Source organism: Panthera tigris, chromosome D4 (genome assembly GCF_018350195.1).
Source record: "Panthera tigris isolate Pti1 chromosome D4, P.tigris_Pti1_mat1.1, whole genome shotgun sequence".
NCBI classification, from domain to species: Eukaryota; Metazoa; Chordata; class Mammalia; order Carnivora; family Felidae; genus Panthera; species Panthera tigris.
In genome coordinates this window covers 72,320,523-72,372,825 of record NC_056672.1, presented here as the reverse complement: position 1 = coordinate 72,372,825, position 52,303 = coordinate 72,320,523, and the positions used below count along the sequence as shown (strand labels likewise).

Sequence of the window (52,303 nt, the reverse complement as noted above, 5' to 3'; positions counted from 1 at the left end):
GCAAAGGAATGGGTAGGGAGTATTTTTGCCTATGGATTTCCAACCTCTTTAGGTTTGTCCAGTTTCATCTGACAAAGCTTTTTTTTTTTTTTTTTTTTCAACGTTTATTTTATTTTTGGGACAGAGAGAGACAGAGCATGAACGGGGGAGGGACAGAGAGAGAGGGAGACACAGAATCGGAAACAGGCTCCAGGCTCCGAGCCATCTGCCCAGAGCCTGACGCGGGGCTCGAACTCACGGACCGTGAGATCGTGACCTGGCTGAAGTCGGACGCTTAACCGACTGCGCCACCCAGGCGCCCCTCATCTGACAAATCTTTAAGATTTTATTTTATTTTTTAAGTTTATTTTGAGAGAGAGAGAGAGAGAGAGAGCACGCGTGCGACTGGGGGAGGGGCAGAGAGAGAGGGAGAGAGAGAAACCCAGGCAGGCTGCATCCACTCTGTCAGCACAGAGCCTCAGGCCTCCAAATTCATGAAACTGAGATCATGACCTGAGCGGAAATCAAGAGTCAGATGCTCAACCGACTGAGCCGCCCAGGCGCCCCTCACCTGACAGATCTTGAAGTTGGGATTCACTGTGGTCTCCACTATGCCTTTATGGGGAAACAAGTGATCCTTCAGCTGGAGGAGAATGCAAAGAATTGAAGCTGAGCTAAAATATCACTCAGAGACTCGCTGAGCTTCAAAGACCTTATTTCCCCTGGGGTAATTCGACGAGCCTTAGCCCTCAAGTTACCAGCTTTTCTCTCCCCCACATGGGTCTGCCTTGTTTGGGGACAATAGGACACGGAGGGCACTGGGAACAACTTTAAATTCTGCTTCTTGTCTACCTCACAGGAATGCCAACGTCTGGTCCTCCTGGAGATGGGTAAAATTAATACTTTTATATTCAAGGGCTGCTCACAATGACTACAGACCCTATTAACTGTTCTTACTAACATCAAAGTATGTAGCACGGATATAACTAGAAATGAATGTTCTATAGATGTATAATATAGGTGATTTTTACAGAATAGTGTTATTTATTTTAACAACCAGGCCACCTTAACATAATAGAGATCTTATTTTACGAAGACTCCACATAGCTTTCTCCTCAGGTCACCAGGAAAGAGTGAAAAGAGAGCCACATTTGGATTCCTGCTTAGTCACTACAAGTGGGTGACCATGCTCAAGTTTCCTAACCTTAATGAACCTGTTTCCTAACCTAGAAAGGAGGGAGCGCATAATAATAGTTACCTTGGTGGTGGCTGTGAAATAGCATATTCTGCAGGTAACGTTCCTAGCAAAATGCTGATGCAGAATAGACACTCCCTAAATGTTCATTCCCTTCCTTTCCCCCTCTATCCGGTTTTCTCTACTATTGTTACAAAACAATAATTATAGAGTTTTCATAACTGAACATGCTGCACTCCAAACTCCTCTGTTTGCTTCGTTTGGGTCAGAGTACCATTTTTCTGTGCTCCTCCCAAAAACAAAAAATAAAACCCAGAAAACCAGAGTTCCTAAAAGCCCATATGAAAGAGTTTATTTATTTTCCAATTTCCTGGTTGGTCAATGGCATCTGGCCACAATGATCCAGTGGGTAGTCATCAAAACTAAAGAAAGTGAACTTCCATGGAAAACATTTTGGTATAAAGTTTCCACCATTCAAATTTAGCCCAGAACTGCCTATTCATACTCACCACTTCCTGTTGTATTTTAGTATTCCTTGGGGTGGGAAACTGTCACTGAAATAACGTGAAGTGTCCTACAGTATGTGACTGTGCTACTAAAAGTTTTCAGAGCAACATGGTGGGAAGGAGGAAATGTGAAAGTTTTTATATCTGAGCGGAAGGTTCTCGTGTTTGCTGGAGTTTATGGAGGGAAGCTTGGATCTCTAGGGCTGAGTTCTGAGGAAGAACACACTGGATATTATATGTACGTGGGGGCACAGGGTAGATGCCACCAACCCAAGAACACAGGATGGAGCCTTCCGGCATCCAAAGGGAATCTTAGGCACTTAGGCTGGCACCTTTCATGAGACAGGGTCTTGGACCCCAGAATTTTTTAAGTTTGCCAAGCCGGAATCCTGTAAACCTTACCAGCAAGTCTATCTGGGCTTTACACGAGCACCCAGACCTCAGAAACAAAGCAGAGTCGCAACAAAGCATTCTCTCTTTCTCTCCCCTGGTACAGCATGTGCTTAGGCCTTATTCATGTTTGTGTTAGCTGCTTATCCTCTCCTGGTTTTTAATACAATCGTAGCTTTATTTTATATGGCATCCCAAACCCTGCCTCAAAATAACACCACCACTTCTGAAGTGGATGGCTGATGAGGACAAAGAGGGTTTTCAAAGAGCATTCAGAATGACATGTAGAAAGCCACAGAAGCCTGTCTCAAACAAGAGGGGCAACTGAGAAGACACTATCGCCAACACAGGCAAAATTGTATGGACAATCTAATTCAGCCAGTGATGTCCCAAGAAAAAGAAAAAGCCAGCAGGTCCACTTGAGGCCAGGATCTGAAGAGTTTTGTAAACAAGAAATTGGACCTTGCCCCAGAACCAGCAGAGAGGCTTGTGGCTAAATCATAGGATCATTTTGTATTTCCATATCGAGACTCCTGGCCCCCAAAGCACTGAGACCTTCTGCAGTGGATAATGCAACACAGGCCATGGAGCTGGTGCCTCAGATCCACCTGTGAATTTGTTAAAATGAAAATTTTTAGGCCCTATCCAAGAGATTCTGATTCTGGGTGGGCCTGGAATCAACATTTTTAAACAAGTCTCTCGGTGATACTGATGCTGATCTATAAACTGCACTTTGAGAAACACTGTTCTCTGAGCTCCACCCGTTTCTCTAAACCATAAGCTGACATTCCAAACCACCTTTTGTAAACAGCATTTTAAGTGCTTACTTTGGAGAAATTTCCTGTTTGCTGAAAAGTTTCTTAAAAGACAAATTTCTTTTGCAAAATTCTATTACAGGGAACTTTTGCCCTAAATTTTAATGGTTCTTTTTATGGAGCATCTACCAGGTGCTTAAAATTTTGGAGAAGAAGCTCGGTGAACTAAACTATCTGTTGACAGATTCATTTTATAGCTCTGCCTGTGGAATGCCTCACAACAGAGTGGGTATTTTTCAAAGCACCAAAAAAAGGCCATTCTTTGGATGGCCTTGCAAGCTCCTGGTAACTGGGCTTCGTCTGGCCATAGAAATGTAATTCACCACCTTCACAAGGGATACCTGCTACCTGGCTTTCTTCACAGGCAGGCTCTGGAGGGCGTGGGTTTGTACATATTCTTTTTTGGTGGCTACCCATTAGAGAGGGTGAGCTGGAGAAGATACAGAGCTGACAAGTACTGGAAGCCCAGGCATTGAGCCTCATTAGTAGTGAATCTTTAGATAAGGTGGAAAACCTACTTACTGGCTGTGTACCTACTTACGTGATAGTTTTTGGTTCCATTGCTAGGAATGATCCTTACGAGGCATCTAGAAGGTAAACATTCAGATATCCTATGACCCAGTAGTTCTACTCCCAGAACACAACAGAAATGCATGAGTATATTCATCAAAAATGGATTTGCGAATCTCTACAGCAGCAGCATTTGTAATAGCCAAAACTAAAAATTTCTGCAATCGTCAACAGTGGTATAGTCACGTGAATGGAATGTTACACAGCAATGACAGTGGAGGAACAACATGGTGAGTGAATCTCACAAATACAATTTTTCTCTTTTTTTTAAATGTTTATTTTTATTTTATTTATTTATTTACTTCTTTATTTTTTTAATTTATTTTTAAGAGAGAGAGAGAGAGAGCAAGCAGTGGAGGGGCAGAGAGAGAGGGAAACAGAATTCCAAGCAGGCGCCATGCTGTTAGCGCAGAGCCTGACATGGGGCTTGAACTCACGAACTGTGAGATCATGACCTGAGCTGAAACCCAGAGTCAGATGTTTAACCAACTGAGACACCCAGGCACCCCACAAATACAATTTTTAAAAAATTTTTTTTTAACGTTTATTTATTTTTGAGACAGAGAGAGACACAGCATGAACGGGGGAGGGGCAGAGAGAGAGGGAAACACAGAATCGGAAGCAGGCTCCAGGCTCTGAGCCATCAGCCCAGAGCCCGACGCGGGGCTCAAACTCACAGACCGTGAGATCGTGACCTGAGCTGAAGTCGGACGCTTAACCGACTGAGCCACCCAGGCGCCCCAGAAATACAACTTTTTAAAAAATGTTTATTTTGAGAGAGAGAGAGCACACACGCATGCATGTGCATGTGTGCACAGAGAAGGGGCAGAGGGAGAGGGAGGGAGAGAATCCCAAGCAGGCTCCAGGCTATCAGTGCATAGCCTGACACAGGGCTCGATCCCACCAACTGCAAGATCATGACTTGAGCAGAAATCAAGAATAGGATGCTTAACCAACTGAGCCACCCAGGCACCCCACAAACACAATTTTTTTTTAAGTAACCTCTATGCCTGGGGCACCTGGGTGGCTCAATCGGTTAAGCGTCCGACTTCAACTCAGGTCATGATCTCATGGTCTGTGAGTTCAAGCCCCGCGTCGGGCTCTGTGCTGACAGCTCAGAGCCTGGAGCCTGCTTCAAACTGTGTCTCCCTCTCTTGCTGCCCCTGCCCCCCTCACGCTATGCCTCTGTCTCTGAAAAATGAATAAACCTTTAAAAATAGAATCTCTATGCCCAAGGTAAAACTCGCACTCATGACCCCCAAGATCCAGTGTCACATGCTTTACTGACTGAGCCAGCCAGGTGCCCCTCACAAACACAGTATTGAATGAAAGAAGCCAGATACAAAAGAGTATCTACTTTATGACTCGGATGGTTTGAAGTTCAAAAACAGGCAAAACTAAAATGCAGTGCTAGAAGTCAGAATAGTGTTACCTTTGTCTTTGTGGGGGTTTCTGGGGTACTGACAGTATTTTCTTATCTGGGGACTGGTTTCGCACAACACATTCATATTTTGTGAGCCTTCATGTTAGGGTTCGTTAAAAGTTTATGTAAAAAAGGCATCTGGTCTATGACCCTCACTTCCTACATGAGGAAACTGAGGCCCAGAGATACTAAGTAACTTGCTCAAGGGCAATCAGCTGTTGCTGTCCTACTGTGAAGTGCTTCCTTCCATTTGGATGCATAGTGATTCACACGTGGGTTTGGGCAATACTTGCTCAAGTAAACCCAAAGATAAAGGAGTGAGGACATAAAGAAAAAGGAGAAGGACAGCGATGTCAGCAGCTAGTATTTGCCTACCAGTCGTCTGTCCTTTCCCCTGGTGGTTGTCTGTTTCTCTTCCACCCTCCCTTTTGAACGCAGTCTCGTAAGGGCTTGGTGCCTGGAGCCGCTACAGCCATCTTGTGGCCATGAGTGGAGATATTCCCAGTACTTGGGCATCATTGAGCCAAGGCACCAGACTCCAAATTTCTTAAGTAAAAAGTAAACATTCCTATGGTCCCAGGCAGTTGAATTGGGACCCCTGTGACATGCAGCTGAACCCATCCTCAGGAATTCAGAGGAAGAACAATACAAGCAGGCAGGAGAGGATCTCAGAAGAGAGTCCCCCTTGTGGGAAGCAACATTCACAGCAGTGGTACCATCCTTCCATCGTATGCATTCTCAAATGGGGCCATATTGTCCCTCAAAGGGGTGAAAATCGGTTCTTGGGGTAGCAGTAGGGCAAAAAAAAAAAGTCTTAGCTATTACAATGGTTTATGGCTCTCCAAAGCTGACCAACAAAATTTTATTCTTCAGTATTTAATTTTTCTTGTTTTGGCAAATTTAAACCTACTTCATTTTTCCCCCTTAGGGGCAGTGATGAGGATAAAGGGTTGAGAAACACTGCTCTCTAAAGACACAGGAGGGGACCTGGGTGGCTCAGTCAGTTAGGCATCTGACCCTTGATTTCGGCTGAGGTCGTGATCTCACGGTTCGTGAGTTCAAGCCCCATGTAGGGCTCTGTGCTGACAGTGTGGAGCCTGCTTGGGATTCTCTCTCTCTCTCTCTCTCTCTCTCTCTCTCTCTCTCTCAAAAATGAATGAATGAATAAGTAAATTTTAAAGATGTGGGAAGAGCTGTAGAACAGAAGAGGAATAGAGTTCCCGGCTTCCTAAGGTTGAGCTTCTGAGCCTTCCCAAAGCCTCGGAATTCTACCAGCTCTTCCCAGAACCTTGGCCCAGATTGGACCACTGTAGTAGGTCTAGCCAGACCTGCTCTGCTCAGCCCATCCTGTGCCTTGTCACCCAAGTGATCAATGACTGTGTGGGCCCACAGTCTTGTCCTCACTAGACAGAGGTAAGGGGAATGCAGACAAGAGGCCTCATCTTTCTTTTTTTTTTTTTTAAGTTTATTTATTTTTTTTTAATTTTTTTTTTCAACGTTTTTTTTAATTTATTTTTGGGACAGAGAGAGACAGAGCATGAACGGGGGAGGGGCAGAGAGAGAGGGAGACACAGAATCGGAAACAGGCTCCAGGCTCCGAGCCATCAGCCCAGAGCCTGACGCGGGGCTCGAACTCACGGACCGCGAGATCGTGACCTGGCTGAAGTCGGACGCTTAACCGACTGCGCCACCCAGGCGCCCCAAGTTTATTTATTTTTGAGAGAGAGAGAGAGACAGAGCACAAAAGGGGAGGGGCAGAGAGAAAGGGAGACACAGAATCTGAAGCAGGGTCCAGGCTCCAGGCTCTGAGCTGTCAGCACAGAGCCCGACGCGGGGCTCGAACTCAGGAACCATAAGATCATGACTTGAGCCGAAGTTGGACGCTTAACCACCCAAGCTCCCCAAGAGGCCTTGTCTTTCTGTAGAACCTATGGGCAATGTAGCAAGATGGTGCCGGGGGGCAGAGCAAGGAAGTTACACTCAGTGCCCAGACTTTTGGTCCAGGTGAGGTGACTTGCTAACGGCAGGGCCCACACCATCTGCTAGCTAAGGTCATTGATCATGCTGGTATTTCGGGTTCTCTGATTGGCAGCGCAGGAGGCTTGGTCTTCCCACTCGGGGGTCTCCTGTGATGTGGCAGGCAGCCCACCATCACCACCCACTCATGAAGGAAACAGCAGATTCAGGAAGCCGCATTCACCACATACCCACTAATCTGGTTCTCTCTGCTTGTTGGAATAGTAGCCTTTGAGTTTAGGCCAATATATGGAAACTTCTAGAAGTTTTATCTGCTGGCATGCTCATTTTTTCCAAAATCAAACCCAGTCCCTTGCAAGACTTCTTAAATCACACTGTCCTACACTAGAATGAAGGTTCATTCAACTCCCAATTTCTAGTGCGTGTAGTGTATCTTGGCTCCTCCAAGTCAGCATCCTTGTGAGGTTGTCAATCTTCCAAGTTCAGTCATTCCACTGCTTGTTGTCATCAAGTCAAAGCAGACTGAAGTTCTTCCTAGGAAGAGCCACACATCCAGTCCCTCAGAGTGGGATCTTAGGAGGTTATTGATGATGCCAGTAAAGTAATTTAACACTGAAATGAAAGCAGAGTTGTAACTTTACCTTGAACACGAGGTTTCTGTACAGTCTCAAGGCAAAAAGGTGTGCTCTGCCGATTTCAGTCCATCCACCAGCACCAGTACTACCCAGAACCCCCTGGAGGGCTACATGGCTCGTACTATCTGGAGATCAGGAAACTTTAAGGGGATACCAGAAACTAAATCATGCCACTGCTCCCTTAATAAAAAATTTATGCTACAAAATCATAATTTGATATATTAGCATAATTACAAATAGTACTTTTTTAAGCTAATTTTCCTGGAATAGAGAGGATGCCTTTTAGTTTTGATAATATTGCTGCTAACAGTATTCCATTACATGGGTAAGAGAAACTACACCGTATCTGCTCCTTCCAGCTGAGACCTAGGGGACTTAGGCTAGTTGGGGAGGGAAATATGGTAGATGGAATACCTCTCACCTGCCGCTTCGGGTAGTACAGAAGTCAAGAATGATAGAGGTGAGTAAGGTGAGAAGCCAAGATAGAAAAACCAGGGTAAGGGGTCTTGCTTGGTCACTCAAGCAAGGAGAGAGGGGAGGATGAAAGCAAGTGTCAGTGGGGAAGAAGAGAATCAGGGTTCAAGAACCAGGAACAACAGGTTGAGAAAATAAGCCTTCTGGTGGTCTTGAGCAGCATCTTGGGGCAAGAGGGGGTAAAGGATGTCATTGTGACCCATTGAACTTCCTAAGATAGGAGGCATGGAGTGGCCAGGACAACCAGAATCAGTTATTCTGGAAATCTTCTCTGAGCTGGCTGGGGAAACTGGACAAAGGAAATGACTTTTCAAAATTCATTTCTGACCCACCTACAAAATTTGTTCAAATTAAGCATGAGGTTGCAGAGACACCAACTCTTTGGGAAAGCAGGATGCTTTCTTGGCATAGATATACTCCCTCAGGAAGGATGTGGCTAGCAAAAATGCTTCCCCTCCCCCAATTAAAAAAATTTTAGAATAATTTTAGATTTACAGAAGAGTTGCAAAGATAGTATGAAAGTTTTCAAATACCCCTCATCCAGTGTCTCCTTTTGTTAACACTCTATATCACTATGGTACATTTGTCATGAGAAGCCAACCTTGGCACGTTACTATTAACTAAATAAATGGTATACTTTATTGGATTTTATTAGTTTTTCCCTAGTGCTCTTTTTTCTGTTACAGAATCTTGACCAGGATACCTCATTACATTGCACAGTCATGTCTCTTTGCCTCCTCTGGTTGATGGCACTTCTCAGACTTTCCTTGTTTGTGATGCCCTTGCTGGGGCATCAGGCCCATTAGGCATTTTACAGAATAGCCCTCAATTTGGGTTTGTCTGTTGTTTTTCTCATGGTTAGACTGGGGTTATGGGTTTGGGGGAGGAAGACCACAAAGGTGAGGTAAAGTGCTACTCTCCTCATATCATATTGAAGGTGCATACGCTCAGCATGATTTGTCATCACGATGTTAACCTTGATCACTTGGTCCAAGTAGTGTTGGCCAGGTTTCATTACTATTGTCACTCCTACTCTGCGCCCCACCTCTTCCCATACTGTGGTCTCTGGAAACACAGTGCTAAGTGCATTTGGGTCCTTTTTGGCCCTTGCTGTTAGGACCCCATTTTCAATTCTTTATTTGAAAGAGAAAGTTGGGGTGCCTGGGTAGCTCAGTCAGTTCAGCTTCCGACTCTTGATTTCGGCTCAGGTCATGATCTCACAGTTGGTGTGTTAGAGCCCCACATCACGGTCTGCATTGTCCATACAGAGCCTGCTTGGAATTCTCTCTCTGCCCCTCCTCCTCCTCCTCTCTCTCTCTCTCTCTCTCTCTCTCAGAATAAATAAAAATAAAACTTGAAAGAAAGAAAGAAAGAAAGAAAGAAAGAAAGAAAGAAAGAAGGAAGGAAGGAAGTTACTTGGTCAAGGCAGGTCTCAGAGTATCAGGTGAGCACACACTCTACCCTAAGCAACCACACATGGGATGATCAGGACTCTGCTTGTTGGGAGTGTTCCTTGCCCTTGCTCTTGCCTTTTGTTCCTGGCCCTCAAGATATTTATCTTCCCCCTAAGTCTGTTGGAAGGGAAACATCTCTCTCATCAGGTACAGTAATTTCTTCCTGAAATCTAGTCAACAGGCAGGGTTCTACTTGATTAGTGACTAGGAAAAGATTGAGAATACATTCCAGTTGAAGTAAAGATGGAAACGTAAAAATAAAATATTAGCAGAATGTTTAAAGAACCTTGGAGAGAGTAGAGACCTTAAAGCCACATAGGAAACTACAGAGCTAGAAGTTGTAAAAGAAAAGAGAAATATTTCACTATAGGAAAATTAAGAAAAGTTGATACTAAAAGTACCCTATGTCAAAAGATAAATTGTGATGGAGAGTGATAGATAAAGTGTACAGGATTTCTGTTGGGGGTGATTAAATGTTTTAAAATGGATTGAGGAGATGGTTGCACAACCCTGTGGACACAGAAAGAACCATCGAATTCTAGACTTTAAATGGGTGACAGATACGTTAATTAGCTTGTGATAATCATTTCACAATGTATGCAGATATCAAAATATGCTGTACACCTTAAATATAGTTTTGTCAATTATACCTCAATAAAGCTGGAAAAAGAATATTCATCAATCAATGGGCGAATAGTATGATACGTGAATTACATCTCAATAAAGATAAAAAGGGGCACCTGGGTGGCTCACTCAGTTAAGCATCCAACTTCAGCTCAGGTCATGATCTCGTAGTTCATGAGTTCGAGCCCCGCTTTGGGCTCTGTGCTGATAGCTCAGAGCCTGGAGCCTGCTTTAGATTCTGTGTCTCCCTCTATCTCTGCCCCTCCCCCACTCATGATCTGCCTCTTTCTCTCTCTCAAGATAAATAAACATTAAAAAAAATTTTTTTAAAGATGTTATAAAAAAAGACAAAGGATAATCTAGAGAAAATTATTTGTCACACATATGACCCACTAGTTTTAATATCCTTAATACACATAGCCCCTACAAATTAATAAGAAACAATCAATCAAAAATGACCAAAAGAAGGGCACCTGGCTGGCTCAGTTGGTGGAGCATGTGACTCTTGATCTTGGGGTCATGAGTTCAAGCCCCACACTGGGCACAGAACTTGACAGAAGAATATGTCCGGTCAATTCAATGAAAAGGAAATACAAATGGCCAATATATATGTGAAAAAAATATGCTTGATTTCACTAGAGATCTATGAAATGTCAACAAAAGCAAAAAGATACAACTTTCGCTTATCTTACTGGCAAATGTTGAGAGACAAATTATAATTAGATGAGGATTCATGCTTCAGGAGGTCTAAAATTTAAACAGTTTGAAGACCCTTTTCAAGTAAAGGAATTTAAAATTTCATTACAAAACTTACCACAAAGGTAAATATTTACAATGAGAAAATCACCACAATAAGAAATTTTATGAATCTGATCACAAATATCCCCCCCCCAAATTTAAGCTGCTTATTAACTGCCTGACACACCTCTACAATACTATTTTTCATAGTCTTTGGATGTATATTCCGTAAGAACTTCCTCATATGACAACTATCTTATTATTTTCTATAGAAAGAATAGAAAGTTACTAAAGTCTTTCCTCTAGCATGGCTGTTTGAAAATATGCTTATTACTGATAGCTTTAAAAAGCTACAGCCCAGATTTGTTGTTAGTAATGTGCTAAGAGCCAATCTGATACACTGGCAGGCATAAAATATGTGGCTTCCCACCAAACATACCTGCTGCTTGCAGTGTTGTTACAAATTTTTAGCCTACAAGCACAGGAATTCTAATTGTGTCTGAGGCAAGTTCCAGGTGAATTTATAATTGTATGTACTGCTTTACCAAGGATACTAACAGAAGAGAAACACCTGCTTCGAATTCTATCGCTTGGACAATGGGAAGAGTTTTCTACAGGGGTGTGTGGGTGGCTCAGTCGGTTAAGCATCTGACTCTTGATTTCAGCTCAGGTCATGATCTCACGGTTGGGGAGTTCAAGCCCCACATCCAGCTCTGCACTGGCAGTGCGGAGCCCGCTTGGGATTCTCGGTTTCCCTCTCTCTCTGCCCCTCCACTGCTCGTGCTCTCCCAAAATAAATAAATAAACTTAAAAAAAAAAAAAAAGAATTTTCTACAGACCAGCGTCTGGCTCCATACATTTCACACTCTGTTTCTCCTCCAGTACTCTCATACAGCTGGCGCCAGGTGCCATTGGACAAGTTCATTTCATGATACAAACTCTGGCCCTGTGTCTTCAGTCACATACTTGGAAGCCATTCCTATGCCAGATGTCCAGTGATAACTTCACTATGCACAGAAGTGACAGTGAATAGTAAACCTCATAAATACATCTGCTAAACTCAAATAGACACATCCCAGCTCAACTTTCTTTCTTTCTTTCTTTTTCTTTCTTTTCTTTCTTTCTTTCTTTCTTTCTTTCAGTAAACTCTACCCTTAATGTGGGGCTCAAACTCACCACCCAAGATCAAGAGTAGCATGCTCTACCGACTGAGCCAGCCAGCCAGGTGCCCCTCTGCCTCCCCAGCTCAACTTTCGAAATGCCTGCAGCCACTCCAAAGCCATCCAACCCAAGGGGAAGCATGAAGGCAGGGAAATTTGGAGTGAAAAGGCACAGTAGTCTTAAGTGGCTGTGGATAAAGTAACCTACTTTTTCAAATATTACAAAAATACACAACCCTGTGAGCAGAGTACTAAGACTTCTCCCAAGGCCTTAAAGGGGTAGAGGAGTAGGAGTAAAGAGCCCTGAAACTTAAGCTTCATGTGACATCTACCTCCGCATCCACTACTAATAAGGGTACGGGGAACTGGGTGCTGTCAGTGTCAGCACAAACCTGTGATTCTACCAAACTAAAGGCACTAGTACCTACTGGCATATATGCGCAAAGATGTTTATTGCAGCATTATTTGTAGAGGCAAAGAGAGTGGAAATAACCTACATATACATCACTAGGTAAAAGGTTGAACAAATTATAGTACATCCACACTATAGTATGTAGCAATAAAAATTAGCATTTTGTGTATTGGAAGGCCTACAATACATTAAATTTTATTTATTTATTTATTTATTTATTTATGAGAGAGAAAGAGAGAGAGCGCGCGCATGAGTGCAGGGGAGGGGCAGAGAGAGAGGGAGAATCTTAAGGAGGTTCCATGCCCGGCACCAAAGCCCAACGTGGGGTTCAATCTCATGACCGTGAGATCATGACCTGAGCCAAAAATCAAGAGTTGGAGGCTTAATCGACCGAGCCAAACAGGCACCCCAAGACATTAAATTTTAAAAAGCGAATGGTTAAAAAATAAAAAATAAAAATAAAAATAAAAATAAATAAATAAAAAGTGAATGGTGAAGTAACATGTATAGTGGGACCACTGTATATGAATGAATGTGTGTATAGGTTTATATCAGAAAAGGAAAACGAATGGTAGGATATGCACCAGACTGTTAAATATTTTATCTTGGGCTGAGGGGGGCATCAGGGCAAGGGCTAACCACATTAACATTTTAACTTTTTTCTTTTCTTTTTTTTTTTAAAGAGAGAATGTGAGTGGGGTAGAGGCAGGGAGAGAGAAAGAGAGGGAAGGAGGGAGGGAGGGAGGGAGAGGGAGAGAGGGAGAAAGAGAGAGAGAGAATGAATCTTAAGCAGGCTTCATGCTCAGCAATGAGCCCAGTGCAGGGCTCCATTCCAGGACCTTGGGATCATGACCTGAGCCAAAATTAAGAGTCAGAAGCTCAACCCACTGAGCCACCCAGGCATCCCAACATTTTCTTTCTACAACTTCTTATTGTTTCCTTTCACGCATTACAAAGAGCATTTATTTCTTTTGAAATTTAAAAATTCTAATAAGGAAAAATTTTTAAATCAAGACATGAAACATCCGAGTTAAACATATTTACAATACTGGGATGCCTGGGTAGCTCAGTCGTTTGAGCATCTGACTCTTGGTTTCAGCTCAGGGCATGGTCTCACAGTTCATGAGATGGAGCCCCAAGTCAGGCCATGCACTCATAGGGTGACCTGCTTGGGATTCTCTCTCTCCCTCTCTCTCTGCCCCTCCCTTGCTCATGCTCTCTCTCAAAATAAATAAAGTTAAAAAAATCATTTTTGCAATACTTCCTACTTCTTTTCCAAGGATAAGCAATATTCTTTATGTAAGTCAATCTTTTGCTTACCTTTCTCCATTTGTAAAGTGATATAATTACAAGAACTTTAAGAAATCTTCATTATATCCCAATTAGAAACACTCTTAAAAACATCTCTTACAACATATCATTTTTTTTCTTTTTTTTTTTTAAAGATTTTATTTATTTTACATTTATTTATTTTTGAGAGACAGAGACAGAGCATGAGCAGGGGAGGGGCAGAAAGAGAGGGAGACACAGAATCCAAAGCAGGCTCCAGGCTGTCAGTACAGAGCCCGGCGCGGGTCTCGAACCCACGAACTGTGAGATTAAGACCTGAGCCAAAGTTGAATGCTCAACTGACAGAGCTACCCAGGTGCCTCTTAAGATTTTATTTTTAAGTAATATCTATACCCAACATGGGGCTCGAACTAACAACCCCGAGATTAAGAGTCGCACACTCTAACGACTGAGCCAGCCAGGTGCCCCAGGTATCTCTACTTCAAATTATATTTATATGCCACACAACAGCAACAAAGACAATTTTCAGTCACAGTCCTAGACTTCCACCTAACAGCTATGTCCCACCCCTCTCCTCCATTTTATGGACATACTCCTTTCTGTCTTACCTCACCTTTATCAGATGTGTCTTTTTTTTTTTTTTAATGTTTATTCATTTTTGAGAGGGGAGGAGAGGGGCAGAGAGAGAGAGGGACAAAGGATCAGAAGCAGTCTCTGTGCTGGCAGCAGCAAGCCTGATGCGGGGCTTGAACTTATGAGCTGTGAGATCATGACCTGAGCCGAAGTCAGACACTCAACTGACTGAGCCACCCAGGTGCCCCCCAGATGTGTCTTGAGACACGTGGAAACAAACAACGTTGAATTCATGTCATATAATTTGACGTACACTACAGAAGCATTTCCGATTTGAGAAAACATACCAATTTTACTTATTAGAGTTTTTTTTAACACTTCAGAATTATGTGTGTCTTTGCTGTTAATTGTATATATAATGTGTATTTTTTTTTACTGGAACTGGTATGTTCTCAGCATCTCATTTTGATGATGATCTTAAAAGGTTTTTTTTAAATATTCTGAATACTACAAATATATAAAATATAGCAGCATATTCTGAATTGTCCAGATGACCACTCTTTAGTTGACTAATGACATAGATATCGGCTCCCACATTTATTTTTTTTTAATGAAATTTATTGTCAAACTTGTTTCCATACAACACCCAGTGCTCATCCCAACAAGTGCCCTCCAAAGTGCCCATCACCCACTTCCCACTTTCCCCTCCCCCCCACCCCCCATCAACCCTCAGTTTGTTCTCAGTATTTAAGAGTCTCTTATGGTTTGCCTCCTTCCCTCTCTGTAACTTTTTTTCCCCTTCCCCTCCCCCCTGGTCTTCTGTTGAGTTCCTCAGGATCCACATATAAGTGAAAACATATGGTACCTGTCTTTCTCTTCCTGACTTATTTCACTTAGCATAACACTCTCCAGTTCCATCCATGTTGCTACAAATGTCCAGATTTCATTCTTTCTCATTGCCAAGTAGTATTCCATTGTATATATAAACCACATCTTCATGTTGCTACAAAAGGCCAGATTTCATTCTTTCTCATTGCCAAGTAGTATTCCACTGTATATTTAAACCACATCTTCTGTATCCATTCGTCAGTTGATGGACATTTAGGCTCTTTCCATAATTTGGCTACTGTTGAAATTTCTGCTATAAACATTGGGGTACAAGTGCCCCTATGCATCAGCACTCCTGTATCCCTTGGGTAAATTCCTAGCAGTGCTATTGCTGGGTCATAGAGTAGATCTATTTTTAATTTTTTGAGGAAACTCCACACTATTTTCCAGAGCGGGTGCACAAGTTTGCATTCCCATGGCTCCCACATTTATATGTAAGATCAAAAAACTACCAAATATTTCCACTTTAATTTCCCTATATTAATGACAAATGTAACACATGTAAACTTGTGCCTAGTCAGGCCCATCTAAGCATTTGTGGGGCCTGGGGCCTCAGTACAGATGCAGACTCCATATGTCTAAATATTTAAAAGTTATAATTCAAGTTAGGGGTGCCTGGGTGGCTCAGTCAGTTGAGCGTCCAACTCTTGATCTCATCTCATAACTGTTGGTTATGGGGGCGCCTGGGTGGCTCAGTCAGTTAAGTGTCCGACTTCAGCTCAGGTCATGATCTCACAGTTTGTGAGTTCAAGCCCCGCATGGGGCTCTGTGCTGACAGTTCAGAGCCTGGAGACTGCTTCTGATTCTGTCTCCATCTCTCTCTCCCCCTCTCCCACTCACGCTCTGTCTCTCTCTCTCTCGAAGAGAAAATGTTATAAACATTAAAAAAAATTTTTTTAACGTTTATTTATTATTGAGAGACAGAGCATGAGCATGGGAGGAGCAGAGAGAGGGGAAGACACAGAATTTGAAGCAGGCTCCAGTCTCTGAGCTGTCAGCAGAGAGCCTGATGCAGGGCTTGAACTCACAAACTGTGAGATCATGACCTAAGCCGAAGTCGGATGCTTAACTGACTGAGCCACCCAGGCATCCCTATAAACATTAAAAAAATTTTTTAATTGTTGGTTATGCAAGAATTTATTGAATTCACATCTGATCTGAGACACGGTATTTGGAATTTGTTTTTTGTCTGCCCTAAGTACTTCTGCTGTTCACCTATCCCCTGCACTAAAAAGCAGTATCCATTTCTGGCCTTTTGAGATAATAGAAAAAATGTATATTGGTGTCTACCCCCACCTCAACTCATTCCTGGCACAGGGCTCCTGAAACCTTTGTAAATTCCTAAGTGATAAGAACAGTAGGAGCATCTTTGGTTCTAAAATTTGTTCTTTGGGGGCACCTGGGTGGTGCAGCTGGTTAAGCATCTGATTCTTGATCTCAGCTCAGGTCTTGAACACAGGGTCCTGAGTTCAAGCCCCACGTTGGTCTCCCTGTTGGGCACTGAGCCTACTTAAAACAAAACAAAACAAAACAAAACAAAACTAATAAAATTTGGTCTTTGAGACCGGCTCCCAAGACAGGGCGCCTAACCAACCCCCTTAGAATTTCCTACGTGACAGGAGTGCCTTTTGTTCCAATGAGATGACTGAGTGGGCTCCTGCATGGCTCCAGGAAGGGGGCTAGTCATCAGAAAGACCATGCCATGACTAGAAACTTGGAATATTCAGCCCCACCCTCCATTCCCCTGAGAAAGGAGAGGGGCTGGAAATGGAGTTAATGATGGATCGTGCCTCTATGAGGAAGCCTCTATAAAACCCCAATTGTACAGGGTTTGAGAGCTTCCAGGTTGTTGAACACATCTACACACCAGGAGGGTGACAGACCCCAACTCCACAGGAAAGAAGCTCCTGAGATCAGGACCCTCCCCAGAGCTGGCCCTATGTATCTCTTCACCTGGTTGTTTATCTATATCCTGTAGCACGTCCTTTAATAAACCGATAAATGTAAGTAAGAGTTTCCCTGACTTTCTGTGAGCTGTTCTAGCAAATAATCAAATCCAAGGGGGAGTAGCCTCCAATTTGTACCCACGTTGGACAGAAGTTGTGGGTAACCTGGGGGCCCTCTACTTGTGACTGGCATCTGAATCAAGTGCGGGGAGAGAGAGGGCAGTCTCACGGGACTGAGCCCTTAACCTATGGAGTCCGATACCCTATGGGGTCCGATACTATCTCCAGGTAGATGGTATCAGAATTAAGCAGCATAGCTGGTGTCACAGGACTGCTTGGTACGGGAGAAGCGCACATGCACTTGGTGTCAGAAGTGCTGTGCCCTGTGGTAGCAGGCAGTGTGAGTACAAGGGACACACAAGACTGGGTTTTTCCCAACTCAGACCTCAATGGGCATAACCCATAAACCTTCACAGCTTTCCACCCCAGCCGCCTTTTGATTCAAAAACACAGGGCAAGAGATGTGAAGTGTTTCCATGGAGCCTGGATAGTGTTAGTCATAGCAGCAGATGGCCAAGGCTCTAGGTTGTGCTGGGCCAGTGCTCAAGTGACAGCGGTTCTCATCTGCTCTGGAACAGATGGGTGCACGTTGTGCGTACGTGTGTGTGTCATACAGGACCCTCTAAGATGTGGGGGCAGAAGCCCCTCCTGCTTGGACCTGGGGTAGTCCTGGGCTCAGTGAAAGCCAAATGACTTCACACTATACCATAGAGGTGAAGGTTTTACAGTCATTTTGTCACCAAAACCCGAGTTTGGCTGCTCACAGCTCAAAAGCCGAATACTCAAGAGACAAGTGTTGTTTGGAAAGGAAAGTTTGCTTTATTCAGGAAGCTGGCAACCTGGGAAGATGGTGGACTAATGTCCAAAGACCCCTTCCCAAAGTCCCAGACCAAACAAGGGTTTTTTTAAAGGGGGAGGCACAGGAAGTGGTAAAGGTCAACAAGTAAGGGGAAGCATTCTCCACGTGACCTGAGACAGATTTGCATCAGGGAAGGCTGTTCTCTAGTGTGGTCAAACTTGATCTTCTGGAAACACCCGGTTCCTTGTTTCCCCAGGGTCAGTATTCTGTTGAAATCTCAAAGAAGCTATAATTAGGCTATAAATTAGAAGGCACAGATTAATGGGTTATAGATATGTAGCCTTTAGGCTGCCTGGAACACAGTTACATTCTGAATGGAGAAAACTGGTGGGAGACGCAAGGAAACCCAGAGAAATGCAGGCTGCTATTAAGAGCATCTTCTTCACACTGTCAACAGAAATTCGAGTTTACCAAAACATGTTACATGACATTTAATGTTCTGACTTGAGGGTATTAGTTTTGTGGTTTGTGTCTAAGCTAAACACCTGATTTCTAAACAATTCTTAATTTTGAGAAATATCATATTTACTTTGAAAGTGTTGCAGGGGCACATGGGTGGCTCAGCCAGTTAAGCGTCTGACTTTGGCTCAGGTCATGCATGATCTCACAGTTTGTGAGTTCAAGCCCTTCATTGGGCTAGCTCCTGTCAACACAGAGCCTCCTTTGGACTGTCATCTCTCTGCCCCTCCCCTGTTCCTCCTCTCTCTCTCTCTCTCTCTCTCAAAATGAATGAATGAATGAATGAATGAATCAATCAATCAATGTCTTACAAAGATAAGTAACCCTCACAGAGGCACAGGACTTGTGCTGATTTACAGGTGTTAAGAGATTATTGAAAATCATCATTCCTGTTGCCAATTAGGTTTTAGATACTGAGCAGGAACCTTCCATTTAAAACAATGGGATGTTAACTAACTTGGATTTAAGTTAAAAAAAAAAAAGCTGAACTCTTAACAAAATAATAATAATAATAATAATAATAAACAAAACAATTGGAAAATACTCCTAAGAGATTACAGTTGTAGCACTTCTAACAGCTAATGTTGGTGCAAAATTGTCCTGTCTGATTTGTTTTGTATCGTCCACGCTGCCCAATGTGGTGATTTGCATGCAGAAAGCACTCAGTGAGAAGCTCAGATAGTTATGGAAGAAAGGCAAACTGCAAAAAGGCCATATGCACTTTTAACCAAATTTTAAAATAATGTAATATATTTAAAATGCAGTAAAAGTTTAAAGGTATGTATTGGAGCAAAGAAAGCTACATTCAGGAAAGTGGCTTGTCTCAGAGGTGGAGAGAGAGGAGCCGGATGGGAAGGGCATCAGGGACGATTTAAATGTATTTGAAACATACCGTTTTTAGGCTAAGTGGTATGTTCCAGGGTGTCTAGTGTATTATTAGCTACATATTTTTAGAAGCCTGAAACACTTCATTAAAATGCAACCCAGACAAAAAGGCCTGTCCAGCATTTGTTCTCAAGCATTCTCACATATGCTGTGACAGGCCGTGAATAGCACTGTATTAGCTGCCTGTGGTGACTCTAACAAGTGACCACAAACTTGGTGCCTTAAAAAACAGAAATTTATCCTCTCATGGTTTTGGAAGCCAAAAGTTTGGAATCCATTTGATTGCGCTGAAATCAAGGTGTCGGCACAGCCACACTCCATCCACAGGAGGGGAGGATGTCCTTTGCTCCTGAAAGTGGGGGTGCTAGCCCCCACAGGCCCCACAATAAGGACAGAATGGCTCCTGGCTGCCTCTGACCAGAGTCACATAGCCAGCCCTTGGTTACTGTTATAGAAACCTTTAAATTGCCTCAGGAAATAACATAAAGTTGCCTCCAGAAAAGTCTGTGGGATGTTGTGCTGCCTGAGATAACAAACATAAGGTGCTGTGTTTGCAAGAAAAAATAATAATAGTTTGAAGCTCAGTAATCATCACAGGATGTAAAACCTTGGCCTCTGGACTCTAGAGATGACATCACTAATGCAGCTGGCCGAGAACATCTTGCAGTTCCAGGGCCCTAAAGTGGAACGACCAGTCCCCTGAAGCAGAACGACCACCTCATTACAATCTCACTGAAACCAGACATGGAGTCAGTGGAAGGGACAGGATGATCAAGAAAGCAAGTATTACAGCTGGCCAAATCCCTCATCAATCAGCATGATCCAAGACCCTGAGTGCCTTAGCCTGAATTTCCACCTTTTGAAAACCATTGCTCATAAGCCACCTGGGAGTGCAGGTCTTTGAGCGTGAGAGATCCCCCTTCTTCTGGGTGGGGCCACACCAGTAAAGAGCCTACCTATCTTGCTTCACTGCAAAAGTTCGGTGTCAGATTTTTCATTGGCTTGCCCTGCCTTGTTAGGTTACACTTCTTCCAGCACACTGTCTTCTCTTCTGTCTTTGTCAAATCTCTGCCTGTCTCTCTCTTTCTTTCTCTCTCTTTTTAAAGTAGGCACCATGCCCAATGTGGGGCTTGGACTTACAACCCTGAGATCAAGAGCCACATGCTCTACTAACTGAGCCAGCCAGACGCCCCTCCCTGCCTTTCTCTTATAAGGACACTTGTGATTGTGTTTAGGGCTCACCTGGATAATCCAGGATAACCTCTCCAACTCAAAATTCTTAATCTCACCTGTAAAGACCCTTTTTCCATCTAAGGTAACATTTACAGGTGTCAGGGATTAGGACTTGACCACAAATAACTTTAGCCTTAGGCACAATAGGAATTCAGTCCATTCCTAAGGTTCGGGTTGAATAAAACTGGCTCAAGAACAGAAAATTAAAGTACTCATTAATTAGAAAGGAATTTTAAGAATGCCAGGGGACTTAGAGCACGCAGCATGGGAAGGAACTAATATTTTATCATTAACGATCTCTAATAAGAGCGCTTCAGACAATTTATTAAATTTACAAATGGCACCAAGCCTGGAGGAGCTGTTAATAGTCCTAGTGTTAACAGTTTCAGAAGAGCAAACACCTTGAACTTTGGTGGGACGCAATGCTGAAGAGCATGTTGCATAGTGAGAGTCCACAAAGCATTCTTTGACTAAAGGATTAGATTAGTTTTCAAGAGTAGAAAAGCAAAAGTGGGGTTCTGGCCTCCACACTCAAAAAGCATGTTAGAGATAAAGACAGTTCATTCCGTTTGTATTTTCATTAAATGTTTAGTGAATAAAGGAATAAAAGGGCCCATTTCAGCTTCAACTGGGTTTAAAACAAAGTGGGCGTGTCTGCTTGGCACCCTTCTGATGAGGGAGCAGAAGGCAACCTGACACCCCACAAACCACGCCCAAAAACCACCCCCAGGTGGGCTAGGTGACACTCCTCAGGCACTCCTGGCTGCCCAGGAACAAAGGAAAGGACAGAAAACAAATGGTTAAACTGATAGAGTTTCTATCAGTTTACAAATCTTAGTAATATTACAAGAAAAGGGCAATCTTATCGATAGCCTAATCTCCAGGAATTCCCTACTGTCTTAATGTTAATGCTTTGCTAGAGGGAAAAACAACCTTAGTCTGACAATGGCTAAACCTCCAAGTAATCTGTGAGTCTTTTTTAGCATATGAAAAATCCCTTTAAGAAACTTCCTCTTGACATCACGACCCCCCCCCCCCCCCCCCCCCCCCCCCCCGCCACTCCACAGTATATAAGCAGTCACTCTTCACAACCCCAGTTCAGCTTTCTGCCCATGGGTCCTGTCCCTGGGCTTTAATAAAATCACCTTTTTTGCACCAAAGATACCTTCAAGAATTCTTTCTTGGTGGTCAGCTCCGAACCCCCACCACTCCAAAACATCATCACTTCTAGGTACTTTGAGGATTCCAAAAGGTACTGGAGACCTGGCTCCTTAGAGGTGACCACATTAGAAGTAGATGACAGGGGGTGCCCGGGTGGCTCAGTCGGCTAAGCACCCGACTCTTGGCTTAGGCTCAAGTCATGATCTTACAGTTTGTGAGTTCGAGCCTGGCATCGGGCTCTGCACTGATGGCACAGAGCCTGCTTGGGAGTTTCTGTCTCCCTCTCACTCTCTGCCCCTCCCCCACGCTCTTTCTGTAGCTCTCTCTCTCAAAATAAATAAACATTAAAAAAAAAAAAGAAAAAGAAGTAGATGACAGGAAGCATTACTCTGGGCTCATGCTGCCATGCTCCGTGAGTAGCTTAATGCAATTTCATGTGTCCTCTTGTTCAGGTCCCAGTGAAAGCATCAGGGTTCAATCCATTTTAACTAAAGGGACAAACAAGTGGTAAAATTAACTCTTACTTGTTAAAGTCAATCAATCTGTTAAATAAAACATTTCCAATCTAATTTTTCCCACCCTTGTGGTCCTCCTCTCCTTGCCCCAACACCTTTACCTCCCTCCATGGGAAAAGAGGCAGAGTGACCTAACGCCTTGGTGTCTGTGTCACATAGACTTGGCTGGCAAACTGTGAACTAGACCCAACTCCACATGGGGACTCAATGTGCACCAACTGGTGGCAGTGACCACACTACATGCTGTTATCCTTGGCCATGGTTATACACACGAGGGGCAGCTTCAACTAGTGGTTTGTGTCTGTTATAAAGAAACAACAGGCCCCAAATGGAGTCACTTATGTTAAGTCTCACCAAGAATACCTAATAGCAGTTTCAGCCTCTCCCAGGAGTGGAGTTTAAACCAATCTGTCTGAAATTTTCTGATGGCACTGGTGAAGTAAGCTCATGATAAAACCCCACAATCCTTTCCCTCTAACTGGAAGGTCACCTTGCCTGGAACAATCCTTTCTTTTCTTTTGCTATTAATTTCCTTGTCCTGACCTGTTTCTGCCTATAAAACTTTCCATTTTGTACAACTCCCAGAGCATCCTTCTATTTGTTGGATGGAATGCTATTTGATTCGTAAATTGCTGAATAAATCCAATTAGAGGTTGAATTTTTGTTCTTTAACAGTTCATTATTATAAACAAAGAATGGAGCGAGCATCTTGGACAAGTTACTTCATTTTTTAAAGTCTCAATGTCTCCACATCTTTAAAGCTTAAAGATGATCATTGTATCCTTCTCAAAGCTTAGTCTTGTGACAACACATGTGGAGTCCTAGCATACAGTAAAGATTCCATAAAAGAGACCAATTACCTCTAAAGTTTGTAGAGGTTTCATTTCATGGTCTGCAAATTCCCCTTAACCAAATCATCTGTCTGCCTTTTGATTTAACTGAAATCCACTCTCCTTCAAGGGTAGCTTCCTTCACATTCCTATAGTAGAAGGTGCTATCATTACTCCTTTCCACAGATGAGGAAATTGAATAGTAATTGAACAGTGTTAACTCAGTAAGTGGCAGAGCCAGAATCTTAATCAGGATAGTCTGGTTCTAAAGGCTGCTCTCAACCCAGTGGGCAATTTTACCCCTTTTTGTAGTTAAGAGTTTCCTGAACTAACTTCACCCCATTTTATGTTACAGGATCTGAAATAAGAATACTTTGTATGTTTGTTTGTTTGTTTGTTTGTTTGTTTAAAGTAATGTAGTTGTAGTAGCCAGCTCCTAAAATGATCCCTGCTTTGGACCCCCAGCAGGGGGCAGATTTTGTGTCCCCCCCAAAATCTGTATGTGGAAATCCAAATGCCCAGTGTGCTCGTATTTGGAGGTAAGGCTTTTGGGAGGTGCATGGGTCACAAGGGCAAAACCCTCACATATGGGATTAGTGCCCATTTAAAAGAAATTTCAGGGGTGCCTGGGTGGCTCAGTTGGTTAAGTGTCCAACTTCGGCTCAGGTCATGATCTGAAGGCTCCAGAGTTTTGAGCCCTGCATCAGGCTCTGTGCTGACAGCTCAGAGCCTGGAGCTTGCTTCAGTTTCTATGTCTCCCTCTCTCTCTGCCCCTCCCCTGCTCACGCTCTCTCTCTCTTGTCTCTCAAAAAATAAATAAACATTTAAAAAATTAAAAAAAAAAAAGATTTCAGAGGGGTGGCTGGGTGGCTCAGTCTGTTAAGTCTGTCATGGCATCAAGACAGACCTCCCCCATCCATCTGGCTGAGCATGCAGCCTGCTTGGGATGCTCCCTCTCCCTCTCTCTCTCTCTCCCTCTCTTTCTCCAAATAAATAAACTTTGAAAAATAAATAAATAAATAAATAAATAAATAAATAAATAAATAAAACCTCAGAGAGACCCTTTACCCCTACTGTTAAAGTAGGCAGTTAGTTAGGCTTTGACAGGATGACAAGAGGCCAGCAAGGGGGAGTCATGAACCATTCTCAGGAAAGTTAGAGACCTGTCCTGGCAGCATTCCAAAAACAAAGCCACATGAAGAGCCAGATCAAACTAGATAGGCCCAAGATAAAGAAGGCCAGAGACCCTGACCAAGTAAGGGAGAAAAGGCAGGAAACCCTGAGAAAGTCCCACCCCAAATAACAAATATTCCATCCCTCAGTTAACAACTGTCAATAAAAGATAGAGACCCAACCCCGCCACCTCCCCCCCAGCTATCCTTTGAGCTCTCCGGTGCCTACCCTCTCTAATAAACTCACTTGTACTGCTCAAACACTATATCTGGTCCATCTTTAAACACTTCCTTGCAGGAGACCCAGAGCCTCCAGCAACATCCCAGGGATGGGCTGGATGGAGGCCTCAGGGCCCAGTAGTCTCCACCACTTCAAGGGGCAACACTACTACCATGTGAGGTTACTACAAAAAGACAGGTGTCTGTGAATGAGGAAACAGGCCCTCACCAGAGCCAGATGGTGCTGGTGCCTTGATCTTGAACTTCCCAGCCTCCAGAACTGTGAGAAATAAAATTCTGTTATTTATAAGCCACCCAGTCTATGGTATTCTATTATAGCAGCCTGAAGGGACTAAGACAGTCCCAAGTGTTTCTATCTCCCAGGATTCAGAGCCTTGTAGTCCCTTCTACACTGTATCAAGGCTGGTCTGTGAGCAATAGTATATAGCAGGAGAGATGGGAAGTCACTCCTAAGATCATGTTATAAAAGACACTGTTGGCTTCTGTCTTGGTCACTCTCTCTTACTCTTGTATCACTTGCTCTGGCTGTGAGTTGTCATGTCATGAACAACCCTGCAGGTTGAGGAACTGAAGCCTCCTGCCTTCAGCCATGGGAACGAACTTGCAGGCCGATCCTTCCATCCAACTGAGCTTTCAAATGATTACAACCCTAGCTAGGATCTCGGCTGCAACCTTACAAAAGATCCTAAGCCAGAACCACCCAGCCAGGCTGACTGCATTCCAGTCCTTCAAAAACTGTGATAAGAGAATGAACACTTGTTGTCATAAATTGCCCAAGTTTGGAGGTAATTGGTTACAAGCAACAGAACTAATACGGCAACTGTCTCAAACTTCTACACACTTTATTTCCAAGGCTGTCTAGCCTAATGCATTTTCCATAAATATTTAATCACAAAATAGCAAAGGAGAGTTAAGGTGGCTCCACCTGGAAGTTGGGGATTATTCTCACCTCTCTACTCTGACATTAAAAGCCCATGACAATCATAATGGCTTCATGGGCTGTTACCTGGCATTTCCTTATCAGTTAACAGAGCCACGGGACTGTCACATGCATTCCTTTTGTTGTGGACTTTCCCCAAGTAGATGTGTAGAATCTGTGTGTTTATTAGCTGACCTATGACCAAGTACCGTATGCGGTAAAAGGCAGGTCTGTCAGAGTTGCCACAATCGCCACCAGCCATTTCCAGAACTCTTTTCATCTTGTAAAACTGAAACTCTATAATCCATTAAACAATGGCTCTCCATTCTCTCCACCCCCTGACAACCATCATTTTCTTTCTGTTTCTATGATTTTGACCAAGTACCTCGTACAAGTGGTATCATATAGAATTTGTCCTTTTCTGTTTATTTCACTTAGCATAATGTCCTCAAGGTTCATGCATGCTGTTCCATGTGTCACAATTCCCTTCTATTTTAAGGCTGAATAATATTACGTTGTATGTATGGGCCACATTTTGTTTATCCTTTCATTTGTGGATGGACAATTGGGTTGCTTCTACCTCTTGGCTATTACGAACAGTGCTGCTGTGAATATGGGTATACAGAGACCCTACTTTCAATCATTTTGTGTATATGCCCAGCAGTAGAATAACTAAATCATACAGTAATTCTATTTTTAATGTTTTGAGTAACCATCATCTTGTCTTCCACAATGGTTGTACCATTTTGTATTCCCATCAAACAGCGCACAAGAGTCCCAATTTCTCTGCCAACACTTACTATTTTATTTTCTGGGTTTTTTTTCTTCCATGTTTTTTTTTTAATGTTTTTATTTTTATTTCTGAGAGAGAGAGAGAGAGAGAGAGAGAGAGAGAGAGAGAGATGGACAGAGAGGGAGACACAGAATCCAAAGTAGGCTCCAGGCTCTGAGCTGTCAGCACAGAGCCCAATGCAGAGCTCGAACTCACGAACTGTGAGATCATGACCTGAGTCGAAGTTGGATGCTTAACTGACTGAGCCACCCAGGCACCCCTTCTGTTTATAGTAGCCATCCAATGGGTGTGAAGTGGTTGGTCATTCATATATATTTTTATTTCCTTTTTATAGATGACAGAACTGAAGCATTGAAAGGTAAAACAAGGGCTCATAATCATTAAGTGTCAGAGCTAGGATTTGAACTCAAGTAAACTCACCCACTAATAACCAATATGCCAAAATTCTTGTGAGGTGGCAGTTCCAACAACTTCCAAGGAGAAGACTGAGGGGCAGTTCAAAGGCTAACATCTACCAAGTAAAGGGCAAAAAAAAATAGCAGCAAATTAAATTCATTTTTCTCCTGATAATGTTCTCCCAAAGCCTGGAGGCTGACCTTGCCGGGAAGTTACAAAATATTCTTCTGGAGGTAGGACTCTTTTTTTTTTTTTTCTTTTCTCTATAAATGGGCTTGTTTCAGAACATCCATTAGGACTTAGACTGCTAACAGACACATGAAAAGATGTTCCACATCACTCACCATCAAATACAAATGCAAATCAAAACCACGAGATATCACCTCACACCTGTCAGAATGGCTAAAATTAACAACACAAGAAACAACAGGTGTTGGCAAGGATGTGGAGAAAGGGGAACCCTCATGCACCGCCGGTGGGAATGCAAACTAGTACAGCTACTCTGGAAAACAATATGGAGGTTCCTCAAAAAATTAAAAATAGAGTGACCCAATGATCCAGCAATTGCACTACTAGGTAGTATTTACCCAAAGGATAAAAAAAATACTGATTCAAAGGGACGCATGCACCCCGATGTTTATAGCAGCGTTATCAACAATAACCAAATTATTGGGGCGCCTGGGTGGCTCAGTCGGTTAAGCGTCCGACTTCGGCTCAGGTCATGATCTCATGGTTCGTGGGTTCGAGCCCCGCATCGGGCTCTGTGCTGACAGCTCAGAGCCCGGAGCCTGTTTCAGATTCTGTGTCTCCCTCTCTCTCTCTGCCCCTCCCCAACTTATGTTCTGTCTCCCTCTGTCTCAAAAATAAATAAACATTAAAAAAATTAAAAAAAAAAACAATAACCAAATTATGAAAAGAGCCCAAATGTCCATTGACTCATAAGTGGATAAAGAAGATGTGGTATATTTATAGTGGAATATTACTCAGCCATAAAGAAAAAAATGAAAACTTGCCATTTGCAACCACATGGAGGGAGATAGAGTATATTATGCTAAGCTAATTAAGTCAGAGAAAGACAGATACCATATGATTTCATTCATATGTGAAATTAAGAAACAAAACAGATGAACATGGTGGGGAGGGAGGAGAGAGACGTAAACCACAAAAAGACTCTTAACTAAAGAGAACAGACTGAAGGTTGATGGAGGGAGGTGGGTGGATGATGGGCTAGATGGGTGATGGGTATTAAGGAGGGCACTTGTTGGGATGAGCACTGGGTGCTCATAAGTAAGTGATGAATCACTAAATCCTACTCCTGAAACCAATATTACACTATATGTTAACTAACTAGAACTTAAATAAAAACTTGAAGAAAACAAACCAAAAAAGGACTTAGACTGGAGCTTTCTTATGTCCTAGTTTCTGTATTATCTAGTCAGGCCACCTAAAACCAAAAAAATTTCCTAAGGTTTTGTAAGCCATATACATCCCAGTCATCTTTTTAGTCAGTCCAGGACTCAAAAAGATCTTTAAAAAAAAATTTTTTTTTTACATTTATTTATTTATTTATTTATTTATTTATTTATTTGTTTATTTTTGAGAGACAGAGACAGAGCACAAGTGGGGGAGGGGGAGAGAGAAAGAGAGGGAGGAAGGCACAGAATCCAAAGCAGGCTCCAGGCTCGGAGCTGTCAGCACAGAGCCCGACGCGGGGCTCGAACTCAAAAACTGTGACATGGCCTGAGCCAAAGTCGGAAGCTTAACGGATGGAGCCACCCAGGCACCCCAAGGCCTTTTTTTTTTTTTTAACATTTATTATTATTTTTTTAGTAATCTCCACACCCCACGTAGAACTCCCAACTCACAACCCTGAGATCAGAAGTCATATGCTCTTGCAACCGAGCCAGCCAGGCACCCCTCAAAAAATGCCTCTTAAATGAAAAGCAGTCCTCGCTGACTACCAGAATGCTCATGTATTACACTTTATATCTATATTGAAGATGTCAGCAAGAGCTGGACTCTGAGGAATTCCTTCCTCGAGAGCAGAGACAATGTGTGAGGCTTAAGAATGTGGGCCTTAGCATCTGGCAAACATTTACTCCTTGGAAACTCAGGTTGTTACTTGACATAAAGTAATTCAACATTTCTGAGTTTCATATACAAATACATAAATATAAATCATATATAAATCAGGAAATGGCAGGATCAGAGCCCGATGCACAAGAAGAACCTAGCATGCAGAAGGCACTCAATACATGCTTGGTAGTGTTATTATTTCAGAGATCCATACGTAACAAAGTTGTGCCTTATAAACATTTACCATTGAGCAAACATTAAGAATCGATGTTCAAATTCTAGAAATATTCATAACAGGGGTTACCCACCAAAGAACAGGTGAAACACACCAATACATGGTTACCTTTTAATGTAAATAGGTAGATCTGTAGATCAGGCATCAGGTGATCCCACTAGGAGGGGCTTTGTGTTCTGAGATGTGGCACAGCCATTTCTTAAACAGATTATAGCACAGTAGCAAACACTTTTGCATGTTTGGTGCTTTTCTTATGTATAATTATGTAAACTATAAAAAAAAAAAATCCCTGGGATTTGTGGAAAAGTGCAGACGCAAAACCCCAGATGGTTGTTGAATAATAAAAGCCAGCCCTGCCTGTGAAGACTGGCCCTCCTCTTATCCTAGCCGGAGTGGATTCCTATCGTCACAGGCCTGGCCAGGATAGTGACTTTTCTCTGAACGGTGGCTTTGACGAAAGGGCCACTCGCGGTGCTAAGGTCTCAGCCGGTCTCGGCCCCGCCCCTGCCCGGCAGGGCCTGCGACAAGCATCTCCCTGAGCCCCGCCCCCAACAGCACCGCCTGCATCTCCCATGAGCTTTTTCGGCTGTCACTCTTCAAAAGGGAAGTGGCGCCTGCGCTGAGCAGTTAAAGCGCGAATCACAGTTGGCAGCCGCTGCTGTCTGGAGGCGGGAGGGGGGACTTCCGCTCCCTCCAGTGTACGTCAGGCAGGAGGCGGAAGCGTAGCGGGGGCGGGAAGGTTGTAGGGCCGCATGTTGGGCTCTGTTTGCAGGTGTTTAAGTGGTCGCGCCCTCTTTGAGAGAGCGATCTGGACGCGTGGAGGGTCCTGGACGCTTTCGTGGCCCGGGTAAGTAGGACCACCTGATGGCGCCGGGGGATGGAAGTGTGTGGCGCCAGCGCGGATCTGCTGCCGCTGTCTTTGTTGCCACAGGGTAGCGGGTTCTCCACGTTCTTCACTCCCCCTCCTCTGGGTGGTGTCGGCCGCAGCCCCCGCCCAGCCTGCCCTCCACGCCCTCCCGCAAGGGCCCTTTGAGTCGCGGGTGCCGCCTTGTCACATCCCCGGTCAACGTTCCCCTTCACTAGATGGCCCTCTTTCTTCCCGACCCAACCTGCTTGCCTCGCCCTGTGCTTCTGCCGAGGAAGCGCCTAACGATATTTTGTTCAAAACCGCAATCCGTTTGCTAGCCCTTGTACTTTTACGGGGTTCCCGTAAAGGCATCCTTCAACGCGTCGAAAGAATCAGCTCCTCTCTGCTTCCGGAGCACTAGTTACGCCTTTTAAAGAGCGCGTTCGTTAAACTTTTTCGTATGGTTGCTTGAATGAGAGTATATTTTCCCATCGGATTGTATGTTCCTTGAAGGCTGGCGTAGGGTCCTGCTCATTTGCGATCTCCCCAAGGCCTAATACAAAAACCACGAAGTTTGGAAACTAACAGCCCAAAGTATTCTTACTAGCTTTGTGACCTTGGGCACGGATCTCCCTATCTATAAAATGCTGATAAGTAAAATAATTTCAAGCATCTTAGTGTATGGTGCAGACTATATACTTGGTAAATTCTAGGCTTGTTTTCCTTTTTAGCTTTTAGTATACACAGTAGTTGCTGGATATATTTTAAGTGAATCCAAAAGCACCATAGTGGAATGATTTTTTTTCTTTCTAGCACTCATATTGATGCTGTCAATCGGTTGATATATGTGGTAGTATTTGGTAAATACAACGTAATGGTGTATATTAAAGAGAGTAATGCTAAATGTCGGTATCAACATCTTCAAGAATAAACACTTAACGTTCTAATTAAATACTTGAGGACTTTGCAGAGTTTAAATTTGTGATTTAAGTCTGTGTGCTTTTTCAGATGTATGTTTCTGATGAGACGAAGACACTGCAAATGTTTCATTGTAGGAAAGCTAGCTGTTCCTGACAACTTTTAGTTTGTTATCAAAGTATGGTGCATTTTATATGTTTGTACACGTATTCGTTTTTTTTTTTTTTTACAGGAGATTGGAAATTGTTGACCAGTTGCCACTGAACATAGTTGAAGCAAAATAGGAAGATATGGCAGCAAACCCATCAGGACAAGGTAACGCATGCTGGAACTTGTTATTAATGGGAACTTTTCCCCATAATAGTGAACATGTTTTAATAGAAAAGTTAGTATACAGCAGTTAACTGTAGTCAGAATAAAAAATGAATAGCAAAGTAAAAACCCTGTATTTGAAGTAAGTCCAAGATTGTATCAGATATATAACATTCTTAATAGCTATTAATTCTATGTTTGTTTGTTTTTTTCAAATGTTTATTTATTTTTGAGAGTGAAAGAGCAGGGGAGGGGCAGAGAGAGAGGAAGAGAGTCCCAAGCAGACTCCACACTGCCAGCACAGAGCCCGCTCCATCTCACAAACTGTGAGATCATGACCCAAGCCAAAATCAAGAGCTGGATGCTTAACCAACTGAGCCACCCAGGCGCCCCTATTAATCCTGTATTTTAGCCTGTGTTAAGATTATTCACAGTGTAAACCTGTGTTCTCTCTTACTTGCAGTCAGAACCACTTTAAGTTTATTTATTTATTATAAGAGAGAGAGCAGGGAAAGGGCAGAGAGAGAGGAGGAGGGAGAGAATCCCAAGCAGCCTCTGTACTGTCAGTACAGAGCCCAATGGGGGGCTTGAACCCACGAACCTCAAGATCATGACCTGAGCACCTAAGCCAACATCAGGAGTTGGACACTCAACCGACTAAGCCACCCCAGGCACCCCTCAGAACTGCTTTTTTTTTTTTTTTTTTTTGAAAGAGAGGGCGCAAGTGAGCAAGGGGCAGAGAGGGAGGGAGGAAGGGAGAGAAAGAGAATCCCACAAGAGGGGGAGAGAGAGAGAGAGAAGCCGGGCTCACCTAAAGTGGGGCTTGAGCTCACCCGATGTGGGACTTGAACTCATGAACCATGAGATCATGACCTGAGCCAAAGTCAGATGTTTAACGACTGAGGCACCCAGGCATCCACATGTCAGAACCACATTCATTCATTCATTCATTCATTTATTTAAATGTTTATTTATTTGAGAGAGAGAGAACCCACACAAGCGGAGGAGGGGCAGAGAGGGAGAGACAGAATCCCAAGCAGGCTCTGCAATGTCAGCACAGAGCCTGACATGGGACTCCATCCCATGAACTGTGAGATCATGACCTGAGCCGAAATCAAGAGTCTGACGCTTAACCAACTGAGCCAGTCATGCGTCCCCAGAACCACTTTTAAGATGTTATATTATCACCAGGCAATATCCATGCCTTTATCTTCATTTGTTCTAGAAACTTTCATATACATCTCTGTTTAGAAGCTCTCTAAAGCAAATCAAGTCAGACACATCCTAGAGAAGGAGTTTTTATTTAAAAATAAATTTTGGGTAGCTCAGTCAGTTGAACATTGGACTCTTGATTTCAACTCACATCCTGATCTCACAGTCATGGGCTAGAGCCGTGAGTCAGGCTCCAAGCTGAGAGTGGAGCCTGGTTGGGATTCTCCCTCTACCCGCCCTGCTCACGTGCGTGTGTGCTCTCTCTCTCAAAATAAATAAATAAACTTAAAAAAAATAATAAAATAAAAATAAGTCTTAGGGGTGCATGGGTGGCTTGGTTGTTTGAGCATCCAGCTCTTGATTTCAGCTCAGGTAATGATTCCAGGGTCGTGGGATCGAGCCCCACATCAGGCTCTGTGCTGAGCCTAGAGCCTACTTGAGATTCTCTCTCTCTCTGTCACTGCTCTTTTCCCCTGCTCACACTCACTCTCTCTCTAAAAAAAAAGTTTTACAAAGTAAAATTTAATCTCTAGAAAGTATTAAATCCCACTTTGTAAGTTGTTTCCTGTTCTACAACTTGAAAGCAAACCTCTATTTCCTTTCCCTATCAACTCTGAACTTTTTTTGACCCATATGTTTTTATCCTCTCTGTTCTGATTTTTTTAACCTTAGTTTTGTCTTAAACTTCATATAAATGGAATCATAGTGTGTATACTTGTTTGTGTCCAGCTTTCACTCACTGTCATGCCATGTATCAATAGTTCATTACGTTTATTCTGGAGTAGTTTTCTACTCTGTATTTATCACCATTTTTTTATTCATTCTCCTGTTCAGGGGTTTTGGGGTTGTCTCAGTTTTGGCCATTGTGAATACAGTTGCTTTGAAAATACTCGTTTATATGTCTTTTTGTAGATATTTGGATTAATAGATACAAGTGGAGCAACTGAGTATATTGTTAATTTTATAAAAAACTGCCAAACCTTTTCCCAAACTGCTTGTACCATTTCACATTCCCTCTGGCAATGTGTGAGAAATCTGGGTGCTCTACATACACCGTTATAGGTCTCTTTAATTTTAGTCATTTTAGAGGACAGGAAGGGACATCTCATTATAGTATTAACTTGCACTTTGCTGATGACAAATGTTGAGCTCTTTTTTGTACTTCCTGGCCATTGTAAATCCTTTTATGTGATTTGAGTGTTTAGTTCATTTTTTAAAAATTGGGTTATTTTTACTATGAAGTGTTTTGTTTTTTTAAGAGTCTGGATATAAGCCCTTTGTCACCACTAATTGCATCATCTGGATCATCTTGGAGTTGGTTTCTGTTGACTGTATTTTTTTTTTTTTCTTTTTTTTTTTGAGTGTGGGTCATGTTTTCCTCTTTCTTGCTATACTTAGTGATTTGTTATTGGATACTGGATATTATGACTAATACATTGTAGAGACTCTGGATTCTTTTTGTATTCCTCTGAAATGTGACTTCTAGCAGATGCAAGCCTTCAACTCAACTCAGACTCCAAACTCTTGTCTCCTTGTGTTGGGCAGTAGCTGAAATCTCTGCTCAGTCTTGTAAGCTTCCAGCTGCTACTTTATTGCTAAATCTCCCAGGGTTTCCCCCATACATGTGTAGTTTTAGCAAGAAGCAAACACTTTGGGTGGATTTTATAGGCTTTACTCCCTATGCCTTTCCCTCTTGGGTTTCTCCCCTTATTTTCTGGCCACTCTGCCAGCCCTGAACTCTGTCCTCTGATACCTCAAAAGCCAGTAAGGTGAGGCAATCCAGACTGTGAATTGAACAAAAAGTCATGAATCTCCCAAATCTCCCTAATTGGAGTTTCTGCCTGATTTGGGTTAGTTTCTAGTGCCTTCACATAATGATTTTTTAATCCTTTGTCCAGAATTTAAACTTCTACAGTGGCAGGGTTGGTCTAACCAAACTACTCTGCCAGTACTGGAAGTTGGAAGTCTGCTGTCTTATTATATGTAAACTTTTTTAGTATATTAGTTGCATTTAGGGCAAACTAAAGGTTGCCTGAGTTTTACAGAAGTGTAATGTTGTGAAAAGCTAGCTATGGTGACAGTTGTAACTAGCTAAGAACTGTTCTGTTCTCTCAAATAACCATGTGTGATTTGTGTGCTCTGTGGATTAATCACAGGTCAACGTTCCCTTCTGGTCTTTGATCTCTTCTTTTCATCAAGTTATCAGATTAAAAGTAATTTAATTTGAACCAAAATAAAATCAAAGATATGTCTATTTTTGAAAGGAAATATGCTGCTAAAAAAAAATCACACAGTCCAGATGAAAATAAATTTTAAATTATCTGTTCTAATATCACAAATAATCGAGATTTACAGTTTACTGGTTATTTTTTTTTCCACATTTGCAATAAAACAATAATTTTTAGGGTTGTTCTTGATTTATCCATAATCATCTTCTGTGAAACATCCCCTAATCTAAATAGAAGCGAATTTAGATTAGCCTTTTGGCTTTTGTTGTCCATGATTTTGTTGGTGTCCTGGGCTGCTATTAGGCACCAGCAGAGGGAGTCCATATCATGCACCTAGACTCCAAGTGAATTTTAAAATTCTTACCTATTTGGGTGTATTGCATTTTACTCTCTATATTAAATTATTTCTGTACTGTTTACGTGTATAGGAACTACTCAATACAGAGATTGAATGCCAAGTGCCATAATTATCTTATAATGATAACTGAGAGAACCATGACTGAAAAAGAAATCCTGATCTGTATACTGCAATTTGTTAATTTGTCTCTAGTATAGAAGACAGAATCCCATTGTGTTCACTGAGCCCTCTAGCAGATCTAGCAGTCTGTCATACTGTGGTAGCAGTCAAGACTGCTAATTTCATAAGCTCTTGGCAAACCATCACTGAAGTCTCCTATTCTTAGCATCTGTCGTAGTATGGAACATTTGGTTCGTTCTTAATAACTACTTGATGGATGAGTAACATTTTTGAGAATTTTAACATGTAGAGGCAGATTGTCAAACTGCTATTTGGCCAAGGTACTATGTAAAGAATCTTTCATTATTGGTAAATATCAAGGTCCTATGTACGTGTGGATTGGTCCAACCAATTGGACCAACCTGATTTCAGACACAGAGAAACCTAGTGAAATAGGAAGAAATGTGAATTCTTTTCCTTGACTCTTTTATAGTTATCTCAAAACGTTTATAGTAATAATTATAAGCCCTGCAGATCAGGTGGTGGGAACTACTGATTTGGGACCATACTAGATGCTCTTAGCTGTGATTTCAGGGTGCTATGTGGGAGTGGGGTGGCAAAACTCTTGGGAGGTGTCTTGCTTGACCTCAGGCCCAGATGTTATCTTACCCCAAACCATCTATAGCCCAGAAGAAAAGCAAACGTACCCTTAAGCCTTGTACTAAGGTATACTGCATCCTAATTAAGAGTTTGTCTCACTGAAGGATAAAAATCATTTTTAAATTCTTGCATTTGTATATTTTAAAATGGAGAGTGTGGATGCAAAAATGCAATTTGCAGTTGGGTTTTTTTTTTTATTTTTTATTTTTTATTTTTTTTTTTAAGATTCATTTATTTTGAGAGATTGTGGGCACATGCATGAGAGCAGGAGAGGGACACAGAGAGAGGGAGAGAGAATCCCAAGGGATACAGAGAGAGAGAGGGAGAGAGAATCCTAAGCGGGCCCTGTGCTGTCAGCATAGAACCCAACACAGGGCTTAATCTCACGACCCTGGGATCATGACCTGAGCCGAAATCAAGAGTTGGATGCTCAACCAACTGAACCAACTGAACCTGCAGTAGGTTGTTTATTTTTAAAGATTATTATTATTTTTTAATTGTTTTTTTAATGTTTATTATTTTTGAGAGACAGAGCAGGGAAAGGGCAGAGAGAGAAAGACAGAGGATCTGAAGTGGGTTCTGTGCTGACCACAGAGAGCCCAGTGCAGGGCTCCAACTCAGGAATAGTGACATCATGACCTGAGCCAAAGTCGGATGCTGAACCGAGCCACCCAGGCGCCCCTACAGGTTTTTTTTTAAGCTATATTTCTTTTTGTGTCATTTATTTTTTTATTAAAAAAAAAATTTTTTTTTAAATGTTTATTTATTTTTGAGACAAAGACAGGATGCGAGTGGGTTAGGGGCAGAGAGAGAGGGAGACACAGAATCCAAAGCAGGCTCCAGGCTCTGAGCTGTCAGCACAGAGCCTGACTGGGGCTCGAACCCATGAGCTGTGAGATCATGACCCGAGCCAAAGCGGACGCTCAACCAACTGAGCCATCCAGGCGCCCCATTTTTGTGTCATTTTTAACTGCAAAGCAAAGAGTACAGTATTTTTCTGATGTGCTAGGATTGATCTGTAGGCCCCAGGTTCAAATAGGAATGAAACTGAGTTGAGGCAGAATTTGCTGTAAAGTAGCTTCTTAGAGTATGTATAGTTAGGAGAGAGCTTGAGATCCATTCAGCCTGGCCTGGAAGCCCTGTCCTGTGAGTGTATAGAAAGCTGCATGCTAATCAGCTTTATTCTTTGTAATAAAAACTATTCACTGAAAGTGGATTGGCAGAATGGGGCTGATGAGAATCTAATGATGTTAACTAATAGAGAATGCTAGATAGTAATAGCTAGTATTTATTAAGCAGTTACCACATGGCAGGCTGTATGCTATATTCCCTATATTTCATAAAACCACCCTTTGAAGTTGTTACCATTGTCCCCATTTGTCCTGCAAAGTGAGATGATTTTCCCAATATTAAATAGTAACTGGTAGTTCTTAGATGAGAAATCAAATCGATTCTGTGCCCACGTCCCATGTTTTCCCATACTGCACTTTAGCTGAGGGATTAGAACATTCTAATTATAGCACCTAAGAAAAAATTGGGAGTTCTAGAATAGGGGCAGAGACTTCTTAATCTTTGTATCTCTTCTGCATCTATTATGAGGCAGAAAATCCTTGTACTGAATGAAAAAAGGCCCTGTGAGTTTAAGAGGGAAAAAAAAAAAAAAAATGAGTGATGAGGAAAGGTCAGTTCAAGCAGATCACTCATCATCTTATTTAGCCAGTCCTGAAGATGGGAAACCTCAAATAGGTAGAAAAAGTGGCAGTCGCTTACAGGGAGTAAGTCCATGAGGTCTGAGAGAGAACTTGAACACAGGGAGATCATCTGAGCAGACAGTAGTGTTTATTCCTTTGATAGGTATTTTCAGTAAAGTCCAAAAGGTGGCTAAGAGTTTTAGATCTCACCGGATATAAGAAGTGTTTGCCATTCACTAGATACCTAGAAGCTAATTATTGGTAATAATCAACTCATGTTGATTTAATGTGATATGCTTTTATTCTGCTAAGACTTAGACATCAAGCAGTCTCCCCTGGATGAGGTTTGAGCTGTAACCACGGAGTACATGACATATATCATTAGGCAGAATGGTCCCTCCCCCACCAAAGATGCCCACATCATAATCCCCAGAACCTGTGACTGTGTTACCTTATGTGGCAAAAAGAACTTTGCCATGTGATTAAGGTTAATAAGGGCCTTGAGATGGGAAGATAATCCTGGATTATCCAGGTGCACCCATTTTAATCACAAATCCTTAAAAGGAGCAAATTTTTTCCTGGCTGTGGTCAGAGAAATGACAATAGAAGAAGGGTCGGAGAGATGCAACGTTGCTGGATTTGAAGGCAGAGAAAGGGTACCAGGATCCAAGGAACTCAGGAAGCTTCTAGATGCTGGAAAAGGCAAGGAAACAGATTCTCCGCCAGAGACTCCAGAAAGGAATGCAGCGCTGATTGTAGCCCAGTAAGACCACTGAACTATAGAACTGTAAGATAATAGCTTCATGTTGTTTTAAGCCACTGAGTTTGTAGTAATTTGCTACAGCAGCAATAGAAAAATAGAAATAATTCACCATATCAGAAATCTAGGAACCATCCATGACGCCTTCCTCATTCCTTACTTTATATTTACTCTATCAGTGTCCTGTTGATTCACCTTCCTAAATAGCTCTTGGATCTGTTCCTATCTTCCCACTTCTCTGTCCTGTCATTTCTCGCTTGTTCTACTGTAATAGTCTCCTGTTTTCTCTTGTGTAGCCTAATCTCAGCATTGCAGCTACAGTGCTCTTTTCATAGGGAGAAGTATCATTTTCCCCCCACCCCTAATGAACTTATTTATTTATCCTTTAGATTTCAGTTCAGGCATTACTTTCCCTGGAAGCCTTCACTGGTGCACTTGCTCCCAGTCTAGGTCAAGTTTACTCAACATTAATTCCCATGGTAATGATTGTTATAAATGTTTATAGAATTTTCTTTCTTTATTTCAGACTACTCATCTTAGATTCTAAGCATACACTCATTTCTGTAATTATTTGATCATTTCTATCCTCACTGGACTCTGACAGCCATGAGAGCTAGAATCATGCCAAGTTCTGGCTTATCATTGTATCCTTAGAACTTTATCTAGTGCCTGTGTATAAAGCATACACAATAAATATATGTTGATTCAATAAATAACTTAAAACATGTTAAACTAATAGTGCCACAGTGACTTTCCTTTAATACAAAACAGGTACCTTAAGTATGATACGTTGATTTAAAGTATAGCTGTGAAGGGGCACCTGGGTGGCTCAGTCAAGCATCTGACTCTTGATTTCGGCTCAGGTCATGATCTCATGGTTCATGAGATTGAGCCCCACGTCGGGCTCCGTGCTGTCAGCACAGAGCCTGCTTACGATTCTTTCTCTTCCTCTCTCTCTGCCCCTCCCCCTGCTCACATTTTCTCTCTCTCTCTCTTTCCCTCAAGATAAAAAAAAAAAAAGTATAGTTGTGAAGAATATCTAGCTTGTAGGATAACCACCTCAAAGGATTTGAATAATATTTTAAAATATCTTTTAAAAAGTGTTATGAAAGCAGTTTATCAACTGTAATTGGAAAGTGGATGATTCATAACCCTACTGAACAAAGAAAATAATTTTCATTCTTTAGCTTTAGAGTTGTTTTTTTTTTTTTTTTTTCAGTAGAAAGAATTCCAGTTAGTGCTTGTTGTTTACATGTGATAGAGCTATTCATGTAAAGTGAATATCAGCTGTTAGGTTTTATTTTTTATTTTTAAAATATTTATTTGTTTTCGGGAGAGCTCAAGCAGGGCAGGGGCAGAGAGAGGGGACAGAGGATCCAAAGCAAGTTCTGGATTGACAGGCCGACAGCAGCAAGCCTGACGTGTGGGGCTTGAACTCACAAACTATGAGATCATGACCTGAGCTGAAGTCAGACGCTCAACCGACTGAGCCACCCAGGTGCCCAAGCTGTTAGGTTTTAAATGTAATTGACGTGAGGCTAGTTCCTCAAGAATGTTTTTAGTGACCAAAAAATGTGTAGGAGTTAAATGTTTCTATGAATGAATGTGGAGATGAGAATATATATATGGTTGTGGATGGAGGTAGGGTTAAAGTTCTAAAAGTAGAAGTATTTTAGAGACTGCTGCTTTATTCTAAGATAATTGTTAGGGAACAGGTTAATTACAAAGGAATATTAAGTACTGCACGTGAGATGTATCTTTAACACCCTTACGCTTCTAAGAATATAAAAGTTGGATGTAACTTTGTGAAATGTGTAGAAGAATGTAGCAATGTTAAATTATGGCACGAGATAGGTGTGTGTTTTTTAAAAAAAACTCATGTAGTGAGTATAATAAAACAGTTAAATGTTATATTGGTGTCCTAGAGTTTGTTTGTATAAACCCTAAAGGTGGGAGACTCTCACTACATAACATTATACTTTATTTATTTATTTAAACGTTTATTCATTTTTTGAGAGAGAGGGAGAGAGAGAGAGCATGAGCAGGGAAGGAGCAGAGAGAGAGGGAGACACAGAATCCGAAGCAGGCTCCAGGCTCTGAGCTGTTAGCACAGAGCCTGATGCGGGGCTCAAACTCACAAACTGCGAGATCATGACCCGAGCGGAAGTCAGATGCTTCACAAACTGAACCACCTAGGCGCCCCCCCCCCCTTTTTTGAACATTTATTCATTTTTTGAGAGAGAGCATGAACATCATTCAATACAACCAGATAAACTACCTAGTTTGTGCCTTAAGTTTCAAATTTGCAATAAGTTATTATTACTCCCTAAGTGCTATCTGTTGACTTTTATATACTTTTATAATGTAAATGTTTTGTGCAAAACAGACATGTAAAATAATACTATATATTATTTTTTAAAAATCAAGAAGGAAGCATAGGTTTCAGGGGCATTAGACAAGATTAGAATATAAAAGGCTAAAAGATCTGACCATTCCCTTTCCCTATAAAGTTTAGCCTTTGTGGCTCTCAGCTGCCTGTAGTTACACATTAAGATCTAGAATATTATGCAAGAGATCATTTTGTTTGGTTAGGCTGGAAAAGGAGTTGATCGAGGAAGTTCCTTTAGAGACGTTTAGGACATAAAATTAGTTGGATTAAGTGATTGGTTAGATGTGGGTAGGAAGAGAGGAATTATAAGGATAAAACTTAAGCTTCTGGGTGGGAGCATGGGGGCACAAGTGAGATACAGAGATAAGCATTATCCCCTCTTTACAGGGAGGAAAGGCTAGGAGCTAGCCCAGGCCAGTGACCCCTTGTTTAAATATTCTAATGAATTCTTTGAAGTCTGAGGGGATCTTTTGCATGGAGAAAATACTCATCACTGCTCATAATTTAATTGACAGTGTATTAAACCTACTCATCTAATAAACTAAGTTCTAAAATAACATTTTTTAAACCTGTAGAATTGATTATAAGCTTATTTAGTTAAATTCTCTGTAATAGTTTAAATTAGAATTATAATTAATATGACTGTGTAACACATCCCTAATTATTGCAAAACTTAGTACACTTAAATCGATTTTAAAATATTAACCCATGATTAATTAATTTACTCATTCTGTACTTGTTTTTTATATCTTCCTTGGGCTATAATAATTTTCTCAGATTCTTACCTCTGTACTTTCCCAGGATCCTGGTAATTTTTCTATACTTTCCTAGGGTTACAGTAATCTTACCACTACCAAAAAACAAAATTTCAGACAAGTCAGGATTTAGTGTTTTTGATAAGTTTGATTCTCAGCCAAAACACAAGATTTGGTAATGCTTTTAAAGATTAAAAGCTTAAAAGCTGTGGTGGTGTGCACTGGGTCCCTTCTATAATTAAACGTTACCTGTTAAGTTAGTTAATGGGATTTTTGCAAGCTCATGCCGATCTCACAGATTTTTGGTTTCTTACAACCTGGAGTTAGTCCCTGAATGAAATACTTCTGTGTTCTGTTTTCATTATGAATTGCCCTTTTCTGGTAGCTTTACTGCCAGGATTTCATGCATTTCATCTCCCAAGAGGTCCGGGATTATTAGGTCTATACAGTTAGTTTTCTTTAGGATATTTCACTAATTCATCCAGTTAGAACTCAGAGTTTCTACTTGGTCATTGTGTGACATGGGTGCTCATTGCCACTGGGTCCCCTTTTAAATGGTGTATATGGGTGAGGACCTGCACTGAATCCACCTCTCCTGTTCTTAGTACCTAACCTGCTTTTTCTGGAACTGTTTGACTTAGCCCCTGTTCCCTGTGCCTGCCCCTGCCTCCCTGTACCTTAACAAAAAAGTATTCAGCTATACTTTATAAACAGGCACATTTAATAGGAGAAACAAACCCCTAAATGTTAACACTGACCTAATTATTAACTATAATTATTATAACTAATTATTAATTATAATAACTATTATTTTCACCCTTCTTTACAACTATTTTTATGTATTTTAACTTTCCCTTTTGTATCTTTCTATGAAGTCATGGCTTATCATAGATTGAATTTGTTCTATTTAGCTATAATTATTATTCTCTTTTTAATGTTCCAGTTGTGACAGCCTGGCTAACCTTAAGTTGGCTTCCTTGTCTTCAGCACTACCTTGGACATTGTTTAAAAAACTTCTTGCTTCCTGACCACTAGATGTTCCAGGCCCTTCTTGATTTTTTTTCTTGCCCTAAGACATGCACCTAGAACTCTGGTTCCTTTTCCTGGAGGAAACACATTTAAAAATAGTTTACATTGGGGCACCTAGGCGGCTCAGTCGGGTAACCATCTGACTTTGGCTCAGGTCATTATCTCCTGGTTGATGGGTTCAAGCCCCGCGTCAGGCTCTGTACTGACAGCTCAAAGCCGGGAGCCTGCTTCTGATCTGTGTTTCCCTCTCTCTCTCTGTCCTTCCATCGCTCATGCTCTCTCTGTCTCAAAAATAAATAAACATTTAAAATTTTAAATAAAAATAATTTATGTGCATTTATACACGAAGAGCATTGAAAAACTCGGTTGTGCTTGTATTTATCCGAACGTTATTTATCAAATTATCTTCATGTAGTCTTTTTGATGTTTTGTACATACAGTTTCTACGTACATACAATTACTTTACTGATAGTGACCCTAAAACATTTTTTTGTGAACAAATTAATCTTGAGGGAAATTGGTATTTCTGTAAACAGCAGATCAGTACTTTCCAGTGTGGTTATTTATTTTGCTCATCACATAATTTAGACACTATCAGATTTTTAAATTTGCTTTTCAGAACTTTATTTTATTTTTATTTTTATTTTTTTAAGTAATCTCTACACCTAATGTGGGGCTCAAACTCACAAACCTGAGATTGAGTTGCAGGCCCCACCGACTGAGCCAGCCAGGTGCCCCAGTTTTCAGGACTTTTCTATTTATAGTATCTCTAAATTCCTACAAAGATGGAACCACAGAATTATCTTCTAAGAATGCATTAGCCTCTTCTGAGAAGTGGAGAAAAGTCTCGTCCTATAGGTGGAAATATACCCAGTGGTGTAACTTGCTTTACATATATGTAACTTCGTGTATACAAATGGGAGAGTGCTCCTTTCCCTTGGAAGGCGTTCTTCAGTTTACAGAGACCTCACTTTGAGGTTCGTTTGCCTGTCTTTTATCTTTCCATTTGTTTTCTTCTGAATTAGGGATCAGAAACTCAAATGCCCACAGGGCGTATAAACAAGTTGAATAAGAACTGCAATAAGTTAGAGAGTGCCCATTAAAGGTGAGGACTGTTCGTTCTAGTTAATTTTTACCATGGGGTATCCAGATCCCTTGTTGCCAGTTCTCAACATGTTTCTAGAGAAGCAAGAAGTCTGAGAATTTTGTTTAAATTATCTCAATGTTTACATGTTGGCATTTACTTCAGATTTTAAAAACCTAGTTGGATGCTGCTCCTGGGCCAGCACTTTGCCCCCTCTGCTCTAGATCTTTTGTAATTTAAAAATCAAAAGCCTAATGTTAAGTACTTGCTAACAGACACATCTTTCTGCCTCCCCCCCCCCCCCCCCCCGCCCCCCATTAGGCTCCATTTCTTTCCCAGAATTGCTGTGTGGGCAGTCACCGTTTTTTGACTTGTTCCTTGAAAGATTGTGCGTCATTTCTGAATGAAAGCAGCTGAGAAAAAGAAATATTGTTTAGGTCTGAGCATGTCTGTTGCTGTTTTCCTCCTGAAAACCTTGGTGATTACAGTTCTTTAAAACTAAGTCTTTCGAGTCCCTCAGTCAGTATTGGACTTTACATGTATCCGTGGTCCGTGCTGGTAAAGCCACTGGGAAGTAGGCAGTGGGAAGACAGTAACCATCTAGGGAAATGACTTACTAGTGAGTTTGTTATCTCGTTAGAGAATAGAATTTGCTTTCTGGGTTTCTAGATGGCCTGGGTTTATAAAAATATCTCTAAAATGTTTTTTTATTTCTCTCTCCCCTCCACCCACTGTGTTTCTTAGGTTTTCAAAACAAGAACAGAGTTGCGATCTTGGCAGAACTGGACAAAGAGAAAAGAAAATTACTCATGCAGAACCAATCTTCAACAAATCATCCTGGAGCTAGGTATTGACGAATAATATGGGTTTTATATTCAGTGATATAAAAAATATTTTGGACAAAATACCTCAAGTTGATCGGCAGTGGTTTATTTCTCTAATATTGGAATTTACATGTTATGTTTTGTTTCCTAGTTAGATTTGAAAAAATTAGACAAGTAGATTTTGTTGGATTTTAAATATTTGAATTCTAATTAGAATATTTAATGTTCCCTACAGCCTGCTTTTTAAAAAAGAAAAGGATTTGTGTGGTTTTTGTTTGTTACTGAAATTATTGTCAGCATCCCACTCTTTAAGCGTTCTGTAAAGCTGGTAAAATTTAGGTATCTTGATGATCTTTGTGTTCAGTTTCTGCCTTCTTACATCTCTTCCTTCAGATTACCCCATTTAACCACCACCCTAGCCTTCCTCTCTCTTTTTTTTTTTTTTTAATTTTTTTTTTTTTTTTAACGTTTATTTATTTTTGAGACAGAGAGAGACACAGCATGAACGGGGGAGGGGCAGAGAGAGAGGGAGACACAGAATCGGAAACAGGCTCCAGGCTCCGAGCCATCCGCCCAGAGCCCGACGCGGGGCTCGAACTCACGGACCACGAGATCGTGACCTGAGCCGAAGTCGGACGCTTAACCGACTGAGCCACCCAGGCGCCCCCCTTCCTCTCTCTTTCAGCCAGACCTCTTAAAAGTGCTGTTTATCCTCATCTTAACTGACTCCCTTTTACTCCTTAGTGCACTCCACTTGGTCTTGAGGCCCCCTCTCCCTGCTTCCCAAGAATAGGTGCTCCCCTAAGTCACTTGCACCCTCATTGTAGATAAGTCCAGTAGGTCAGAGTCCTTTTCTTATGAGACGTGTTAACATTATTTGACACCACTGATCACTCCCTCCTTCTGCAAATACTCTTTTTCCTTGGCTTCCATTCACTCAGTGTCACACTGTCTTGATTTCTCTTGCAGACATTTCTCCACTGCCTGTCTCGTGAATGTCAGTGCTCCTCAGAGTTCAGTTCTAGATCCAGTTTCCCAGTCTTCTCACATCTTTTCCATTGGACAGCTGCATCCGCTTTCACAGCCTGTTATTTATGTGCTGATAACTTTTATCTAGTTTTCTCTCCCAAGTCCCAAACCGCCTCCTGGATACCTCCACTCTGATGTCGTTGAGGCATTTCAAACTTAGTATGTCCCGAGCTTAACAACTCTTACCTTGGTGCCTCTAACTAACTACTTAATATTCTTGGGTTTCTTGTCTCAATGGATGGTACAGATCTACATAAGTGTGACCTTCATTTATTATTATTATCCTTTCATTTCTATCTCAAAGCATTTACCATTCTTTTATGTTTATACGTTGAAATGTGTTTCAAATCTATTCTTCTTCATTGCTACTGGTCCTGGCCACTCTCATTTCTTGCCTCAATTACTACAGCTGCTTCCTCACTAAGTTTCCTGTCATCTTAAGTCTTCCTGAATACATTTATCAGTTGTGTCAGTTAGGATGCTTTAATCTAAAAGTAACAGAAAACCAAGAAAATGGGCACGTACATTAGGATGTACGTTAACCAAGAGTATGAAGAGCAGGGGTGTCCAGAGTGGCGTCATGCGGTGGCCCAACAGTGTCAGCAGTGCTCTGGCTTCCCTCTGTGCCTTTCTCTGTGGGTCAGCAGCTCCCTAATGGTCAAAATACGACTGCAGTAGCCTCAGCCTCACCTCTACACTGAGCCACCTATAGAGGCAAAAGCCAGAAGGTTCCTCCCCTGTGTTCCTTTTGCAAGAGCATGGAAAATGTTCTCAGAAGCCTTCTGGCAGACTACCCATCAAGTCTAGTTGCCCAGAATTGTGTATCTTTCTCTTGCCTAAGCCAGAAACCAGCAAGGGGAATGGCACTGTCTTAACACCCACCAGAGTTCACCCCCTGAGAGATGAGCCTGGCTGGCCCTGAAGCATGGAAACACCGATAATAGAACTAAGTTTGTGTTCCATTGGCAAGGAAATAAGAAGACCAGCAGTTGTTGAGGTGACCAGCACTGTCTGCCATAGTGGTGGTCCTTCAGAGCCATCGTATGGTACTGGTGATCATGTCACTTCTCTGCTTCTAATACTCTTGGGGGTCTCCCTTTACTGTTAGGATAAGGTCTACATTTCTTAATGTATTTCACAAGGCTTTTCATATCCTGGCACCTGCCTTCCTCCCCAGCATCATTTTTTGCTAACCCATTTCACCCCTTTTCAATCCTGACCTTCAATCCTATTGAACTCTTAATTCCTTCAGACACATCAAGGTCTTTTGCCCTGGGCTTTTTTACACTTGCTGTACCTTCTGCTTGAAACGTTCAGTTCTTCTGTTTTCATCATAAATGTAACTTTATGATAGACTGGAGTAACCTCAGATCTGTTTGAAAGTAAGGGACCATAAATCATCCCCAAAAAATCATCAAAAAAAAAAAAAAAAGTAATTCGAAGCCCCAGTAAATAACATAGGCTTTCTTCATATAAATTAACGTCGACAGTGGGAGAAGGAAAAAAAGACTTACTCTGGAAGGCCTTTTTTATCCCTATAAAGAATATATAAATGAAAAATGTAGGGGCGCCTGGGTGGCGCAGTCGGTTAAGCGTCCGACTTCAGCCAGGTCACGATCTCGCGGTCCGTGAGTTCGAGCCCCGCGTCAGGCTCTGGGCTGATGGCTCGGAGCCTGGAGCCTGTTTCCGATTCTGTGTCTCCCTCTCTCTCTGCCCCTCCCCCGATCATGCTCTGTCTCTCTCTGTCCCAAAAATAAATAAAAAACGTTGAAAAAAAAATTAAAAAAAAAAAAAAAAAAAAAGAAAAATGTGATTCAGAAGTAAGGAAGTCTCTACTTTCAACAGCCAAATAACTAAGATTCCCATTTTAGCATTGCACTCTCGAGACCCTCTCTTAATAAGGACTTCCGGGATCATGCTGAGCAGCAGCATATTGCAGCCCAACAAAAGGCAGCTTTGCAGGTGAGCCAAGTGTAACTGACATTCTTGTCTCATTGGAGATTTCCTGGATCTTGGAATCCAGCGCAATTCCTATTTTGTATTTCAGTGGAATGATATCAATAAAAGCGTTGCGCACATCGTTGCAATGGTTTTTTGATGTTCAGTCATGCTCAAAGGATTTGAAGGACCAATACAGCAGAAATGAAAGTATCTTTTATGGTTTTGACACCGCCATGATTGATTCTGTGCCGTACCTGGCAAGGGATTGCTTGTGTACAAAAGAGTTTAGGATATTTGGATGGACAGAATGATGTTAAAAGCTAAACTGCCTAGTTTAATGGTATGTACATACTTTTTTCGAATTTGTCATGCCGTTACATCCCTTAATAGTCTTACTTGTTCTTTGTTGTTTGGATTCTTTTTTTAATGGTCAGTATATGCTTAAAGATTCACACTGACCATAGGAATGTGATAATCCATCAGTTTTTAAAATTTTGCTCTTCATAGTAATAATAAACAGTTTTAGTATTACAGTGATCTTGGATAGTTTAACATTCTCGGAGACCTTGAACAAGCCATCATTACTTATGCTTTTAAACCTTGGAATTTCAGAATTGGAAGAGACATAAAAGATCATCTCACTTCAGGCAACCTAAAAACAGTCTTCTTTTCTCTAGCGATAGAGGGAGGTCACTGGTGGTTTTCTGTTACTTACATTACAACATTCTCAACAAAATGTTGGTGTCTTAATCACCAGTAATCGGCTCCCTTCCCAACTGCTGCCCTTCTTTCTCAAGTTCCTGCTTTGTTGATTAAGAGGAGATCTCTGGGATCTTTGTTGCTAGAGAATTACAAAGTAATTCATGTCTTTGACTCATTATTGACTTTAGAGAATCACAGAGGAGAGAGTGGGTCTGATAAATGAGTGCCTGGTGCAGCTTGTTAATATGAATTTTTTATTACTGTCCATCTCCCGTGTATTTAAACAAAATTAGCAGCAGCAGAACTAATTTTTAAAATAAATTTTGTCTCAGGGATAAGTAATTTTAATGCCTTGGTTGAAAAACTGTGACTTTTAATAGCTTAATTGCTTTTTTTTTTTTTTTTTTTTAAACTCTTCCCTCCAGCACGCACATGCACATTCATCTGGATACTTCATAACTCAAGACTCCGCATTTGGGAATCTTATTCTTCCTGTCTTACCTCGCCTTGACCCAGAGTGAAGAAAATATTTGTAGCAAAGGCAACTATATCAGATGCCAAAGCTACTATCATTTAGTGCTATACAAACTGTGACTTACAGAATTTTGGTGAACTTTTATACTTTTTGCTTTTTTGAAAGAAAGGTATGTGTAAGTCAAAGCAGAAGAGGAGGGTCACCAGGAGGATGCGAGCTTTGGGAAGTGTACTCGCTGAGGAACTGATGATGCTACTTGTCACTGTTTTGTCACACAGAACAGTTCGGTTTTAGCTCCAAATCAGACTCTGGATTGGATGGTCCCATACATTCACCCCCCGCCCCCAACTAGGTGGCCTGAATATATCATTGTCCACAATAGACTTTCATGAACCGTTTATATATAGTACTTAACTTTAAAAAAATGAGGGTGCTTTTAAAAATGTGAACCAATGGACTTAAATAAGTTACATTTATATTTGCTGTTTATAGAATTGCTATCAGTGTATCTTTTGTGTTTATAGTCAACATGTCGTCCTGAAATCTTTAACTCATAACTGTCTCTCCTGTTTTCATTTTCAAAGAAAATCTAAGATACAATTAAGTTACCAACAAATCTTAAACATCTTTTATAAACCTATGCCACTATAAATTATGTGACTAAATGCTATTAAAAACAGTGATAAGAGGGGTGCCTGGGTGGCTCAGTTTGGTTGAGCCTCCGATTTTGGCTCAGGTCATGATCTCGTGTGAGTTCAAGCCCCGCGTCGGGCTCTGTGCTGACAGCTCAGAGCCTGGAACCTGTTTCAGATTCTGTGTCTCCCTCTCTCTCTGACCCTCCCCCGTTCATGCTCTGTCTCTCTGTCTCAAAAATAAACGTTAAAAAAAAATTAAAAAAAAAACCCAAAAAAACAGTGATAAGAAATGTGGTTTTAAAATTTGTGCATGCTCTTATTATTTAGTGTTACTACATGTGTGGTGTCCCTGAGTTTTATTGTCCATTTTTGTTCTAATTAAAAATGTATGCAAGTCAAGCCCCTTTTTAATTTAAGGAGTTAGGTTAAGCAAGTTTCTCAATATGACACATCTTCAACAGAATCTGGGGTGCCTGTTTAAATAGGCAGTGCCTCCTACCTTACTCCAGTCCTACAGAATTAGAATCTCTAATTCAGAACAAAGTCTGAAAACTATTGGTAGGGGAATTCAATTTTCACCACACACACACACACACACACACACACACACACATATGTATATGTGTATATATATATATGTATATGTATATATATGTGTGTGTATGTATATATAAAGTCATAGATTTCTATGTTCATGAAACTTAGAGGTCATTTAGCTAAAATCTACGTTTTTTTCTTACCTTTAATAGGACTGAAATTATATTTTATACTATATCACAGATATAGTATTTTATAGCTACTTATAATTGACCTGATATTAGCCTTGAGTCCCCATCATCTCTGGTGGTAGGAACTGAAACTTAAAATTCCAGTTTAGGTCAATATTTAATCGAAGTTCATCTCCCTTTTCAAAGGGTTTCTTTCCCTCCTTCCCTAGATATTTGCAACAACCGCTTAGCTCTGTTAACCCAAACTAATTAAAGCAAGGATGGACAATTCTAGACTTGGCTGTGCCATTTAGATTCTTGAGAATTTGAACTGATTTTCTGCATTTGGGTGAGGTGGCAGTTGTTCCATTGTAATGGTCATTATTACAGCAAAGGTGCCCTTACTCCCTGCTGCTGAGGAGCTCCCAGGGACCCCTGGCCCCTGTCCTGCCTCAGGCCCATCCAGTTCTTCTTTGGGACTTCTACAGTGGCCCTCATTTTCTTGAATTGTTTTGACAGTTTCTGTTCTGTGCAACCCACAACTGACTGGCATGGTTCTAAATTTATCTATTGATGCTAAGAAGGTAAAACATTTGGATTGTATACTTTTTATACTGTTGAAGCCTCTACCTAATGTGTGACTTATATAACCTAGATAAAGAGATCTTTTTTACAGTGGTATCTTTTCTAGTCTCTTAGCCTTTTATTTATTTGTTTTTTATTTTTGAGAGAGAGATCGTGAGTGGGGGAGGGGCAGAGAGAGGAGGGTACAGAGGGTTTAAAGCAGGCTCAGTGCTGACAGCAGTGAGCCCGATGAGGGGCTTGAACCCACGAACCGGGAGCTTCCGCCCACAAACCGTGAGATCATTACCTGAGCCAAAGTCAGATGCTTAACCAACTAAGCCACCCAGGCGCCCCAGTCTTAGCCTTTTAAATAGATGTTGCTAAATCCTGCAGTCCGGGCTAGTAAGCACTTCCTTGCACCCCTCTCCTGGGAGTCACTTACAAATTCAGTTCTATTCAGTATGTATTTGTTAATACACACCCTGTAAAACATTGTAGTATGGTGGGGGGAACAGGAGGCCTGCTCTGAAGGAAGTCACAGTGGAGAGGAGCCTGTTGTGGCATAGCAGAAATGATAAGGAAGCCAGAGGGCAGTGTACCATAGAAGAGGCATTCAGAACACAAAGCATTCTAAACAGGCCTGGAAGTATTGGTCCGATTTTACCTGGAAGGGCAGGAAGAGCTGCTCCAGGCAAAAGTCAGGATTTCATATCAGAAGTAGGAAGTAAGACCATTGGGAAGGCTGCGGAGGATAATGGGAAGGGCAGGGGGCCAGTCAGAAGCCCTAGGTGAGGCTTCAACATTGCTTCCCGCCCGCCCCCCCCCCCCCAGTATGGGTGAATGGGGGTAACTCATTCAGCCTCTCTTGGCATGTCACTCTGTCTCACCTGTAAAATAGGAACAGCACCCACTCTGCCTACTTCATAAATTGTCTAGACCAGTATTTTTCCGAGTGCAGGCCTCAACCTGTTACTAAATTGAGAAGCCAACTTAATGGCTTTAATGGGGTGTGACCAGCATTTTTTCTTTTTTTTGAAAAAATAGCATGAGAGTGCATGGCATGTGGTAATAGGAGATTTTGTTTCACGAGTCTTCTATTTCCATGTGTGTGTGTGTTTTGCTTGTTTTGTTTGTTGTACTAGTATGTAAGATCTCTGAGGTGAGGATTTGTTTCCTTCCCTCCCCTCCTCTTTGTTCACTACTGTATTCTGTTTAGTTTTTGGCATATAGTAGGTGGCCAGTACCTGCTTATTGAGGGAATGAATGGATATATATGACCTGGGTCGTGATGGAGAAGGTATTTGTTTTGTTTTTTTTTCAGTGAGTCACCCCAAGAAAAAGTCTTGAAAGCCACTGCTCAAAAATACAGATAATAGTGCTTTGTATGATTCTGTAATAAAAACTAAAATGACTCACTGATTTCAAACAGATTTTGTTTCCTCTGAACAATCTATAAAACGTCTCATTAAGTGGTCTCAGTTCTTTGTTTCGCTTTGGCAGTAGAAACTCAGCCTTTCTAGGAGTTTAAGGCCCACGGAGGCAAGGGTCTTTGCAAACATGTTTACACTGAGAATAAAAGGTCAACCTAGGGCGCATCAGGTCATCGGTGCCGGTCAGCCCCACCACCAGCATCCGGCAGCCAGCACGAGTCCTGTTTCTGCATCAGCTCAGCCAGTGTTTACTGAATGCTGTTCTTCTTTACCTCTACGCACAGGGAACACAGGTTGTTTTTTGTTTGTTTTCTTTTTAATGAGCAATAAAGAATGAACATAGGAGGAAGTGGAGAACTTCACTACCCTCAAGAACCTGACAGTCTAGAGTGGGTGAGACAAACACGCTAATAGATAACTTTCTAGTTGCACCTTATTAGTGAGGAGAGGATAAGCCTAGGGCCAGTGAAGCCTATGTCAGGATAAGCATCTGAGGGGCGGGCTTCTGTTTGGCTTCATCGGTGGAACATGTGACTCTGGATCTTGAAATTGTGAGTTAAAGTCCCACGTTGGGTGTAGAGATGACTTAAATAAATATATCTTTAAAACAACCAAACAACAAAAAAAAAGAATAAGCATTTGAACTTGACTTTTGAAAGAAGAGCGTCTCAGCCAAGGAAGATAGAGCAACAGTGAAAGCAAAGGAAAAGCCTGCACAGAGGCAGAACAGGCGTAGGGGCCATTATGAAACACCAAAAGTCCAATTTGGCTG

At 41.7% G+C, this 52,303-nt stretch overlaps 1 protein-coding gene across 4 annotated transcripts; it reads left to right on the top strand.

The window, feature by feature from the left end:
* Positions 1 to 29,562: 29,562 nt before the first annotated feature.
* Positions 29,563 to 48,950, top strand: LOC102972525 (INTS3 and NABP interacting protein). 4 transcript variants are annotated; one of them, XM_007094297.3, is made up of 5 exons: positions 29,563 to 29,729; positions 30,880 to 30,962; positions 43,969 to 44,071; positions 46,949 to 47,039; positions 48,146 to 48,950. In XM_007094297.3, the coding sequence occupies exons 2-5, from the start codon at positions 30,938 to 30,940 to the stop codon at positions 48,239 to 48,241; spliced, it is 315 nt and encodes a 104-aa protein (XP_007094359.1). In that variant the 5' UTR covers positions 29,563 to 29,729; positions 30,880 to 30,937; the 3' UTR covers positions 48,242 to 48,950. The 4 variants fall into 4 exon arrangements, with proteins under 4 accessions (XP_007094359.1, XP_042820626.1, XP_042820623.1 ...); XM_042964692.1 differs by lacking the exons at positions 29,563 to 29,729; positions 30,880 to 30,962 and adding exons at positions 36,770 to 37,150; positions 37,800 to 37,970; XM_042964689.1 differs by lacking the exons at positions 29,563 to 29,729; positions 30,880 to 30,962 and adding an exon at positions 37,182 to 37,970.
* Positions 48,951 to 52,303: the final 3,353 nt, after the last annotated feature.

Coding starts and splice junctions, on each gene's coding strand:
- LOC102972525 (XM_007094297.3), top strand. CDS start 30,938: ATGGCAGCAAACCCATCAGGACAAG. Junction 44,072..46,948: donor ACAAATCATCCTGGAGCTAG/GTATTGACGAAT, acceptor TTCCCATTTTAG/CATTGCACTCTCGAGACCCT. Junction 47,040..48,145: donor AACAAAAGGCAGCTTTGCAG/GTGAGCCAAGTG, acceptor TCTTCCCTCCAG/CACGCACATGCACATTCATC.